The sequence below is a fragment of the Phyllobates terribilis genome, unplaced genomic scaffold (genome assembly GCF_046119375.1).
Source record: "Phyllobates terribilis strain yellow unplaced genomic scaffold, ASM4611937v1 Scaffold_12__6_contigs__length_324123572, whole genome shotgun sequence".
NCBI classification, from domain to species: Eukaryota; Metazoa; Chordata; class Amphibia; order Anura; family Dendrobatidae; genus Phyllobates; species Phyllobates terribilis.
The window spans coordinates 89558109-89612888 of record NW_027362772.1 but is presented as its reverse complement, the minus strand read 5'-3'; the positions used below and the strand labels follow the sequence as shown (position 1 = coordinate 89612888).

Here is a 54780-nt window from a genome sequence, read left to right as displayed (position 1 = left end):
AGTGTATAATGGTACGGAAAGTATGGGGGTATAGAGGAGCACAGTGTATAATGTACAGAGTATAGAGGGAGCACAGTGTATAATGTACAGAGTATAGAGGGAGCACAGTGTATAATGTACAGAGTATAGAGGGAGCACAGTGTATAATGTACAGAGTATAGAGGGAGCACAGTGTATAATGTACAGAGTATAGAGGGAGCACAGTGTATAATGTACAGAGTATAGAGGGAGCACAGTGTATAATGTACAGAGTATAGAGGGAGCACAGTGTATAATGTACAGAGTATAGAGGGAGCACAGTGTATAATGTACAGAGTATAGAGGGAGCACAGTGTATAATGTACAGAGTATAGAGGGAGCACAGTGTATAATGTACAGAGTATAGAGGGAGCACAGTGTATAATGTACAGAGTATAGAGGGAGCACAGTGTATAATGTACAGAGTATAGAGGGAGCACAGTGTATAATGTACAGAGTATAGAGGGAGCACAGTGTATAATGTACAGAGTATAGAGGGAGCACAGTGTATAATGTACAGAGTATAGAGGGAGCACAGTGTATAATGTACAGAGTATAGAGGGAGCACAGTGTATAATGTACAGAGTATAGAGGGAGCACAGTGTATAATGTACAGAGTATAGAGGGAGGCACAGTGTATAATGTACAGAGTATAGAGGGGGCACAGTGTATAATGTACAGAGTATAGAGGAGGCACAGTGTATAATGTACAGAGTATAGAGGAGCACAGTGTATAATGTACAGAGTATAGAGGGGAGCACAGTGTATAATGTACAGAGTATAGAGGGAGCACAGTGTATAATGTACAGAGTATAGAGGGAGCACAGTGTATAATGTACAGAGTATAGAGGGGGCACAGTGTATAATGTACAGAGTATAGAGGGGGCACAGTGTATAATGTACAGAGTATAGAGGGAGCACAGTGTATAATGTACAGAGTATAGAGGGGGCACAGTGTATAATGTACAGAGTATAGAGGAGGCACAGTGTATAATGTACAGAGTATAGAGGGGGCACAGTGTATAATGTACAGAGTATAGAGGGAGCACAGTGTATAATGTACAGAGTATAGAGGGAGCACAGTGTATAATGTACAGAGTATAGAGGAGCACAGTGTATAATGTACAGAGTATAGAGGGAGCACAGTGTATAATGTACAGAGTATAGAGGGGCACAGTGTATAATGTACAGAGTATAGAGGGAGGCACAGTGTATAATGTACAGAGTATAGAGGGGAGCACAGTGTATAATGTACAGAGTATAGAGGGAGCACAGTGTATAATGTACAGAGTATAGAGGGAGCACAGTGTATAATGTACAGAGTATAGAGGAGGCACAGTGTATAATGTACAGAGTATAGAGGGAGCACAGTGTATAATGTACAGAGTATAGAGGGAGCACAGTGTATAATGTACAGAGTATAGAGGGAGCACAGTGTATAATGTACAGAGTATAGAGGGAGCACAGTGTATAATGTACAGAGTATAGAGGGAGCACAGTGTATAATGTACAGAGTATAGAGGGAGCACAGTGTATAATGTACAGAGTATAGAGGGGAGCACAGTGTATAATGTACAGAGTATAGAGGGGCACAGTGTATAATGTACAGAGTATAGAGGGAGCACAGTGTATAATGTACAGAGTATAGAGGGGAGCACAGTGTATAATGTACAGAGTATAGAGGGGGCACAGTGTATAATGTACAGAGTATAGAGGGAGCACAGTGTATAATGTACAGAGTATAGAGGGAGCACAGTGTATAATGTACAGAGTATAGAGGGAGCACAGTGTATAATGTACAGAGTATAGAGGGAGCACAGTGTATAATGTACAGAGTATAGAGGGGGCACAGTGTATAATGTACAGAGTATAGAGGGGGCACAGTGTATAATGTACAGAGTATAGAGGGAGCACAGTGTATAATGTACAGAGTATAGAGGGAGCACAGTGTATAATGTACAGAGTATAGAGGGAGCACAGTGTATAATGTACAGAGTATAGAGGGGAGCACAGTGTATAATGTACAGAGTATAGAGGGAGGCACAGTGTATAATGTACAGAGTATAGAGGGGAGCACAGTGTATAATGTACAGAGTATAGAGGGGGCACAGTGTATAATGTACAGAGTATAGAGGGAGCACAGTGTATAATGTACAGAGTATAGAGGGGCACAGTGTATAATGTACAGAGTATAGAGGGGGCACAGTGTATAATGTACAGAGTATAGAGGAGGCACAGTGTATAATGTACAGAGTATAGAGGGGCACAGTGTATAATGTACAGAGTATAGAGGGAGCACAGTGTATAATGTACAGAGTATAGAGGGGGCACAGTGTATAATGTACAGAGTATAGAGGGAGCACAGTGTATAATGTACAGAGTATAGAGGGAGCACAGTGTATAATGTACAGAGTATAGAGGGAGCACAGTGTATAATGTACAGAGTATAGAGGGAGCACAGTGTATAATGTACAGAGTATAGAGGGAGCACAGTGTATAATGTACAGAGTATAGAGGAGGCACAGTGTATAATGTACAGAGTATAGAGGGAGCACAGTGTATAATGTACAGAGTATAGAGGGAGCACAGTGTATAATGTACAGAGTATAGAGGGAGCACAGTGTATAATGTACAGAGTATAGAGGGAGCACAGTGTATAATGTACAGAGTATAGAGGGAGCACAGTGTATAATGTACAGAGTATAGAGGGGGCACAGTGTATAATGTACAGAGTATAGAGGGAGCACAGTGTATAATGTACAGAGTATAGAGGGGGCACAGTGTATAATGTACAGAGTATAGAGGAGGCACAGTGTATAATGTACAGAGTATAGAGGGGGCACAGTGTATAATGTACAGAGTATAGAGGAGGCACAGTGTATATGTACAGAGTATAGAGGAGGCACAGTGTATAATGTACAGAGTATAGAGGGAGCACAGTGTATAATGTACAGAGTATAGAGGAGGCACAGTGTATAATGTACAGAGTATAGAGGAGGCACAGTGTATAATGTACAGAGTATAGAGGAGGCACAGTGTATAATGTACAGAGTATAGAGGGGCACAGTGTATAATGTACAGAGTATAGAGGAGGCACAGTGTATAATGTACAGAGTATAGAGGGAGCACAGTGTATAATGTACAGAGTATAGAGGAGGCACAGTGTATAATGTACAGAGTATAGAGGGGGCACAGTGTATAATGTACAGAGTATAGAGGAGGCACAGTGTATAATGTACAGAGTATAGAGGGGGCACAGTGTATAATGTACAGAGTATAGAGGAGGCACAGTGTATAATGTACAGAGTATAGAGGGAGCACAGTGTATAATGTACAGAGTATAGAGGGGGCACAGTGTATAATGTACAGAGTATAGAGGGGAGGGGCACAGTGTATAATGTACAGAGTATAGAGGGGGCACAGTGTATAATGTACAGAGTATAGAGGGAGCACAGTGTATAATGTACAGAGTATAGAGGGGGCACAGTGTATAATGTACAGAGTATAGAGGGAGCACAGTGTATAATGTACAGAGTATAGAGGGGGCACAGTGTATAATGTACAGAGTATAGAGGGAGCACAGTGTATAATGTACAGAGTATAGAGGGGGCACAGTGTATAATGTACAGAGTATAGAGGGGGCACAGTGTATAATGTACAGAGTATAGAGGGGGCACAGTGTATAATGTACAGAGTATAGAGGAGCACAGTGTATAATGTACAGAGTATAGAGGAGGCACAGTGTATAATGTACAGAGTATAGAGGGGGCACAGTGTATAATGTACAGAGTATAGAGGGAGGCACAGTGTATAATGTACAGAGTATAGAGGGGGCACAGTGTATAATGTACAGAGTATAGAGGAGGCACAGTGTATAATGTACAGAGTATAGAGGGAGCACAGTGTATAATGTACAGAGTATAGAGGGAGCACAGTGTATAATGTACAGAGTATAGAGGGAGCACAGTGTATAATGTACAGAGTATAGAGGGAGCACAGTGTATAATGTACAGAGTATAGAGGGGGCACAGTGTATAATGTACAGAGTATAGAGGGGGCACAGTGTATAATGTACAGAGTATAGAGGGAGCACAGTGTATAATGTACAGAGTATAGAGGGGGCACAGTGTATAATGTACAGAGTATAGAGGGGGCACAGTGTATAATGTACAGAGTATAGAGGGGCACAGTGTATAATGTACAGAGTATAGAGGGAGCACAGTGTATAATGTACAGAGTATAGAGGGAGCACAGTGTATAATGTACAGAGTATAGAGGGAGCACAGTGTATAATGTACAGAGTATAGAGGGGGCACAGTGTATAATGTACAGAGTATAGAGGGGGCACAGTGTATAATGTACAGAGTATAGAGGGAGCACAGTGTATAATGTACAGAGTATAGAGGGAGCACAGTGTATAATGTACAGAGTATAGAGGGGGCACAGTGTATAATGTACAGAGTATAGAGGGGGCACAGTGTATAATGTACAGAGTATAGAGGGAGCACAGTGTATAATGTACAGAGTATAGAGGGAGCACAGTGTATAATGTACAGAGTATAGAGGGGGCACAGTGTATAATGTACAGAGTATAGAGGGGGCACAGTGTATAATGTACAGAGTATAGAGGGGGGCACAGTGTATAATGTACAGAGTATAGAGGGGGCACAGTGTATAATGTACAGAGTATAGAGGGAGCACAGTGTATAATGTACAGAGTATAGAGGAGGCACAGTGTATAATGTACAGAGTATAGAGGAGGCACAGTGTATAATGTACAGAGTATAGAGGGAGCACAGTGTATAATGTACAGAGTATAGAGGGGGCACAGTGTATAATGTACAGAGTATAGAGGGAGCACAGTGTATAATGTACAGAGTATAGAGGAGGCACAGTGTATAATGTACAGAGTATAGAGGGGGCACAGTGTATAATGTACAGAGTATAGAGGGAGCACAGTGTATAATGTACAGAGTATAGAGGGGGCACAGTGTATAATGTACAGAGTATAGAGGGGGCACAGTGTATAATGTACAGAGTATAGAGGGAGCACAGTGTATAATGTACAGAGTATAGAGGGAGCACAGTGTATAATGTACAGAGTATAGAGGGGGCACAGTGTATAATGTACAGAGTATAGAGGGGGCACAGTGTATAATGTACAGAGTATAGAGGGAGCACAGTGTATAATGTACAGAGTATAGAGGGGGCACAGTGTATAATGTACAGAGTATAGAGGGGGCACAGTGTATAATGTACAGAGTATAGAGGGGGCACAGTGTATAATGTACAGAGTATAGAGGGGGCACAGTGTATAATGTACAGAGTATAGAGGGAGCACAGTGTATAATGTACAGAGTATAGAGGAGGCACAGTGTATAATGTACAGAGTATAGAGGGAGCACAGTGTATAATGTACAGAGTATAGAGGGAGCACAGTGTATAATGTACAGAGTATAGAGGAGGCACAGTGTATAATGTACAGAGTATAGAGGAGGCACAGTGTATAATGTACAGAGTATAGAGGGGGCACAGTGTATAATGTACAGAGTATAGAGGGAGCACAGTGTATAATGTACAGAGTATAGAGGAGGCACAGTGTATAATGTACAGAGTATAGAGGGGGCACAGTGTATAATGTACAGAGTATAGAGGAGGCACAGTGTATAATGTACAGAGTATAGAGGGGGCACAGTGTATAATGTACAGAGTATAGAGGGGGCACAGTGTATAATGTACAGAGTATAGAGGGAGCACAGTGTATAATGTACAGAGTATAGAGGGAGCACAGTGTATAATGTACAGAGTATAGAGGGGAGCACAGTGTATAATGTACAGAGTATAGAGGGGGCACAGTGTATAATGTACAGAGTATAGAGGGAGCACAGTGTATAATGTACAGAGTATAGAGGGAGCACAGTGTATAATGTACAGAGTATAGAGGGGGCACAGTGTATAATGTACAGAGTATAGAGGGAGCACAGTGTATAATGTACAGAGTATAGAGGGGGCACAGTGTATAATGTACAGAGTATAGAGGAGCACAGTGTATAATGTACAGAGTATAGAGGGGGCACAGTGTATAATGTACAGAGTATAGAGGGAGCACAGTGTATAATGTACAGAGTATAGAGGGGGCACAGTGTATAATGTACAGAGTATAGAGGGAGGCACAGTGTATAATGTACAGAGTATAGAGGAGGCACAGTGTATAATGTACAGAGTATAGAGGAGGCACAGTGTATAATGTACAGAGTATAGAGGGAGCACAGTGTATAATGTACAGAGTATGAGGGAGCACAGTGTATAATGTACAGAGTATAGAGGGGGCACAGTGTATAATGTACAGAGTATGAGGAGGCACAGTGTATAATGTACAGAGTATAGAGGAGGCACAGTGTATAATGTACAGAGTATAGAGGGAGCACAGTGTATAATGTACAGAGTATAGAGGGGAGCACAGTGTATAATGTACAGAGTATAGAGGGGAGCACAGTGTATAATGTACAGAGTATAGAGGCAGGAGCACAGTGTATAATGTACAGAGTATGAGGGAGCACAGTGTATAATGTACAGAGTATAGAGGGAGCACAGTGTATAATGTACAGAGTATAGAGGGAGCACAGTGTATAATGTACAGAGTATAGAGGGAGCACAGTGTATAATGTACAGAGTATAGAGGGAGCACAGTGTATAATGTACAGAGTATAGAGGGGCACAGTGTATAATGTACAGAGTATAGAGGAGGCACAGTGTATAATGTACAGAGTATAGAGGAGCACAGTGTATAATGTACAGAGTATAGAGGGCACAGTGTATAATGTACAGAGTATAGAGGGCAGTATATATGTACAGAGTATAGAGGGGGCACAGTGTAGTAATGTACAGAGTATAGAGGGAGCACGGTGTATAATGTACACAGAGTATAGAAGGGAGCACAGTGTATAATGTACAGAGTATAGAGGGAGGCACAGTGTATAATGTACAGAGTATAGAGGAGGGCACAGTGTATAATGTACAGAGTATAGAGGGGAGCACAGTGTATAATGTACAGAGTATAGAGGGAGCACAGTGTATAATGTACAGAGTATAGAGGAGCACAGTGTATAATGTACAGAGTATGGAGCAAGTGTATAATGTACAGAGTATAGAGGGGGCACAGTGTATAATGTACAGAGTATAGAGGAGGCACAGTGTATAATGTACAGAGTATAGAGGGAGCACAGTGTATAATGTACAGAGTATAGAGGAGGCACAGTGTATAAGTACAGAGTATAGAGGGGGCACAGTGTATAATGTACAGAGTATAGAGGAGGCACAGTGTATAATGTACAGAGTATAGAGGGGGCACAGTGTATAATGTACAGAGTATAGAGGGGGCACAGTGTATAATGTACAGAGTATAGAGGGAGCACAGTGTATAATGTACAGAGTATAGAGGAGGCACAGTGTATAATGTACAGAGTATAGAGGGGGCACAGTGTATAATGTACAGAGTATAGAGGGAGCACAGTGTATAATGTACAGAGTATAGAGGGAGCACAGTGTATAATGTACAGAGTATAGGGGGGTCAGCGTGTATAATGTACGGTATATAGGGGGTCAGCGTGTATAATGTACGGTGTATAGGGGGTCAGCGTGTATAATGTACGGTATATAGGGGTCAGCGTGTATAATGTACTGTATATAGGGGTCAGCGTGTATAATGTACGGTGTATAGGGGTCAGCGTGTATAATGTACGGTATATAGGGGTCAGCGTGTATAATGTACTGTATATAGGGGTCAGCGTGTATAATGTACGGTGTATAGGGGGTCAGCGTGTATAATGTACGGTATATAGGGGTCAGCGTGTATAATGTATTGTATATAGGGGTCAGCGTGTATAATGTACGGTATATAGGGGTCAGCGTGTATAATGTACGGTGTATAGGGGGTCAGCGTGTATAATGTACGGTATATAGGGGTCAGCGTGTATAATGTACGGTGTATAGGGGGTCAGCGTGTATAATGTACAGTGTATAGGGGGTCAGCGTGTATAATGTACTGTATATAGGGGGTCAGCGTGTATAATGTACTGTATATAGGGGGTCAGCGTGTATAATGTACAGTGTATAGGGGGTCAGCGTGTATAATGTACTGTATATAGGGGGTCAGCGTGTATAATGTACAGTGTATAGGGGGTCAGCGTGTATAATGTACTGTATATAGGGGGTCAGCGTGTATAATGTACGGTGTATAGGGGGTCAGCGTGTATAATGTACTGTATATAGGGGTCAGCGTATATAATGTACGGTATATAGGGGTCAGCGTGTATAATGTACGGTATATAGGGGTCAGCGTGTATAATGTACTGTATATAGGGGTCAGCGTGTATAATGTACGGTGTATAGGGGTCAGCGTGTATAATGTATGGTATATAGGGGTCAGCGTGTATAATGTACGGTATATAGGGGTCAGCGTGTATAATTTACGGTATATAGGGGTCAGCGTGTATAATGTATGGTGTATAGGGGTCAGCTTGTATAATGTACTGTATATAGGGGGTCAGCGTGTATAATGTACAGTGTATAGGGGGTCAGCGTGTATAATGTACTGTATATAGGGGGTCAGCGTGTATAATGTACGGTGTATAGGGGGTCAGCGTGTATAATGTACTGTATATAGGGGGTCAGCGTGTGTAATGTACAGTGTATAGGGGTCAGCGTGTATAATGTACAGTATATAGGGGCTCAGCGTGTATAATGTACAGTGTATAGGGGGTCAGCGTGTATAATGTACTGTATATAGGGGGTCAGCGTGTATAATGTACGGTGTATAGGGGGTCTGCGTGTATAATGTACTGTATATAGGGGTCAGCGTATATAATGTACGGTATATAGGGGTCAGCGTGTATAATGTACGGTATATAGGGGTCAGCGTTTATAATGTACTGTATATAGGGGTCAGCGTGTATAATGTACGGTGTATAGGGGGTCAGCGTGTATAATGTACTGTATATAGGGGTCAGCGTATATAATGTACGGTATATAGGGGTCAGTGTGTATAATGTACGGTATATAGGGGGTCAGTGTGTATAATGTATGGTGTATAGGGGGTCAGCGTGTATAATGTACTGTATATAGGGGGTCAGCGTGTATAATGTACTGTATATAGGGGGTCAGCGTGTATAATGTACGGTATATAGGGGTCAGCGTTTATAATGTACTGTATATAGGGGTCAGCGTGTATAATGTACGGTGTATAGGGGGTCAGCGTGTATAATGTACTGTATATAGGGGTCAGCGTATATAATGTACGGTGTATAGGGGGTCAGCGTGTATAATGTACGGTATATAGGGGTCAGTATGTATAATGTACGGTATATAGGGGTCAGTGTGTATAATGTATGGTGTATAGGGGGTCAGCGTGTATAATGTACTGTATATAGGGGGTCAGCGTGTATAATGTACTGTATATAGGGGGTCAGCGTGTATAATGTACGGTATATAGCGGTCAGTAACTTCCCATTCTGCGGCCTCGTTGCAGGGAGTGACGGAGGGGTATAATGGCACCATCTTCGCCTATGGTCAGACTGGCAGCGGAAAGTCGTTCAGCATGCAGGGGGTCTCGGATCCCCCGGCTCAGCGAGGCATCATTCCTCGGGCCTTCGAGCACGTCTTTGAGAGTATTCAGGTGAGGCCTCGGATCCTGTAGATCTGTCTGCAGCCGCCCAGATCACAGCTGGGATCGCAGGATAATCTACCATCCCTCACAGAAGAAAACTGATGATGATGAGGAGGATGGGCCTCCAGCCCCAGTGTGAATAAAGCCCATATCTGCTTCTGTCCGCAGTGCGCAGAGAACACCAAGTTCTTGGTCCGAGCATCTTATCTGGAGATCTACAATGAGGAGATCCGGGATCTGTTGGGAGAGGACACCAAGCAGAAACTGGAGGTATGTGATAGCAACAAAGCGGGGGCCGGGCAAAAATGCAACCACTCCAGCCACAATGGCTGGTGCAGTCTGTGCGGAGCCCCCCAGTCACCTACTGACTGACAGCTTACACATCGCTCCAGTGACTATGGAGCCCACCCATGGAGGCACGGCAGGCAGGGAGGCCCCGCGCCCCGGCAGGCAGGGAGGCCCCGCGCCCCGGCAGGCAGGCAGGGAGGCCTCGCGCCCCGGGAGCCAATTATCCAGGGAGGCCCCGCGCCCCGGAAGGCAGGCAGGGAGGCCCCGCGCCCCGGCAGGCAGGCAGGGAGGCCCCGCGCCCCGGCAGGCAGGCAGGGAGGCCCCGCGCCCCGGCAGGCAGGCAGGGAGGCCCCATGCCCCGGCAGGCAGGGAGACCCCGCGCCCCGGCAGGCAGGGAGGCCCCGCGTCCCGGCAGGCAGGCAGGGAGGCCCCGCGCCCCGGCAGGCAGGCAGGGAGGCCCCGCGCCCCGGCAGGCAGGCAGGGAGGCCCCGCGCCCCGGCAGGCAGGGAGGCCCCGCGCCCCGGCAGGCAGGCAGGGAGGCCCCGCGCCCCGGCAGGGAGGCAGGGAGGCCCCGCGCCCCGGCAGGCAGGCAGGGAGGCCCCGCGCCCCGGCAGGCAGGCAGGGAGGCCCCGCGCCCCGGCAGGGAGGCCCCGCGCCCCGGCAGGCAGGCAGGGAGGCCCCGCGCCCCGGCAGGCAGGCAGGGAGGCCCCGCGCCCCAGCAGGCAGGCAGGGAGGCCCCGCGCCCCGGCAGGCAGGCAGGGAGGCCCCGCGCCCCGGCATTGACCACATACGGCATTGACCCGGGGCATACAGCACTCCCTGGATCCCCAGGATCAGTACTTGTCCTTGCAGCGTTCCTGGTGAGAATCAGACCTGCCATGGTTCGGACAGCCGCAGGTTAACCTGCTGCCCCAGATTAGGTTACCCGAGACTTTGTTGTCTTCTCCGTCTCCCTCGTTTCCACAACAACCATCGGCTCGGTCCCTGCTCTCCGGCCAGGACAAGTGTACCACCGTCCCCATAGCAGCAGATTGGAGGCCACCACCGGAAAAGAGGCAGCCAGTGCTTACAAGAATCTTGGTGTTGGGATGATCCGCCATCATGTATAGTGACACATCGTCCTCCATCTTTTAGGTCCTGGGGGCTGATCCTCTGTAGTGGACGGTCATCAGCTCTGCTCGCACCTTTGCTTGGTTTCTAGCTCCCAAACCAGAAATGGCGGCAGCCACAGGAATGAGGCCACAAGTATCACCTGGAGATCTGAGCACAGCGCCCAGGGGGTGGTCGGGCAGGCGGCTGTAGCTCAGGGGACGGCCGGTCAGGTGGCTGTAGCCCAGGGGGTGGTCGGGCAGGCGGCTGTAGCTCAGGGGACGGCCGGTCAGGCGGCTGTAGCCCAGGGGGCAGCCGGTCAGGTGGCTGTAGCCCAGAGGGGCGGCCGGTCAGGCGGCTGTAGCTCAGGGGGCAACCGGTCAGGTGGCTGCAGCCCAGGGGGCAACCGGTCAGGTGGCTGTAGCTCAGGGGACGGCCGGTCAGGTGGCTGTAGCCCAGGGGGCAACCGGTCAGGTGGCTGCAGCCCAGGGGGGCGGCCGGGCAGGCGGCTGTAGCTCAGGGGGGCGGCCGGTCAGGCGGCTGTAGCTCAGGGGACGGCCGGTCAGGCGGCTGTAGCCCAGGGGGCAGCCGGTCAGGTGGCTGTAGCCCAGAGGGGCGGCCGGTCAGGCGGCTGTAGCTCAGGGGGCGGCCGGTCAGGTGGCTGTAGCCCAGGGGGCAACCGGTCAGGTGGCTGCAGCCCAGGGGGGCGGCCGGGCAGGCGGCTGTAGCTCAGGGGGTGGCCGGGCAGGCGGCTGTAGCCCAGGGGGCGGCCGGGCAGGCGGCTGTAGCTCAGGGGGCGGCCGGGCAGGCGACTGTAGCCCAGGGGGGCGGCCGGGCAGGCGGCTGTAGCTCAGGGGGCGGCCGGTCAGGTGGCTGTAGCCCAGGGGGCGGCCGGTCAGGTGGCTGTAGCCCAGGGGGCAACCGGTCAGGTGGCTGCAGCCCAGGGGGGCGGCCGGGCAGGCGGCTGTAGCTCAGGGGGTGGCCGGGCAGGCGGCTGTAGCCCAGGGGGCGGCCGGGCAGGCGGCTGTAGCTCAGGGGGCGGCCGGGCAGGCGACTGTAGCCCAGGGGGGCGGCCGGGCAGGCGGCTGTAGCTCAGGGGGCGGCCGGTCAGGTGGCTGTAGCCCAGGGGGCGGGCGGGTAGGTGGCTGTAGCCCAGGCGGCAGCTGGGCAGGGGGCTGTAGCTCAGGGGGCGGCCGGGCAGGGGGCTGTAGCCCAGGGGGCGGCCGGGCAGGCGGCTGTAGCCCAGGCGGCGGCTGGGCAGGGGGCTGTAGCTCAGGAGGCGGCCGGTCAGGTGGCTGTAGCCCAGGGGGCGGGCGGGTAGGTGGCTGTAGCCCAGGCGGCAGCTGGGCAGGGGGCTGTAGCTCAGGGGGCGGCCGGGCAGGGGGCTGTAGCCCAGGGGGCGGCCGGGCAGGCGGCTGTAGCCCAGGCGGCGGCTGGGCAGGGGGCTGTAGCTCAGGAGGCGGCCGGGCAGGGGGCTGTAGCTCAGGGGGCGGCCGGGCAGGGGGCTGTAGCTCAGGGGGCGGCCGGGCAGGCGGCTGTAGCCCATGTTGACCGCTCCACAATCTACGGACCTGGAGGGTCCAGATGATGACGCACAGAGCCTCTCACGTGGAGGCTGCAGTCCTCACCTCCGGAGGACGTACCTCACACATCGCAGCCCTGCCGCCATTGTCCAGCATGGCTGATGGGGAGATTGGTTAGATCCTGTGATGAAGCTTCTCCTACGTGATGTGTAACATATGACGATTGTCCTCAGCTTAAGGAGCACCCGGATCGGGGGGTGTACGTGAAAGCCCTGTCCCAGCATACTGTGCACAGCGTGGGCGAGTGTGAGCAGATCATGGACACCGGCTGGAGAAATCGTTCTGTAGGGTATACACTGATGAACAAGGACTCGTCCCGGTCACACTCCATATTCACCATCACCATAGAGATCTGTACCACAGGTAAGGAGGCGACACATTACGGGATGGGGGTGACATGTTGGGGCGGTGGTGTCACTACTGACACACGACTTCTCTCTGATGGCAGATGAGAGTGGAGAAGATCATCTCCGTGCCGGGAAACTCAATCTGGTGGATCTTGCCGGCAGTGAAAGACAATCCAAAACTGGAGCCACCGGAGAGCGGCTGAAGGAAGCCACGAAGATCAACCTGTCCCTCTCCGCTTTGGGCAATGTGATCTCGGCTCTGGTGGATGGAAAGTCCAAGCACATTCCCTACAGGGACTCCAAACTCACGCGCCTGCTGCAGGACTCGCTGGGAGGAAACACCAAGACCCTGATGGTGGCGTGCCTGTCCCCCGCCGACAACAACTACGACGAGACCCTCAGCACCCTGCGCTATGCTAACCGGGCCAAGAACATCAAGAACAAGCCACGTATTAATGAAGACCCCAAGGACGCCCTGCTCAGAGAGTACCAGGAGGAGATTAAGAAGTTAAAAGCAATGCTCTCCGATCAGTCCAACGTCCAGGAGCTGCCAGGTGAGGGCTCGCACAGTATGGAGGGGGTCCTGCACGTCAGCCTCTCCTATTCACTGAGATGGAGACCACACCATGTGCATTATCGCCAGGGATAAGGGGGCGCGTGAAGCCTCCTATTTGTGTCCCCCACTTGTGGTCAGACAGGAGATAGTACTGACCGTGTCACCTTCTATCAGCAGCACCGCAGAGGCCTCCGTTGAAGCCCACACAGACCCAAGTAAATGGACACGAAGGGGACATGGAGTCCGAAAAACAGATGATCCGACAGGTAAATCCACTGAGGGCATGTTCACACAGGGAGGATTATCGGGTGGAAACTCTGCAGCGTAGGGCAGAAGAGATAAGTGCCGGAGATTTCTGAAAGGAGGAGGATTCCAGCTTCTTAAATTTGCAAAACAAGTTGATTCCAATAAAATGGATTCCATAATCTGGATGGGATTGGCATCGCATTTCGAAGGACGCAGGTTTTTTGAGTTCAAAATGCGATGCCAATCCCATCCAGATTATGGAATCCATTTTATTGGAATCAACTTGTTTTGCAAATTTAAGAAGCTGGAATCCTCCTCCTTTCAGAATTGTGCTGCGAGTGGTCCCTCGAGTTCTGCGCTTCAAGACGCCTGAGCCTGGGTGAGCTGGTGTTTCCTTCTTTTCATGTTATTGGCAGCCGAAGCTGGCGCTGCCGTCGCCGAGCGCTCCGGTGCTCCCGTCCCTGCAGGCGCCGTGCTATCCGGTGCTCCCGTCCCTGCAGGCGCCGTGCGCTCCGGTGCTCCCGTCCCTGCAGGCGCCGTGCTATCCGGTGCTCCCGTCCCTGCAGGCGCCGTGCGCTCCGGTGCTCCCGTCCCTGCAGGCGCCGTGCGCTCCGGTGCTCCCGTCCCTGCAGGCGCCGTGCGCTCCGGTGCTCCCGTCCCTGAAGGACCTGATAGAAACCTTCTGCATCCAACATTTGCCGATTTTACCGCAGTGGATTTAACCATTCACAGTAAAAATCTGCAGCATTTCTGCCACATGTGACCATGTCCTGACGCTGTGGTCACACAGCAGTCCAGAATCCAAATCTAAAAGTAATTTATTAGTTTTTATGTGGATTTTGGAGCAGATCTGCCTCAAAATCAACATCGAATAACTGGGCATGAAGCTAAACTAAAACAGGACAATCCTCCTGCAGTTTGTGTGTTGGGCAATAGAGGGGGCTATACTCCACGTTTTCACGGGGCGAGCGCTGCAGAGATGACAGTACCAGGCGTCACCGTAAATCAGGAGACAGACACAGGGAAACCACATCTAGAGACCACCAGTAAGACAGACCACGCTTTATGGCACAGTCTTTTCACACCTGGCTTTTATGTCTTTTCAGCTTTGCTTTTTTGGTTATATGGTATGCCGTTTTTGGTGGATTTTTACTATAAAATCCTTGCAGGAAAAAATGCACTAAAAAGAAAAACTGCAGCAAAACCGCGCCATTTGCCTCGATTTACATACAAGAAAGGGGGCAAAGAATTGACATGCCGCTCTGTAAAAGCCGCGACTTACACTATTGGCGCCCTCCCATTGTTAGAGTGGATATTGTGCCATAAAGCTGGAATGTCCTGTATATACAGAACTGCACGTACTACGTGCTCTGCTGACCTGACCTCACGTGCTCTGCTGACCTGACCTCACGTGCTCTGCTGACCTGACCTCACGTGCTCTGCTGACCTGACCCGATGTACTCTGCTGACCCGACGTGCCGTGCTCTGCTGACCTGACGTTCTCTGCTGACCCGACGTGCCGTGCTCTGCTGACCTGATGTGCTCTGCTGACCTGACGTTCTCTGCTGACCCGATGTGCTGTGCTCTGCTGACCTGACGTGCTCTGCTGACCTGACATGCTCTGCTGACCTGACCTGACGTGCTCTGCTGACCCGACGTGCCGTGCTCTGCTGACCCGACGTGCCGTGCTATGCTGACGTGCTGTGCTCTGCTGACCTGACGTGCTCTGCTGACCTGATGTGCTCTGCAGGAGTACGAGGAGAGGTTCGCCCGTCTGAAGGCTGAATACGAGGCGGAGCAGAAGTCTCGAGCGCGGCTGGAAGAAGACATTAACAACCTGAGGAACTCGTACAATCAGCAGCTGGCCGACATGGAGCAGGACCTGAAAAAGAGAGGAGCAGGTGACCATTACTGGATGCTCCCCCATACTACGTCCCTGCCAGATCAGGGGTCCCGCTGCTGGACCCTGAGGATGAAATGCTGCCGAAATTGGAACACGCACATCCATAGATTAGATACGTGAGGAGTTTGTATGTTCTCCCCACAGGGAGTGTAGATTGTGAGCCCCAATGGGGACAGCAATGAGGATGCCTGTACAGCGCTGCGGTGTATGATGGCGACATATAAATATACTACAACGTGGTGAAATGTAGTCGGGAAACAAACAATGGCTGATGTCGCGCTGCGTAATATTATGTACATGACAGGAGCCTGTGCTTTATCCACAGACGTCGCTATTAATGGTGGAGCCGAGGGCCCCGGGGCCACAACACACAGCTCAGAAAACCAGGTAGGTAGAGCGACAAGCCCAGGTGTGAACAGGACCATGTCTGCGGAGAACGGCGGGAACTATCACTGCTAGTGCACAGTGTATTCCGGGGCCGTCAGTGTGCGCAGACGCATTATACAGATATATATATATATACTGTTCAGTCATTTCCACCATTTTCGGGAGCCGCTGTTCCCCCAGAACTTGTGATTCTCGTTCCCCTTTCCCCTTCTTAGCTGGACGCACATCCCGGCAGCATCACAAGAGGAAACCTGGGGGTGGATCCTGCGTCCAGCACACTCGTCCCCCCACAGGAGAGCGCACGGTCCGTCAGCCCCCAGCAAGTACTTGCCAGGTACTAAGACTCTCCAGGTGACATCCGTGTACCAGCAGCCCCCCGACTGCAGGAGCTCCGGGTGGGATTCCAGCTTCTGAGGCCAAATTCACATGTTTATGATCCTCACACATACAGATGAAACCAGAAGTTTCCATCCACTATATATAAAGACACATCTGCAGGTTTTTCTCAATATCTGACATGAAATCGGAATAAACCTGTGAAGACCCGGGGTCTCCCGTGGGCGTAACGCTACTCAGACAACACAGGGGGAGGGTAAAACAGCTCCATGGTCTCTCTGATGGTTAATGGAGCAGATCCGAATCTTTCCAGTCAGGGCCGATACCCTTAGGCTTGAATCATGTAGAATACAAATCTGTGCCTCTTTGGGTAATGCCATGCAATCCATCTACTTTCCTGGAGGATGTCTCTCATTTTCCTTCCAAAGTCTGTCTCAATCTCTGTCCCAAGACTCCCCCCTGTCTCAGAAACACATCTCCTTTCTACTTCTCTGGGCTCAAGTCTGACTCTTACAAAAAACGCATGTCCCTTCTGCTTCTCTGGGCTCAGCCCCCTGAATAGCAGAACTGCTCTCACCCTCCTCCCCAAAAAGCTAAGTGTGCATATCACATGTCAGAGGTAAAGGTGCAGGGCTCACCTATCATTGTTTGAGAGAATCTATTTACATGATTGGTATCACAGGGGCTCTTGTGAATACACATCATTGTTTCAGAATCAAAGAGCGGATAACATTCAGGGTTATACAAATAGTAGTCTGTGTTAATCAACTACAGAAGAACAGAGATTAAAGAGTCAACATAAAAAATAAAGAAATGATGCGCTTACCATCAGAAAGTATGTCTGGTACAATTAAGTGTATCCTCACAAAACCTTTCCCGTTTTAGGTCAATTACCATAATGTTTAATATTTGCCAAATGCCAGAATAACACTTTGTTACCATATCTGCAGTATGCTTCGGGTCATTGTGCATTTGGAAGACCCATTTCTGCCCAAGCTTTACCTTCCTGGCTGATGTCTTGAGATTTTGCTTCAGTATTTCCACATAATCTTCTTTTCTCACGATGGTGTCTATTTTGTGAAATGCACCAGTCCCTACTGCTGCAAAACAACCCCACAACATGATGCTGCCACCCCCATGTTTCACAGTCGGGATGGTGTTCTTAGCCTTCCAAGCTTCTCCCTTTTTCCTCCAAACGTAACGATGGTCATTATGATCAAAAAGTTAAATTTTAGTTTCATCAGACCACAGGACATGTCTCCAAAAATTAAGGTCTTTGTTCCTGTGTGCATTTGCAAACATTAATCTGGCTTTTTGATGTTTCTTTTGGAGTAATGGCTTCTTCCTGGCAGAGTGGCCTTTCAGCCCATGTTGATACAGTATTCGTTTCACTGTGGATATTGACACAATCTTACCAGCTTCCGCCATCATCTTCACAAGGTCTTTTGCTTTTGTCCTTGGGTTGATATGCACATGTCAGACCAAAGCACGTTCATGTCGGGGACCCAGAACCCGTCTCCTTCCTGAGCGGTATGATGGCTGGACATTCCCATCTTGTTTGTACTTGCGTATAATTGTACAGATGAACGAGGCGCCTTCAGATATCTAGAAATTGTACCAGACTTGTGCAAGTCCACAATTCTCTTCCTGATATCTTGGCTGATTTCTTTACACTTTTCTATGATGCTACACAAAGAAGCAGTGTGTTTCAGGTGTGCATTGCAATACATCCACAGGTGTGTCTCTAATTAACTCAGATGATCAGAAGCTTCCAAACACATATCATCATATGGGCCGTCCAGAATTATTTAAAGGCACAGTACTCTTAGTGTATGGAAACTTCTGACTTTCATAAACCCGTCTGCATTTTTTTTTTTAATAAAGAATTTGGCACAAAAAAAGTCAATGAATACCACCGGGGAAAAAAGAAAAGTGACAAAAACACCCCCCAAAAAACATGCATGGCGCCGATAGACTTTCTACGAATCAGCAGAGGCGACCACATCGGTCAGCTCACCGACCATTTATTTCAGTGATCGAGGGGGTATGAGGGGGGGTGGTCGCGGCCCACCATTCAGAAACTTCCCACACCTCATTATGACATGTCAAAAGGTTTTTTGGAAACGCCAAGTACCTTTATCCTAATCGTGAAAGGGGGCTGTGATTTTAGGTTGCAGATGCTGGAGCAGCAGGTGGTCGGAGGCGAACAGGCCAAAAATAAGGACCTGAAGGAAAAACAGAAGCGCAGGAAGAAGTATGCGGACGAGCGGAAAAAGGAACTGATCGAGGCGCTGCAAAACGTAGACGAGGACAGCAGCGACCGATTGCTGCTGAACGTCTACGAGTCCATTCAGGAGGAGCTGCAGGCCAAAAGCAAACATCTGGAGAAGATCCAGAAAAAGGTAAGCGGTCCACGTATCGTGGTAGGAGAACGAGAGTGCGGTACAGCTCCCCAATGCCGCGGCTGTCGTGTCCAGGGTCTGTGTGCTAGAGCCGACGCGCGTCCCCTGCATCACCTTCTCACCCCTCGTTTCGGTACCACAGCTGAAGGTGGCAGACATCGAGATTGAAGATCTGCACTCAGAGTTTGAGCGAGACAGAGACGATTACCTGGTGACCATCAGACGTCAGGAAAGGGACCTGCTCCTCTTCCAGCAGATCCTGGACCAGATCCAGCCGCTGATCCGGAGAGACTGCAATTACTGCAACCTGGACAAGATCAGGAGGGAGGCATCGTGGGACGAGGACAGCGGCAGCTGGAAGATCCCCGAAATCACCGTCCAGAAAACCAGTCTCCCCTCAGGTAAACGCCTCCTAACTCAGGCCCCCGGTGCCTGCCGAGCCCAAGGCAGAATATGGACGTCGCCTGCTCCCTCCTGGTACAAGGCGGATGGGCAGCGGTGACAGACGGCTCACGTGGGCACGGGTAAAGGAACCGGTCTCCATCGAACCGCAGCCAGACAGTGGCTCTGAGCAAAACCTACCCACAGTCATCTGTCATACATGGCAGTCAGTACAACAGCCCCCTCTGCCTTAAGGAGTTTACAGCGTTATCAGGTCTGGTAACTGAACGAGCACCGGATGTAATGTCCCACTAATATCTTACTCCTGTTCCCTCTACAGCCCCCGGCCTGCCATCAGTCAAACCTAAGCGGACGCCATCACGTGAGAATGGAGAGCACCATGTGGTAGGTGTCTGACGAGCCGCGTGCCAAGCCCTTCATACATGTACGTCGTCATCAAGGGGGGCCGCACTGACCAGCCGCGTGCGAAGCCCTTCATACATGTAGGTCATCAGGGGGGGGCCGCACTGACGAGCCGCGTGCGAAGCCCTTCATACATGTACGTCGTCATCAAGGGGGGCCGCACTGACGAGCCGCGTGCGAAGCCCTTCATACATGTACGTCGTCATCAAGGGGGGCCGCACTAACCAGCCGCGTGCGAAGCCCTTCATACATGTACGTCGTCATCAAGGGGGGCCGCACTGACCAGCCGCGTGCGAAGCACTTCATACATGTACGTCGTCATCAAGGGGGGCCGCACTGACCAGCCGCGTGCGAAGCACTTCATACATGTACGTCGTCATCAAGGGGGGCCGCACTGACGAGCCGCGTGCGAAGCCCTTCATACATGTACGTCATCAGGGGGGGGCCGCACTGACGAGCCGCGTGCCAAACCCTTCATACATGTACGTCGTCATCAAGGGGGGCCGCACTGACCAGCCGCGTGCCAAGCCCTTCATACATGTACGTCGTCATCAAGGGGGGCCGCACTGACCAGCCGCGTGCGAAGCCCTTCATACATGTACGTCGTCATCAAGGGGGGCCGCACTGATCAGCCGCGTGCGAAGCCCTTCATACATGTACGTCGTCATCAAGGGGGGCCGCACTGACCAGCCGCGTGCGAAGCGCTTCATACATGTACGTCGTCATCAAGGGGGGCAGCACTGACCAGCTGCGTGCGAAGCCCTTCATACATGTACGTCATCAGGGGGGGGCCGCACTGACGAGCCGCGTGCCAAGCCCTTCATACATGTACGTCGTCATCAAGGGGGGCCGCACTGACCAGCCGCGTGCCAAGCCCTTCATACATGTACGTCGTCATCAAGGGGGGCCGCACTGACGAGCCGCGTGCGAAGCGCTTCATACATGTACGTCGTCATCAAGGGGGGCCGCACTGACCAGCCGCGTGCGAAGCGCTTCATACATGTACGTCGTCATCAAGGGGGGCCGCACTGATCAGCCGCGTGCGAAGCCCTTCATACATGTACGTCGTCATCAGGGGGGGCCGCACTGACGAGCCGCGTGCGAAGCCCTTCATACATGTACGTCATCAGGGGGGGGCCGCACTGACGAGCCGCGTGCGAAGCCCTTCATACATGTACGTCGTCATCAAGGGGGGCCGCACTGACCAGCCGCGTGCGAAGCGCTTCATACATGTACGTCGTCATCAGGGGGGGGCCGCACTGACGAGCCGCGTGCCAAGCCCTTCATACATGTACGTCGTCATCAAGGGGGGCCGCACTGACGAGCCGCGTGCGAAGCCCTTCATACATGTACGTCGTCATCAAGGGGGGCCGCACTGACGAGCCGCGTGCGAAGCGCTTCATACATGTACGTCGTCATCAGGGGGGGGCCGCACTGACCAGCCACGTGCGAAGCCCTTCATACATGTACGTCGTCATCAGGGGGGGCCGCACTGACCAGCCGCGTGCGAAGCCCTTCATACATGTACGTCGTCATCAGGGGGGGGGCCGCACTGACCAGCCGCGTGCGAAGCGCTTCATACATGTACGTCGTCATCAGGGGGGGCCGCACTGACGAGCCGCGTGCGAAGCCCTTCATACATGTACGTCATCAGGGGGGTCGCACTGACGAGCCGCGTGCGAAGCCCTTCATACATGTACGTCATCAGGGGGGGCCGCACTGACGAGCCGCGTGCGAAGCCCTTCATACATGTACGTCATCAGGGGGGGCCGCACTGACGAGCCGCGTGCGAAGCCCTTCATACATGTACGTCATCAGGGGGATCGCACTGACGAGCCGCGTGCGAAGCCCTTCATACATGTACGTCGTCATCAAGGGGGGCCGCACTGACGAGCCGCGTGCGAAGCCCTTCATACATGTACGTCATCAGGGGGGGCCGCACTGACGAGCCGCGTGCGAAGCGCTTCATACATGTACGTCGTCATCAAGGGGGGGCCACACTGACCAGCCACGTGCGAAGCCCTTCATACATGTACGTCGTCATCAGGGGGGGGGCCGCATTGACGAGCCGCGTGCGAAGCGCTTCACACATGTACGTCGTCATCAGGGGGGGCCGCACTGACGAGCCGCGTGCGAAGCCCTTCATACATGTGAGTCGTCATCAGGGGGGGGCCGCACTGACGAGACGCGTGCGAAGCCCTTCATACATGTACGTCGTCATCAGGGGGGGCCGCACTGACAAGCCGCGTGCGAAGCCCTTCATACATGTGAGTCGTCATCAGGGGGGGGCCGCACTGACGAGCCGCGTGCGAAGCCCTTCATACATGTACGTCGTCATCAGGGGGGGCCGCATTGACGAGCCGCGTGCGAAGCGCTTCACACATGTACGTCGTCATCAGGGGGGGCCGCACTGACGAGCCGCGTGCGAAGCCCTTCATACATGTGAGTCGTCATCAGGGGGGGGCCGCACTGACGAGACGCGTGCGAAGCCCTTCATACATGTACGTCGTCATCAGGGGGGCCGCATTGACGAGCCGCGTGCGAAGCGCTTCACACATGTACGTCGTCATCAGGGGGGGCCGCACTGACGAGCCGCGTGCGAAGCGCTTCACACATGTATGTCGTCATCAGGGGGGGCCGCACTGACGAGCCGCGCGCGAAGCCCTTCATACATGTACGTCGTCATCAGGGGGGGGGCCGCACTGATGAGCCGCGTGCGAAGCGCTTCACACATGTACGTCGTCATCAGGGGGGGGCCGCACTGACGAGCCGCGTGCGAAGCGCTTCACACATGTACGTCGTCATCAGGGGGGGGCCGCACTGACGAGCCGCGTGCGAAGCCCTTCATACATGTACGTCGTCATCAGGGGGGGCCGCACTGACGAGCCGCGTGCGAAGCCCTTCATACATGTACGTCGTCATCAGGGGGGGCCGCACTGACGAGCCGCGTGCGAAGCCCTTCACACATGTACGTCGTCATCAGGGGGGGCCGCACTGACGAGCCGCGTGCGAAGCGCTTCACACATGTACGTCGTCATCAGGGGGGGCCGCACTGACGAGCCGCGTGCGAAGCCCTTCATACATGTACGTCGTCATCAGGGGGGGCCGCACTGACGAGCCGCGTGCGAAGCCCTTCATACATGTACGTCGTCATCAGGGGGGGCCGCACTGACGAGCCGCGCACGAAGCCCTTCATACATGTACGTCGTCATCAGGGGGGGGCCGCACTGACGAGCCGCGTGCGAAGCCCTTCATGCATGTACGTCGTCATCGGGGGGGGCCGCACTGACGAGCCGCGTGCGAAGCCCTTCATACATGTACGTCGTCAGGGGGGGGCGCACTGACGAGCCGCGTGCGAAGCCCTTCATACATGTACGTCGTCATCAGGGGGGGCCGCACTGACGAGCCGCGTGCGAAGCCCTTCATACATGTACGTCATCATCAGGGGGGGCCGCACTGACGAGCCGCGTGCGAAGAGCTTCACACATGTACGTCATCAGGGGGGGCCGCACTTACGAGCCGCGTGCGAAGCCCTTCATACATGTACGTCGTCATCAGGGGGGGGGGCCGCACTGACGAGCCGCGTGCGAAGCCCTTCATACATGTACGTCGTCATCAGGGGGGGCCGCACTGACGAGCCGCTTGCGAAGCGCTTCATACATGTACGTCGTCATCAGGGGGGGCCGCACTGACGAGCCGCGTGCCAAGCCCTTCATACATGTACGTCGTCATCAAGGGGGGCCGCACTGACCAGCCGCGTGCGAAGCCCTTCATACATGTACGTCGTCATCAGGGGGGGCCGCACTGACCAGCCGCGTGCGAAGCCCTTCATACATGTACGTCGTCATCAAGGGGGGCCGCACTGACCAGCCTCGTGCGAAGCCCTTCATACATGTACGTCGTCATCAGGGGGGGCCGCACTGACCAGCCGCGTGCGAAGCCCTTCATACATGTACGTCATCAGGGGGGGCCGCACTGACCAGCCGCCTGCCAAGCCCTTCATACATGTACGTCATCAGGGGGGGGCCGCACTGACCAGCCGCGTGCGAAGCCCTTCATACATGTACGTCGTCATCAGGGGGGGCCGCACTGACGAGCCGCGTGCGAAGCCTTCATACATGTACGTCGTCATCAAGGGGGGCCGCACTGACGAGCCGCGTGCGAAGCCCTTCATACATGTACGTCGTCATCAGGGGGGGCCGCACTGACGAGCCGCGTGCCAAGCCCTTCATACATGTACGTCGTCATCAAGGGGGGCCGCACTGACCAGCCGCGTGCGAAGCCCTTCATACATGTACGTCGTCATCAGGGGGGGCCGCACTGACCAGCCGCGTGCGAAGCCCTTCATACATGTACGTCGTCATCAAGGGGGGCCGCACTGACCAGCCGCGTGCGAAGCCCTTCATACATGTACGTCGTCATCAGGGGGGGCCGCATTGACCAGCCGCGTGCGAAGCCCTTCATACATGTACGTCATCAGGGGGGGCCGCACTGACCAGCCGCCTGCCAAGCCCTTCATACATGTACGTCATCAGGGGGGGGGCCGCACTGACCAGCCGCGTGCGAAGCCCTTCATACATGTACGTCGTCATCAGGGGGGGCCGCACTGACGAGCCGCGTGCGAAGCCCTTCATACATGTAAGTCATCATCAGGGGGGGGCCGCACTGACGAGCCGCGTGCGAAGCCCTTCATACATGTACGTCGTCATCAGGGGGGGGGCCGCACTGACGAGCCGCGTGCGAAGCCCTTCATACATGTACGTCGTCATCAGGGGGGGGGCCGCACTGACGAGCCGCGTGCGAAGCGCTTCATACATGTACGTCGTCATCAGGGGGGGCCGCACTGACGAGCCGCGTGCGAAGCCCTTCATACATGTACGTCGTCATCAGGGGGGGCCGCACTGACGAGCCGCGTGCGAAGCCCTTCATACATGTACGTCGTCATCAAGGGGGGCCGCACTGACGAGCCGCGTGCGAAGCCCTTCATACATGTACGTCGTCATCAAGGGGGACACCACTGACGAGCCGCGTGCAAAGCCCTTCATACATGTACGTCGTCATCAAGGGGGGCCGCACTGACGAGCCGCGTGCGAAGCCCTTCATACATGTACGTCGTCATCAAGGGGGGCCGCACTGACGAGCCGCGTGCAAAGCCCTTCATACATGTACGTCGTCATCAAGGGGGGCCGCACTGACGAGCCGCGTGCGAAGCCCTTCATACATGTACGTCATCAGGGGGGGCCGCACTGACCAGCCGCGTGCGAAGCACTTCATACATGTACGTCGTCATCAGGGGGGGCCGCACTGACGAGCCGCGTGCGAAGCCCTTCATACATGTACGTCATCAGGGGGGTCGCACTGACGAGCCGCGTGCGAAGCCCTTCATATATGTACGTCGTCATCAAGGGGGGGCCGCACTGACGAGCCGCGTGCGAAGCCCTTCATACATGTACGTCATCAGGGGGGGGCCGCACTGACGAGCCGCGTGCGAAGCGCTTCATACATGTACGTCGTCATCAGGGGGGGGGCCGCACTGACGAGCCGCGTGCGAAGCGCTTCACACATGTACGTCGTCATCAGGGGGGGGGGCCGCACTGACGAGCCGCGTGCGAAGCCCTTCATACATGTACGTCGTCATCAGGGGGGGCCGCACTGACGAGCCGCGTGCGAAGCGCTTCACACATGTACGTCGTCATCAGGGGGGGCCGCACTGACCAGCCGCGTGTGAAGCCCTTCATACATGTACGTCGTCATCAGGGGGGGGGGGCCGCACTGACGAGCCGCGTGCGAAGCCCTTCATACATGTACGTCGTCATCAGGGGGGGGCCGCACTGACGAGCCGCGTGCGAAGCGCTTCATGCATGTACGTCGTCATCAGGGGGGGGCCGAACTGACGAGCCGCGTGCGAAGCCCTTCATACATGTACGTCGTCATCAGGGGGGGGCCGCACTGACAAGCCGCGTGCGAAGCCCTTCATACATGTACGTCATCGGGGGGGGGGCGCACTGACGAGCCGCGTGTGAAGCCCTTCATACATGTGCGTCGTCATCAGGGGGGGCCGCACTGACGAGCCGCGTGCGAAGCGCTTCACACATGTACGTCGTCATCAGGGGGGGCCGCACTGACGAGCCGCGTGCGAAGCGCTTCATACATGTACGTCGTCATCAGGGGGGCCGCACTGACCAGCCACGTGCGAAGCCCTTCATACATGTACGTCGTCATCAAGGGGGGCCGCACTGACCAGCCGCGTGCGAAGCCCTTCATACATGTACGTCGTCATAAAGGGGGGGCCGCACTGACCAGCCGCGTGCGAAGCCCTTCATACATGTACGTCAGCAGGGGGGGCCGCACTGACCAGCCGCGTGCCAAGCCCTTCATACATGTACGTCATCGGGGGGGGGCCGCACTGACAAGCCGCGTGCGAAGCCCTTCAAACATGTACGTCGTCATCAAGGGGGGGCCGCACTGACGAGCCGCGTGCGAAGCGCTTCATACATGTACGTCGTCATCAGGGGGGGCCGCACTGACGAGCCGCGTGCGAAGCCCTTCATACATGTACGTCGTCATCAAGGGGGGCCGCACTGACGAGCCGCGTGCGAAGCCCTTCATACATGTACGTCATCAGGGGGGGCCGCACTGACCAGACGCGTGCAAAGCCCTTCATACATGTACGTCGTCATCAAGGGGGGCCGCACTGACGAGCCGCGTGCGAAGCCCTTCATACATGTACGTCGTCATCAAGGGGGGCCGCACTGACGAGCCGCGTGCAAAGCCCTTCATACATGTACGTCGTCATCAAGGGGGGCCGCACTGACGAGCCGCGTGCGAAGCCCTTCATACATGTACGTCATCAGGGGGGGCCGCACTGACCATCCGCGTGCGAAGCACTTCATACATGTACGTCGTCATCAGGGGGGGCCGCACTGACGAGCCGCGTGCGAAGCGCTTCATACATGTACGTCGTCATCAAGGGGGGGCCGCACTGACCAGCCGCGTGCGAAGCCCTTCATACATGTACGTCGTCATCAAGGGGGGCCGCACTGACGAGCCGCGTGCGAAGCGCTTCATACATGTACGTCGTCATCAAGGGGGGCCGCACTGACGAGCCGCGTGCGAAGCCCTTCATACATGTACGTCGTCATCAGGGGGGGCCGCACTGACGAGCCGTGTGCGAACCCTTCATACATGTACGTCGTCATCAGGGGGGCCGCACTGACCAGCCACGTGCGAAGCCCTTCATACATGTACGTCATCAGGGGGGGCCGCACTGACGAGCCGCGTGCCAAGCCCTTCATACATGTACGTCGTCATCAAGGGGGGCCGCACTGACCAGCCGCGTGCGAAGCCCTTCATACATGTACGTCATAAAAAGGGGGGAGGCCGCACTGACGAGCCGCGTGCGAAGCGCTTCATACATGTACGTCGTCATCAGGGGGGGGGCCGCACTGACAAGCCGCGTGCGAAGCCCTTCATACATGTAAGTCATCATCAGGGGGGGGCCGCACTGACCAGCCGCGTGCGAAGCCCTTCATACATGTGAGTCGTCATCAGGGGGGGCCGCACTGACGAGCCGCGTGCGAAGCGCTTCATACATGTACGTCGTCATCAGGGGGGGCCGCACTGACGAGCCGCGTGCGAAGCCCTTCATACATGTACCTCGTCATCAGGGGGGGGGGCCGCACTGACGAGCCGCGTGCGAAGCGCTTCACACATGTACGTCGTCATCAGGGGGGGCCGCACTGACCAGCCGCGTGTGAAGCCCTTCATACATGTACGTCGTCATCAGGGGGGGGGGCCGCACTGACGAGCCGCGTGCGAAGCCCTTCATACATGTACGTCGTCATCAGGGGGGGGGCCGCACTGACGAGCCGCGTGCGAAGCGCTTCATGCATGTACGTCGTCATCAGGGGGGGCCGCACTGACGAGCCGCGTGCGAAGCCCTTCATACATGTACGTCGTCATCAGGGGGGGGCCGCACTGACAAGCCACGTGCGAAGCCCTTCATACATGTACGTCATCGGGGGGGGGGCCGCACTGACCAGCCGCGTGCGAAGCGCTTCATACATGTACGTCGTCATCAGGGGGGGCCGCACTGACCAGCCACGTGCGAAGCCCTTCATACATGTACGTCGTCATCAGGGGGGGCCGCACTGACCAGCCACGTGCGAAGCCCTTCATACATGTACGTCGTCATCAAGGGGGGCCGCACTGACCAGCCGCGTGCGAAGCCCTTCATACATGTACGTCGTCATAAAGGGGGGCCGCACTGACCAGCCGCGTGCGAAGCCCTTCATACATGTACGTCGTCATCAGGGGGGGCCGCACTGACCAGCCGCGTGCGAAGCCCTTCATACATGTACGTCATCAGAGGGGGCCGCACTGACCAGCCGCGTGCCAAGCCCTTCAAACATGTACGTCGTCATCAAGGGGGGGGCCGCACTGACCAGCCGCGTGCGAAGCCCTTCATACATGTACGTCATCATCAAGGGGGGGCCGCACTGACGAGCCGCGTGCGAAGCCCTTCATACATGTTGTGATGAAAGCCGGCCGGTGGGTGCAGCTCTCTGGCGCCCCCTTACCTCTCAGGTCAGTCAAGGTACTGCACCTAGAGAAAGTAGTGCCAGGTAGCTGCAACCAGCGCAGGGAACACGGTAGTGTGTTATCCCTTCAACGTCACTAAACCGTAACGTCACTACACAGCACAACTCGCTAGCGCCCTCTTAGCCTCAGGTCAGTCAAGGAACTGCACCTAGGATAAGCGGTCGCCAGAGAGACTGTCCTGTAACCTACTGGGTATCGGGGCCCTCTGTAGTGAGGGCGGTATATATATCTTCCTTGGCCGCGCCAGGAATATATATATCTGAACCTCCGACCGTCACTACCAGCCTTCCCCAATCCCCAGTTGGTATGCTGCCACCAGTCCCTATTTTAGATATACGCCCAGTCCGTGAATGGGCCTATATCGGGTCAGGAACCAACCCTGGGTAGCGTTTTTGGCTTGAGCCGAGCTCACACGGACGTGCGTTCGTTATGCAGAATAAAAGGCAGGCCCACAATTACTTGAGGTAATTGATTATAATAATACACTAGATACACGATATACAACTAAATATACACAGGTATAAGGTCAGGCTAAACTATACAACAATGGAATACAACACACAGAATCACCACAGCATATCAGTTACCGGTTTCTTGATTTTCTTGTGACGCAGGGAGAGGATTCTGCGATCGCAGGCACGGTTCTTTGTTACAGGCTGAGGCCTACCACCGCATGGTCAAACTGCTCCTCCCCTTGGTGGCCTCAGCTGGTGCTCAGATGTTCAGCACACCACTCTTGGGTCAAGACTGACTTGTCTCTTGTCTGTCCTGCTATCTTACCTGCCCCGTCCCGCCCACTGCTGGTGAGGTCAGCTGGCTCAGTCTCCACCCTCAGGTCTAACTTCGATCAGAAGCCCAAATTCTATGGAACCCAATAACTTCTTCTGGGATGGTCTCATGATACCCCCAGGGGTTCCCATGGATTCGGGCCGCCGTAACCGACCTTTTGATATCAATTATGATACCATACGGTCCTCAGGAATGGCTCCGCGCTATATCTTGGCTTCCAGAGCACGTACAAACGTCTACCGCGGAGGCTTGTGTGCGCAATGGCTCCGGGACGCCGTGATATTTTTTTATTGGCCCATCCCACGCAACATGCGTGTACTATTCATGTTTCTATATCTTATGCCTCCATGCTTGTGACAGACAAAGAAACTAGTCCTATGGGACAAATGGTCAGGTACAGATAGACGAAGCACCCCCCCCTGCTGGCTGTGTTTCCTCTCGAAGTCTTTGAAGCTCCTAGCATTCAAGTGTTAAGTAGGCTTCTTATCTTACAGGAGCCTGGATGGGGGGAAACTATCTAGTTGACGTTTTAACAGAAGGTCCCAAGGGTGGGGGCTGCTGAAGTGTGGCCATCCCTGGATATGATTTATCATTACCAAGATGGCGGCTACAGGTTCATCACACCTCCCCCTATACGAGGGCGCGAGGGGGTAGCACATTCCTGTGTTCCCCCGTGCGTCCTTCTGCACCCTCCCCTTGCCGGGATAACCCGTCAGCGTTACCGTGGTCACGGCCTCTTCTGTGGCGAATGGAGAAGTGGTACTGCTGGAGAGCGAGGCTCCAGCGTAGCAACCTGCCATTCGACCCAGAGACCGTGTGTAACCAGCTGAGGGGGTTGTGGTCCGTCTCCACGGTGAAATGGCTCCCGTACAAGTAGGGCTGCAGACGCTGCAGGGCCCATACAATTGCCAGGCATTCTTTTTCCACCGTGGAGTAAGCCACCTCCCGGGGCAGTAGCTTCCTGCTCAGGTACAAGACAGGATGTTCCTGGCCTGTCGTGTTGACCTGACTTAGCACAGCACCGAGGCCAAAGTCACTGGCGTCGGTCTGTACCACAAACGGCCGGTCGAAGTCGGCAGCTTGCAGTACAGGGGAGCTACTTAGGGCGGCCTTGAGTGCCCCGAAAGCTGTCTCGCAGGCGACTGTCCAGTCGACTGCGACGGGCAGCTTCTTCTTGGTGAGGTCCGTCAGGGGCTTGGCCAGGGTGCTATAGTGTGGGACGAACCTCCTATAGTACCCGGCGGTCCCCAAGAAGGACATCACCTGCTTTTTGGTCCTAGGAGTGGGCCAGGATGCGATGGCATCCACTTTCCCCGGTTCTGGCTTCAGAACCCCCCCGCCTACCCGGTGACCCAGGTAGAGGACCTCACTCATGCCCAGCTGGCACTTTTCCGGCTTGATGGTCAAGCCTGCCCGGTGGATCCGACCGAGCACCTGCCGCAGGTGCTCTAGGTGATCCTCCCAAGTGGGACTGAAGACTGCAATATCGTCCAAGTACGCAGCCGCGTACCCTTCAAGTCCCTCAAGCAGCGTATTGACCATCCGCTGAAAAGTGGCAGGGGCATTCTTCATGCCGAATGGCATCACTGTGGACTCGTACAGTCCAAAAGGGGTGATAAAGGCAGAGCGTTCCCTTGCCGCGGGGGTCAGAGGAATCTGCCAGTACCCCCGGCTCAGATCCATGATGGTCAGGTACTTAGCCCCGGCCATCCGATCGAGCAGGTCATCGATGCGTGGTATGGGGAACGCATCGGTGGCCGTTACAGCGTTGAGCCCCCGGTAGTCCACGCAGAACCGTGTAGTTCGGTCCTTCTTTGGTACGAGGACTACAGGCGAGGCCCACGCGCTGCTGGATGCCTGGATCACCCCCAGCTTCAGCATCTCGTCTATCTCTTGGCGCATGTTTCCCTGCACCTCGAAAGAGACCCGATATGCTGAACGCCGGATCGGCGGGTGATCGCCAGTGTCCACGTCGTGGACAGCCATCTCAGTCCTTCCGGGCAGGCTGCTGAACAGCCCCCGGAAGGGGTGCAGGGTGGTCCCCAGCTGGGACCGTTGGTCCTCCGTGAGCTGGTGGCCAACCCCCACATCCTCGATGGACCCACCCGCCTTGGCTTGGGTGAGCAGATCCAGGGGGGTTTCTACCTCTCCTTCCTCGGGAAGGTTGCACACTGGGTGGGCAGTCGCTTCCCGCTCATGATGAGCCTTCATCATGTTCACGTGGAAGGCCTTCCTCCTTCCACGGGCGTGATCCAGGGTGACCAGATAGGTGACGGCATTGAGTTTCTGGTGCACGAAGTAGGGACCTTCCCAGGCTGCCTGAAGCTTGTTCTGTGGTACGGGGACCAGTACCCACACCTTTTGACCCACCTGGTAGGTCCTCTCACAAGCATTCTGGTCGTACCACCGCTTCTGGTCGGCCTGGGCCTGGGCCATATTGTCCTGCACCAGCTTTGCCAAGGCCATCATCCTGTCCCGGTGGCGCACGACATACTCGATGACCGACACCTCGGGGGTGGCCAAATCCCCTTCCCATGCTTCCTTCACCAGAGCCAGGGGGCCCCGTACCCGTCGCCCGTACAGGAGCTCAAAGGGGGAGAACCCCGTTGAGGCCTGCGGAACCTCCCGGTAAGCAAATAGGAGGTGTGGGAGGTAACGCTCCCAGTCTCTCCCGTGGGAGTCGACCAACATCTTAAGCATCTGCTTTAAGGTGCCATTGAACCGCTCACACAGGCCATTAGTCTGTGGGTGATACGGGCTGGCCACCAGATGTTGCACCTGCATTTGCTTACAGAGGGACTCCATCAGCCGCGACATGAACTGGGTCCCTCGGTCGGTGAGCATTTCTTGGGGGAAACCCACTCTGGAGAAGATCTCCAGTAAGGCGGTAGCCACCTTGTCGGCCCGAATGGACGACAAAGCTACCGCTTCCGGGTACCGGGTGGCATAGTCCACTACCGTGAGTATGAAGCATTTCCCGGAGTGGCTGGGAGTGGACAGAGGTCCAATAAGATCCACAGCGACCCTCGAGAAAGGCTCTTCGATGATTGGCAGAGTTACCAGTGGGGCTTTGGGGCGCGGCCCCGCCTTCCCCACCCTCTGACAGGTGTCACACGAACGGCAGTAGGCACCCACCGCGGCTCCCATCCCAGGCCAGTAGAAATGCTGAGCTATCCTGGCCTTGGTTTTAGCGATCCCTAGGTGTCCGGCCATCGGAATCTCGTGTGCGATCCGCAACAATTCCGCCCTGAACGGATAGGGTACCACTAACTGTCGGTCCCTGGGCCACGCCTCCGGTGAACCCTGCTGGACCGTTACCCGGTACAGCCGTCCCTGGTCCCAGACCACACGCTCGCAGTCTGACTCCATGGGAGGCTGTGCCGCCTGTTCCTTGAGAGCTTTCAGGCTGTCGTCTGCTTCCAACGCAGCCTGAAATTCCTGACTTGATGTGGCCAGAATCGACGAAACTGCCACATCCTCCGTCAGCCCCTCCGGGCATGTCACCTGGCCGCTGTCTGACCCGGCAGACACTTGGTCAGAAGTGGGGAAGCCGTCGGACCTCTGCAAGGCTCCTTGGGCTCCGGCGCTCCCACTCCTGGTGACAGCGGCTATGACCGCTGTGACCGTGGGTAGTGCCCGCTTCCCCTCTGTTTCTGACCAAGCCGCCCGATCAGGCAGGCTTCCTAGGCCTTTGGACATCTCGGATGTGGGGAACTCCTGCCCTGGGGTCTTACCTGGCGGCTCCTCTCTTGGGACACCCCCACCCCCCATGGCCTGTTCCTCCCCCTGCAGTGGGCCTATACTCAGCAGCCTGGATACCCCTGGGAGCCCTACACTGCCGGTAGCTGCCCCCCTCTCCATCCCTGAGCTTCCCTCTACAGAATCCTGCCCGCCCCCTCCCTCACCGGAGGACAAGAGGTCACGGCACGCCGGCTGAGCACCTCTGCGGGCATCCCCACACTCCCCACCTGCTTTCACTAACCCTGTTTGTGTTGTGTCTGTGCAGGTGTTACCCTCAGGTTTCACTCCCTCCTCCTCAGCAGGACACACACTACATACAACATGGTTGGCATTAGCAGCAGACAAATCAATACACTCTTGGGGGGCCGAACTTGGGGGTTCAGAGGGTACATACTGCGATACTAGACGCCCCAAGTCGGTCCCTAATAAAACATTTGCGGGAATATTTGGCGTTACTCCCACCTCCCGCATCCCCCTTCCGGCACCCCAGTCCAAATACACCATGGCAACGGGAAGTGCCGGCTCCACGCCTCCAACCCCGGAGACGGAAAGAGTCTTTCCTGGTACCAAGTCCTGGGGGGACACCACCTCAGGCCGTACCAGTGTTCGTTCAGCGCCCGTGTCCCGCAGTCCCATGACCGCAGAACGGCCTATGGTGACGGGTTGGATGTTGTCCAGGGACCTACCACCACCCCCTCCCACACACAAAACATTGGGCGCTCTCTGGGACTGGGATGGGGTCTTTTGGCGCTGGGGACACTCAGCCCTAAAGTGTCCTGGTTTGTTGCATAGATGACAACGTCTTACGTCTGGTCCTTGCCTGGAGAGGGCAACAGGGGGATACACCCCTTGTGTTCTAGGGGCCGGGGAAACAGGGGCATGACTGGGCTTACCCCCTCTCCAGGTGCTGCTGGCAGACTTCTTCAGCTCAGGCGCCCTGTTATTGGCATACTCGTCTGCCAGGGCGGCTGTAGCAGAAGCCCCTGTTGGTTTTCGGTCACGGAGGAACTGTCGGAGGTCCTCTGGGCAGTTCCACAAGAACTGCTCCGTGACGAACAGTTCCTGGACCTCCTGGCGGGTAGTAAGCGCTAGACCCGAGGTCCAGTGCTCTGCGGCTCTCAACAGCGCCCGCATATGATCGGTCCAGGTGTCCTTGGGGCCACGCAGCAGGCTCCGGAACTTCTGGCGGTACGACTCGGGAGTGAGGTTGTACTGCCGGATCAGGGCCCGCTTGATGCAGTCGTAGTTCTGTACCTCCCCGGCAGGTAAGTCCCCCAAGGCATCCAGGGACTTACCCCTCAAACGGGGGGTCAGGTATCTGGCCCACTGATCCCGGGCCAGATGGTGCTGAAGACAGGTCCGTTCAAATGCCACCAGAAAGGAGTCCAGGTCCCCATCCTTCTCCAGTAGAGGGAAGTCCTCAGCTCGGACTTTGGACGACTTGGTCTCCTGATGGGTTGGTTGCTCTAGCGGAAGCCCCCGCTGGGCCAGGTCCAGTTGGTGCTGGCGCTCCGCAGCTCGCTCTGCACGCTCCGCAACCTCCCGGCGCTCTGCAGCTTCACGCTCCGCAGCCTCCCGGCGCTCTGCAGCTTCGCGCTCCTCCTCCGCTGCCTTCTCTGATGCTGCCAGGAGGGTTTTGTAGACGGCATCGCCATGAGACTGGAGACTTGCCATAGCCGCTTGTAAAAGGGCTTGTGATCTGGACAGGCTGGGCTGGGTAGGTGGTGGGCAGCCCACTGCGGGACCGTATACTGGGGACTGGCTCCCTGAGGTGCCCGGGCTGGACTCCTCCTCGCCATGAGTAACAATGTCCTCCCCTCCTGCCACACGGACCGTAGCATTAGCCTCCTGCAGGGTCTTGCTCCTGGTGCCGTCTGCCATCTTGGTAACCGACACCGCTGCAACCCTGAGTTTGCACACACCTTGTTATACTTTTAGCCTGACCGTCTAACGTTGGGCTGACCTTAAGACTCCAGCAGTGGAAGTTACCACTGGCAGTCTTTAGTGCCTGGGAGTAGGGGTCCCACAACACTATTATTCTGCAATCCCACCGCTCTGCCACCAATGTGATGAAAGCCGGCCGGTGGGTGCAGCTCTCTGGCGCCCCCTTACCTCTCAGGTCAGTCAAGGTACTGCACCTAGAGAAAGTAGTGCCAGGTAGCTGCAACCAGCGCAGGGAACACGGTAGTGTGTTATCCCTTCAACGTCACTAAACCGTAACGTCACTACACAGCACAACTCGCTAGCGCCCTCTTAGCCTCAGGTCAGTCAAGGAACTGCACCTAGGATAAGCGGTCGCCAGGGAGACTGTCCTGTAACCTACTGGGTATCGGGGCCCTCTGTAGTGAGGGCGGTATATATATCTTCCTTGGCCGCGCCAGGAATATATATATCTGAACCTCCGACCGTCACTACCAGCCTTCCCCAATCCCCAGTTGGTATGCTGCCACCAGTCCCTATTTTAGATATACGCCCAGTCCGTGAATGGGCCTATATCGGGTCAGGAACCAACCCTGGGTAGCGTTTTTGGCTTGAGCCGAGCTCACACGGACGTGCGTTCGTTATGCAGAATAAAAGGCAGGCCCACAATTACTTGAGGTAATTGATTATAATAATACACTAGATACACGATATACAACTAAATATACACAGGTATAAGGTCAGGCTAAACTATACAACAATGGAATACAACACACAGAATCACCACAGCATATCAGTTACCGGTTTCTTGATTTTCTTGTGACGCAGGGAGAGGATTCTGCGATCGCAGGCACGGTTCTTTGTTACAGGCTGAGGCCTACCACCGCATGGTCAAACTGCTCCTCCCCTTGGTGGCCTCAGCTGGTGCTCAGATGTTCAGCACACCACTCTTGGGTCAAGACTGACTTGTCTCTTGTCTGTCCTGCTATCTTACCTGCCCCGTCCCGCCCACTGCTGGTGAGGTCAGCTGGCTCAGTCTCCACCCTCAGGTCTAACTTCGATCAGAAGCCCAAATTCTATGGAACCCAATAACTTCTTCTGGGATGGTCTCATGATACCCCCAGGGGTTCCCATGGATTCGGGCCGCCGTAACCGACCTTTTGATATCAATTATGATACCATACGGTCCTCAGGAATGGCTCCGCGCTATATCTTGGCTTCCAGAGCACGTACAAACGTCTACCGCGGAGGCTTGTGTGCGCAATGGCTCCGGGACGCCGTGATATTTTTTTATTGGCCCATCCCACGCAACATGCGTGTACTATTCATGTTTCTATATCTTATGCCTCCATGCTTGTGACAGACAAAGAAACTAGTCCTATGGGACAAATGGTCAGGTACAGATAGACGAAGCACCCCCCCCTGCTGGCTGTGTTTCCTCTCGAAGTCTTTGAAGCTCCTAGCATTCAAGTGTTAAGTAGGCTTCTTATCTTACAGGAGCCTGGATGGGGGGAAACTATCTAGTTGACGTTTTAACAGAAGGTCCCAAGGGTGGGGGCTGCTGAAGTGTGGCCATCCCTGGATATGATTTATCATTACCAAGATGGCGGCTACAGGTTCATCACACATGTACGTCGTCATCAGGGGGGAGGGGCGCACTGACGAGCCGCGTGCGAAGCCCTTCATACATGTAAGTCGTCATCAGGGGGGGCCGCACTGACGAGCCGCGTGCGAAGCGCTTCATACATGTACGTCGTCATCAGGGGGGGCCGCACTGGCGAGCCGCGTGCGAAGCCCTTCATACATGTACGTCGTCATCAGGGGGGGGGCCGCACTGACCAGCCGCGTGCGAAGCCCTTCATACATGTACGTCGTCATCAGGGGGGGGCGGCACTGACGAGCCGCGTGCGAAGCCCTTCATACATGTACGTCGTCATCAGGGGGGGGCCGCACTGACGAGCCGCGTGCGAAGCCCTTCATACATGTACGTCGTCATCAGAGGGGGCCGCACTGACGAGCCGCGTGCGAAGCCCTTCATACATGTACGTCGTCATCAGGGGGGGGCCGCACTGACGAGCCGCGTGCGAAGCCCTTCATACATGTACGTCGTCATCAGGGGGGGGCCGCACTGACGAGCCGCGTGCGAAGCCCTTCATACATGTACGTCGTCATCAGGGGGGGGGCCGCACTGACGAGCCGCGTGCGAAGCCCTTCATACATGTACGTCGTCATCAGGGGGGAGGGGCGCACTGACCAGCCGCGTGCGAAGCCCTTCATACATGTAAGTCATCATCAAGGGGGGCCGCACTGACGAGCCGCGTGCGAAGCCCTTCATACATGTACGTCGTCATCAGGGGGGGCCGCACTGACGAGCCGCGTGCGAAGCCCTTCATACATGTACGTCGTCATCAGGGGGGGCCGCACTGACGAGCCGCGTGCGAAGCCCTTCATACATGTACGTCGTCATCAGGGGGGGGCCGCACTGACGAGCTGCGTGCGAAGGGCTTCACACATGTACGTCGTCATCAGGGGGGGCCGCACTGACGAGCCGCGTGCGAAGCGCTTCATACATGTGCGTCGTCATCAAGGGGGGCCGCACTGACGAGCCACGTGCGAAGCCCTTCATACATGTACGTCATCAGGGGGGGGCCGCACTGACGAGCCGCGTGCCAAGCCCTTCATACATGTACGTCGTCATCAAGGGGGGCCGCACTGACCAGCCGCGTGCGAAGCCCTTCATACATGTACGTCATAAAAAGGGGGGGGGCCGCACTGACGAGCCGCGTGCGAAGCGCTTCATACATGTACATCGTCATCAAGGGGGGCCGCACTGACCAGCCACGTGCGAAGCCCTTCATACATGTACGTCATCAGGGGGGGGCCGCACTGACGAGCCGCGTGCCAAGCCCTTCATACATGTACGTCGTCATCAAGGGGGGCCGCACTGACCAGCCGCGTGCGAAGCCCTTCATACATGTACGTCATAAAAAGGGGGGGGGCCGCACTGACGAGCCGCGTGCGAAGCGCTTCATACATGTACGTCGTCATCAAGGGGGGGGCCGCACTGACGAGCCGCGTGCGAAGCGCTTCATACATGTACGTCGTCATCAGGGGGGGGGGCCGCACTGACCAGCCGCGTGCGAAGCCCTTCATACATGTACGTCATCAGGGGGGGCCGCACTGACCAGCCGCGTGCCAAGCCCTTCATACATGTACGTCATCAGGGGGGGGCCGCACTGACAAGCCGCGTGCGAAGCCGTTCATACATGTATGTCGTCATCAAGGGGGGGCCGCACTGACCAGCAGCGTGCGAAGCCCTTCATACATGTAAGTCATCATCAGGGGGGGGCCGCACTGACGAGCCGCGTGCGAAGCCCTTCATACATGTAAGTCGTCATCAGGGGGGGGCCGCACTGACGAGCCGCGTGCGAAGCGCTTCATACATGTACGTTGTCATCAGGGGGGGCGCACTGACGAGCCGCGTGCGAAGCCCTTCATACATGTACGTCGTCATCAGGGGGGGCCGCACTGACGAGCCGCGTGCGAAGCCCTTCATAAATGTAAGTCATCAGGGGGGGGTCGCACTGACCAGCCGCGTGCGAAGCGCTTCATACATGTACGTCGTCATCAGGGGGGGCCGCACTGACGAGCCGCGTGCGAAGCCCTTCATAAATGTAAGTCATCGGGGGGGGTCGCACTGACGAGCCGCGTGCGAAGCCCTTCATACATGTACGTCGTCATCAAGGGGGGGTCGCACTGACGAGCCGCGTGCAAAGCCCTTCATACATGTACGTCGTCATCAAGGGGGGCCGCACTGACGAGCCGCGTGCGAAGCCCTTCATACATGTACGTCATCAGGGGAGGCCGCACTGACCAGCCGCGTGCGAAGCGCTTCATACATGTACGTCGTCATCAGGGGGGCCGCACTGACGAGCCGCGTGCGAAGCCCTTCATACATGTACGTCATCAGGGGGGTCGCACTGACGAGCCGCGTGCGAAGCCCTTCATACATGTACGTCGTCATCAAGGGGGGCCGCACTGACGAGCCGCGTGCGAAGCCCTTCATACATGTACGTCATCAGGGGGGTCGCACTGACGAGCCGCGTGCGAAGCCCTTCATACATGTACGTCGTCATCAAGGGGGGCCGCACTGACGAGCCGCGTGCGAAGCCCTTCATACATGTACGTCATCAGGGGGGGCCGCACTGACGAGCCGTGTGCGAAGCGCTTCATACATGTACGTCGTCATCAAGGGGGGGCCGCACTGACCAGCCGCGTGCGAAGCCCTTCATATAAGTACGGCGTCATCAGGCGGGGCCGCACTGACGAGCCACGTGCGAAGCGCTTCATGTACGTCGTCATCAAGGGGGGCCGCACTGACGAGCCGCGTGCGAAGCCCTTCATACATGTACGTCGTCATCAGGGGGGGCCGCACTGACGAGCCGTGTGCGAAGCCCTTCATACATGTACGTCGTCATCAGGGGGGGCCACACTGACCAGCCGCGTGCGAAGCGCTTCATACATGTACATCGTCATCAAGGGGGGCCGCACTGACCAGCCACGTGCGAAGCCCTTCATACATGTACGTCATCAGGGGGGGGCCGCACTGACGAGCCGCGTGCCAAGCCCTTCATACATGTACGTCGTCATCAAGGGGGGCCGCACTGACCAGCCGCGTGCGAAGCGCTTCATACATGTACGTCGTCATCAGGGGGGGCCGCACTGACGAGCCGCGTGCGAAGCGCTTCATACATGTACGTCATAAAAAGGGGGGGGCCGCACTGACGAGCCGCGTGCGAAGCGCTTCATACATGTACGTCGTCATCAGGGGGGGGGCCGCACTGACGAGCCGCGTGCGAAGCGCTTCATACATGTACGTCGTCATCAGGGGGGGGGCCGCACTGACAAGCCGCGTGCGAAGCCCTTCATACATGTGAGTCGTCATCAGGGGCGGGCCGCACTGACGAGCCGCGTGCGAAGCGCTTCATACATGTACGTCGTCATCAGGGGGGGCCGCACTGACGAGCCGCGTGCGAAGCGCTTCATACATGTACGTCGTCATCAGGGGGGGCCGCACTGACGAGCCGCGTGCGAAGCCCTTCATACATGTACGTCGTCATCAGGGGGGGCCGGACTGACGAGCCGCGTGCGAAGCCCTTCATACATGTACGTCGTCATCAGGGGGGGGGCGCACTGACGAGCCGCGTGCGAAGCCCTTCATACATGTACGTCGTCATCAGGGGGGGGCGCACTGACGAGCCGCGTGCGAAGCCCTTCATACATGTACGTTATCAGGGGGGGGGCGCACTGACGAGCCGCGTGCGAAGCCCTTCATACATGTACGTCGTCATCAGGGGGGGCCGGACTGACGAGCCGCGTGCGAAGCCCTTCATACATGTACGTCGTCATCAAGGGGGGGGCGCACTGACGAGCCGCGTGCGAAGCCCTTCATACATGTACGTCGTCATCAGGGGGGGGGCGCACTGACGAGCCGCGTGCGAAGCCCTTCTTACATGTACGTCGTCATCAGGGGGGAGGGGCGCACTGACCAGCCGCGTGCGAAGCCCTTCATACATGTAAGTCGTCATCAAGGGGGGCCGCACTGACGAGCCGCGTGTGAAGCGCTTCATACATGTACGTCGTCATCAGGGGGGGGGCCGCACTGACCAGCCGCGTGCGAAGCCCTTCATACATGTAAGTCATCATCAAGGGGGGCCGCACTGACGAGCCGCGTGCGAAGCCCTTCATACATGTACGTCGTCATCAGGGGGGGCCGCACTGACGAGCCGCGTGCGAAGCCCTTCATACATGTACGTCGTCATCAGGGGGGGGCCGCACTGACGAGCCGCGTGCGAAGCCCTTCATACATGTACGTCGTCATCAGGGGGGGGCCGCACTGACGAGCTGCGTGCGAAGGGCTTCACACATGTACGTCGTCATCAGGGGGGGCCGCACTGACGAGCCGCGTGCGAAGCGCTTCATACATGTGCGTCGTCATCAAGGGGGGCCGCACTGACGAGCCACGTGCGAAGCCCTTCATACATGTACGTCATCAGGGGGGGGCCGCACTGACGAGCCGCGTGCCAAGCCCTTCATACATGTACGTCGTCATCAAGGGGGGCCGCACTGACCAGCCGCGTGCGAAGCCCTTCATACATGTACGTCATAAAAAGGGGGGGGGCCGCACTGACGAGCCGCGTGCGAAGCGCTTCATACATGTACATCGTCATCAAGGGGGGCCGCACTGACCAGCCACGTGCGAAGCCCTTCATACATGTACGTCATCAGGGGGGGGCCGCACTGACGAGCCGCGTGCCAAGCCCTTCATACATGTACGTCGTCATCAAGGGGGGCCGCACTGACCAGCCGCGTGCGAAGCCCTTCATACATGTACGTCATAAAAAGGGGGGGGGCCGCACTGACGAGCCGCGTGCGAAGCGCTTCATACATGTACATCGTCATCAAGGGGGGGGCCGCACTGACGAGCCGCGTGCGAAGCGCTTCATACATGTACGTCGTCATCAGGGGGGGGGGCCGCAATGACCAGCCGCGTGCGAAGCCCTTCATACATGTACGTCATCAGGGGGGGCCGCACTGACCAGCCGCGTGCCAAGCCCTTCATACATGTACGTCATCAGGGGGGGGCCGCACTGACAAGCCGCGTGCGAAGCCGTTCATACATGTACGTCGTCATCAAGGGGGGGCCGCACTGACCAGCAGCGTGCGAAGCCCTTCATACATGTAAGTCATCATCAGGGGGGGGCCGCACTGACGAGCCGCGTGCGAAGCCCTTCATACATGTAAGTCGTCATCAGGGGGGGGCCGCACTGACGAGCCGCGTGCGAAGCGCTTCATACATGTACGTTGTCATCAGGGGGGGGCGCACTGACGAGCCGCGTGCGAAGCCCTTCATACATGTACGTCGTCATCAGGGGGGGCCGCACTGACGAGCCGCGTGCGAAGCCCTTCATAAATGTAAGTCATCAGGGGGGGTCGCACTGACCAGCCGCGTGCGAAGCGCTTCATACATGTACGTCGTCATCAGGGCGGGCCGCACTGACGAGCCGCGTGCGAAGCCCTTCATAAATGTAAGTCATCAGGGGGGGGTCGCACTGACGAGCCGCGTGCGAAGCCCTTCATACATGTACGTCGTCATCAAGGGGGGGTCGCACTGACGAGCCGCGTGCAAAGCCCTTCATACATGTAAGTCGTCATCAAGGGGGGCCGCACTGACGAGCCGCGTGCGAAGCCCTTCATACATGTACGTCATCAGGGGAGGCCGCACTGACCAGCCGCGTGCGAAGCGCTTCATACATGTACGTCGTCATCAGGGGGGCCGCACTGACGAGCCGCGTGCGAAGCCCTTCATACATGTACGTCATCAGGGGGGTCGCACTGACGAGCCGCGTGCGAAGCCCTTCATACATGTACGTCGTCATCAAGGGGGGCCGCACTGACGAGCCGCGTGCGAAGCCCTTCATACATGTACGTCATCAGGGGGGTCGCACTGACGAGCCGCGTGCGAAGCCCTTCATACATGTACGTCGTCATCAAGGGGGGCCGCACTGACGAGCCGCGTGCGAAGCCCTTCATACATGTACGTCATCAGGGGGGGCCGCACTGACGAGCCGTGTGCGAAGCGCTTCATACATGTACGTCGTCATCAAGGGGGGGCCGCACTGACCAGCCGCGTGCGAAGCCCCTCATATAAGTACGGCGTCATCAGGCGGGGCCGCACTGACGAGCCACGTGCGAAGCGCTTCATGTACGTCGTCATCAAGGGGGGCCGCACTGACGAGCCGCGTGCGAAGCCCTTCATACATGTACGTCGTCATCAGGGGGGGCCGCACTGACGAGCCGTGTGCGAAGCCCTTCATACATGTACGTCGTCATCAGGGGGGGCCACACTGACCAGCCGCGTGCGAAGCGCTTCATACATGTACATCGTCATCAAGGGGGGCCGCACTGACCAGCCACGTGCGAAGCCCTTCATACATGTACGTCATCAGGGGGGGGCCGCACTGACGAGCCGCGTGCCAAGCCCTTCATACATGTACGTCGTCATCAAGGGGGGCCGCACTGACCAGCCGCGTGCGGAGCGCTTCATACATGTACGTCGTCATCAGGGGGGGCCGCACTGACGAGCCGCGTGCGAAGCGCTTCATACATGTACGTCATAAAAAGGGGGGGGCCGCACTGACGAGCCGCGTGCGAAGCGCTTCATACATGTACGTCGTCATCAGGGGGGGGGCCGCACTGACGAGCCGCGTGCGAAGCGCTTCATACATGTACGTCGTCATCAGGGGGGGGGCCGCACTGACAAGCCGCGTGCGAAGCCCTTCATACATGTGAGTCGTCATCAGGGGCGGGCCGCACTGACGAGCCGCGTGCGAAGCGCTTCATACATGTACGTCGTCATCAGGGGGGGCCGCACTGACGAGCCGCGTGCGAAGCGCTTCATACATGTACGTCGTCATCAGGGGGGGCCGCACTGACGAGCCGCGTGCGAAGCCCTTCATACATGTACGTCGTCATCAGGGGGGGGGGCCGCACTGACGAGCCGCGTGCGAAGCGCTTCATACATGTACGTCGTCATCAGGGGGGGCCGCACTGACGAGCCGCGTGCGAAGCGCTTCACACATGTACGTCGTCATCAGGGGGGGCCGCACTGACGAGCCGCGTGCGAAGCCCTTCATACATGTACGTCGTCATCAGGGGGGGGGGCCGCACTGACGAGCCGCGTGCGAAGCCCTTCATACATGTACGTCGTCATCGGGGGGGGCCGCACTGACGAGCCGCGTGCGAAGCCCTTCATACATGTACGTCATCGGGGGGGGGGCGCACTGACGAGCCGTGTGCGAAGCCCTTCATACATGTACGTCGTCATCAGGGGGGGGGCCACACTGACCAGCCGCGTGCGAAGCGCTTCATACATGTATGTCGTCATCAAGGGGGGCAGCACTGACCAGCCACGTGCGAAGCCCTTCATACATGTACGTCATCAGGGGGGGGCCGCACTGACGAGCCGCGTGCCAAGCCCTTCATACATGTACGTCGTCATCAAGGGGGGCCGCACTGACCAGCCGCGTGCGAAGCCCTTCATACATGTACGTCATCAGGGGGGGCCGCACTGACCAGCCGCGTGCCAAGCCCTTCATACATGTACGTCGTCATCAGGGGGGGGGCCACACTGACCAGCCGCGTGCGAAGCGCTTCATACATGTACGTCGTCATCAAGGGGGGTCACACTGACGAGCCGCATGCGAAGCGCTTCATACATGTACGTCGTCATCAAGGGGGGGGCCGCACTGACGAGCCGCGTGCGAAGCGCTTCATACATGTACGTCGTCATCAAGGGGGGGGGCCACACTGACGAGCCGCGTGCGAAGCGCTTCATACATGTACGTCGTCATCAGGGGGGGCCGCACTGACGAGCCGCGTGCGAAGCCCTTCATACATGTACGTTGTCATCAAGGGGGGGTCGCACTGACGAACCGCGTGCGACGCCCTTCATACATGTACGTCGTCATCAGGGGGGGCCGCACTGACCAGCCGCGTGCGAAGCGCTTCATACATGTACGTCGTCATCAAGGGGGGCCGCACTGACGAGCCGCGTGCGAAGCCCTTCATACATGTACGTCGTCAACAGGGGGGGGCCGCACTGACCAGCCGCGTGCGAAGCGCTTCATACATGTATGTCGTCATCAAGGGGGGCAGCACTGACCAGCCACGTGCGAAGCCCTTCATACATGTACGTCATCAGGGGGGGGCCGCACTGACGAGCCGCGTGCCAAGCCCTTCATACATGTACGTCGTCATCAAGGGGGGCCGCACTGACCAGCCGCGTGCGAAGCCCTTCATACATGTACGTCATCAGGGGGGGCCGCACTGACCAGCCGCGTGCCAAGCCCTTCATACATGTACGTCGTCATCAGGGGGGGGGCCACACTGACCAGCCGCGTGCGAAGCGCTTCATACATGTACGTCGTCATCAAGGGGGGTCACACTGACGAGCCGCATGCGAAGCGCTTCATACATGTACGTCGTCATCAAGGGGGGGGCCGCACTGACGAACCGCGTGCGAAGCGCTTCATACATGTACGTCGTCATCAAGGGGGGGGGCCACACTGACAAGCCGCGTGCGAAGCCCTTCATACATGTAAGTCATCATCAGGGGGGGCCGCACTGACGAGCCGCGTGCGAAGCCCTTCATACATGTACGTCGTCATCAGGGGGGAGGCCGCACTGACGAGCCGCGTGCGAAGCCCTTCATACATGTACGTCGTCATCAGGGGGGAGGCCGCACTGACGAGCCGCGTGCGAAGCCCTTCATACATGTACGTCGTCATCAGGGGGGGCCGCACTGACGAGCCGCGTGCGAAGCGCTTCACACATGTACGTCGTCATCAGGGGGGGCCGCACTGACGATCCGCGTGCGAAGCGCTTCATACATGTACGTCGTCATCAGGGGGGGGTGAGCACTGACGAGCCGCGTGCGAAGCGCTTCATACATGTACGTCGTCATCAGGGGGGGGGCCGCACTGACGAGCCGCGTGCGAAGCGCTTCATACATGTACGTCGTCATCAGGGGGGGCCGCACTGACGAGCCGCGTGCGAAGCGCTTCATACATGTACGTCGTCATCAGGGGGGGCCGCACTGACGAGCCGCGTGCGAAGCCCTTCATACATGTACGTTGTCATCAAGGGGGGGTCGCACTGACGAACCGCGTGCGACGCCCTTCATACATGTACGTCGTCATCAGGGGGGGCCGCACTGACCAGCCGCGTGCGAAGCGCTTCATACATGTACGTCGTCATCAAGGGGGCCGCACTGACGAGCCGCGTGCGAAGCCCTTCATACATGTACGTCGTCAACAGGGGGGGGCCGCACTGACGAGCCGCGTGCGAAGCGCTTCATACATGTACGTCGTCATCAGGGGGGGGGCCGCACTGACGAGCCGCGTGCGAAGCGCTTCATACATGTACGTCGTCATCAGGGGGGGCCGCACTGACCAGCCGCGTGCGAAGCGCTTCATACATGTACGTCGTCATCAAGGGGGGCCGCACTGACGAGCCGCGTGCGAAGCCCTTCATACATGTACGTCGTCATCAGGGGGGGGGCCGCACTGACGAGCCGCGTGCGAAGCCCTTCATACATGTAAGTCGTCATCAGGGGGGGGGGCCGCACTGACGAGCCGCGTGCGAAGCCCTTCATACATGTACATCGTCATCAGGGGGGGCCACACTGACCAGCCGCGTGCGAAGCGCTTCATACATGTACGTCGTCATCAAGGGGGGCCGCACTGACCAGCCGCGTGCGAAGCCCTTCATACATGTATGTCATCGGGGGGGGCCGCACTGACGAGCCGCGTGCCAAGCCCTTCATACATGTACGTCGTCATCAAGGGGGGCCGCACTGACCAGCCGCGTGCGAAGCCCTTCATACATGTACGTCGTCATCAGGGGGGGTTGCACTGACCAGCCGCGTGCGAAGCCCTTCATACATGTACGTCGTCATCAAGGGGGGGTCGCACTGACGAACCGCGTGCGAAGCCCTTCATACATGTACGTCGTCATCAAGGGGGGCCGCACTGACGAGCCTCGTGCGAAGCCCTTCATACATGTACGTCGTCATCAGGGGGGGCCGCACTGACGAGCCGCGTGCGAAGCCCTTCATACATGTACGTCGTCATCAGGGGGGGCCACACTGACCAGCTGCGTGCGAAGCGCTTCATACATGTACGTCGTCATCAAGGGGGGCCGCACTGACCAGCCACGTGCGAAGCCCTTCATACATGTACGTCATCAGGGGGGGGCCGCACTGACGAGCCGCGTGCCAAGCCCTTCATACATGTATGTCGTCATCAAGGGGGGCCGCACTGACCAGCCGCGTGCGAAGCGCTTCATACATGTACGTCGTCATCAGGGGGGGCCGCACTGACGAGCCGCGTGCGAAGCCTTTCATACATGTACGTCGTCATCAGGGGGGGGCCGCACTGACGAGCCGCGTGTGAAGTGCTTCATACATGTACGTCGTCATCAGGGGGGGCCGCACTGACGAGCCGCGTGCGAAGCGCTTCATACATGTACGTTGTCATCAAGGTGGGGCCGCACTGACCAGCCGCGTGCGAAGCCCTTCATACATGTACGTCGTCATCAGGGGGGGGGCGCACTGACGAGCCGCGTGCGAAGTGCTTCATACATGTACGTCGTCATCAGGGGGGGCCGCACTGACGAGCCGCGTGCGAAGCGCTTCATACATGTACGTCGTCATCAAGGGGGGCCGCACTGACGAGCCGCGTGCGAAGCCCTTCATACATGTACGTCGTCATAAGGGGGGGCCGCACTGACGAGCCGCGTGCGAAGCGCTTCATACATGTACGTCGTCATCAGGGGGGGGGCCGCACTGACGAGCCGCGTGCGAAGCCCTTCATACATGTAAGTCGTCATCAGGGGGGGGCCGCACTGACGAGCCGCGTGCGAAGCCCTTCATACATGTACGTCGTCATCAGGGGGGGGGCCGCACTGACGAGCCGCGTGCGAAGCGCTTCATACATGTACGTCGTCATCAGGGGGGGCCGCACTGACGAGCCGCGTGCGAAGCCCTTCATACATGTACGTCGTCATCAGGGGGGGTCCGCACTGACGAACCGCGTGCCTAGCCCTTCATACATGTACGTCGTCATCAGGGGGGGCCGCACTGACCAGCCGCGTGCGAAGCGCTTCATACATGTACGTCGTCATCAAGGGGGGCCGCACTGACGAGCCGCGTGCGAAGCCCTTCATACATGTACGTCGTCATAAGGGGGGGCCGCACTGACGAGCCGCGTGCGAAGCGCTTCATACATGTACGTCGTCATCAGGGGGGGGGCCGCACTGACGAGCCGCGTGCGAAGCCCTTCATACATGTAAGTCGTCATCAGGGGGGGGCCGCACTGACGAGCCGCGTGCGAAGCCCTTCATACATGTACGTCGTCATCAGGGGGGGCCGCACTGACGAGCCGCGTGCGAAGCGCTTCATACATGTACGTCGTCATCAGGGGGGGGGCCGCACTGACGAGCCGCGTGCGAAGCGCTTCATACATGTACGTCGTCATCAGGGGGGGGGCCGCACTGACGAGCCGCGTGCGAAGCCCTTCATACATGTAAGTCGTCATCAGGGGGGGGCCGCACTGACGAGCCGCGTGCGAAGCCCTTCATACATGTACGTCGTCATCAGGGGGGGCCACACTGACCAGCCGCGTGCGAAGCCCTTCATACATGTAAGTCGTCATCAAGGGGGGCCGCACTGACGAGCCGCGTGCGAAGCCCTTCATACATGTACGTCGTCATCAGGGGGGGCCACACTGACCAGCCGCGTGCGAAGCGCTTCATACATGTACGTCGTCATCAAGGGGGGCCGCACTGACCAGCCGCGTATGAAGCCCTTCATACATGTACGTCGTCATCAGGGGGGGCCGCACTGACGAGCCGCGTGTGAAGCCCTTCATACATGTACGTCGTCATCAGGGGGGGCCCGCACTGACCAGCCGCGTGCGAAGCCCTTCATACATGTAAGTCGTCATCAGGGGGGGCCGCACTGACGAGCCGCGTGCGAAGCGCTTCATACATGTACGTCGTCATCAGGGGGGGCCGCACTGACGAGCCGCGTGCGAAGCGCTTCATACATGTACGTCGTCATCAGGGGGGGCCGCACTGACGAGCCGCGTGCGAAGCCCTTCATACATGTACGTCATCATCAAGGGGGGGCCGCACTGACCAGCCGCGTGCGAAGCCCTTCTTACATGTACGTTGTCATCAGGGGGGGGGCCGCACTGACGAGCCGCGTGCGAAGCGCTTCATACATGTACGTCGTCATCAAGGGGGGCCGCACTGACCAGCCGCGTATGAAGCCCTTCATACATGTACGTCGTCATCAGGGGGGGGCCGCACTGACGAGCCGCGTGTGAAGCCCTTCATACATGTACGTCGTCATCAGGGGGGGCCGCACTGACAAGCCGCGTGCGAAGCGCTTCATACATGTACGTCATCAGGGGGGGGGGGGTCGCACTGACGAGCCGCGTGCGAAGCCCTTCATACATGTACGTCGTCATCACGGGGGGCCGCACTGACGAGCTGGGAAGGTAGAATGTGAGATAAGTGTGAACACGGCCTGTATTAGGTGTGGGGGTGACAGCAGCTGTGCCCCCTCAGATCCACTGATAGGTGGGATGTCACGGACCCCTGATCAAGGACATCACAGCCCTGGTGCCGGTTATTGGGAGATTCCAGCTCTCCTTAGATCGCGTGGTTGGCCATGTAATAGTACACCCGATGTGACCGCCGCATGGTCGCCTGTGAGGAGGTTTCAGTTTAATGCAACCCGAGCACGGACCTCGTGAGGCGGCCATGTAGACGCGTCGTCAGTGTGTGTTTGGTGGCAGATTATAGGGACCCCCGTCTGCTGTGCGGGGTCCGGCGTGCAGCCAATGCTTATGTGGACTGATAGAACCACTGAAAAACTAAATTGGCTGCAAAGGAAAACATCGCCCCTGCACACATCGCCGATATCTACTGCAGCTTCCACCATCGCCCATATATAATTCTCTCTTCAGGGGGAAGACCGGTACAAAGCCATGCTCTGCAAGAGCGAGAGCGAGAACCTCGCCAGCAACTACTTCAAGTCCAAGCGGGCCAGCCAAATCCTCAGCGGCGATCCGATGAAGAGCCTGGGTGAGTGGCCGCGTGCCGAGCGCTCAGATCTGCGGTGGTCCGCCCCAGCATAGGACATCGGGGTCACAGAGAGGTCAGCACATGGTGAGGGGGGGGTCACATCAGGAGAAGATGCTGTGACAATCGTACAGCGCCTGCAGTATGGCAGCCATAGGGCCCATTGTAGTGAAGGCAGACCGTGATCCCACCTGGCTGCTTATTGGGGGCTTGTGACCTGACCCATCCATTACAGATCACTGCACTCCCCATAGTTTCGTGAAGACACGCTGGCTCCGTGCAGCTGAGGGGCCCCGGGTGTCTCCAGTATGTTCACCAGAGCCCCTCTGTGTGTCCGGCGTGCCCACCATGGCTGTATTTCACATTCGCCTCATTTCTTTCTCGCCCCTGCAGCTCTGCACAGCAACGCCCCGGCGTACAGCTCTCCGCTCAACACCTCGCCTTCCATCCTGTCTGCCAGTCTCAGCGCCGTGTCCCCGGTTCAATCCTTAGACGTTCCCCTGCCCCGGCCATTTAGACTCGAGTCCCTGGAGATCCCCTCCTCATCTGCCAAAACCAAGCGCAAGAAAAGCAAAAGCCACACGAATACCGAGGCTTTCTGAACGCTGGCGGGAGACGTGGGACCCCCAGCATGGACAGAAGACAATGGCTGTACAGAGACCCTCCAGTACGGACAACGAGACTGCACTGCCTGGACATGCTCCGTGTGACGCCCCACGTATAACGGACGGTGGGGGGCAGAACTTCACGAAGGACAATGTGATGGCAGCGCCACGGGGAGACCACCCTGCAAGTCGCATGCCATATGTGCATTACGATTTTATGTGCAAATACATCTCTATAGAAAGCGTGCCATTTTATATTGCATGGAACGACAATGCATCCAATCTGCAATAATCACAAAACTAACCGCTGCATACGTACATTATAGCCGATGCCGCACTGCGAGCGCGACGGTGCTCCGCCGGACCGAGCCGCCCCATCGAAGTCCCGGCCCAATCCGCCCCATCGAAGTCCCGGCCCTGATCCGCCCCATCGAAGTCCCGGCCCTGATCCGCCCCATCAAAAAGTCCCGTCCCGATCCACCCCATCAAAAAGTCCCGGGCCTGATCCGTCCCATCAAAGTCCCGGGCCTGATCCGCCCCATCAAAGTCCCGGCCCCGGTCCGCCCCATCAAAGTCCCGGCCCCGATCCGCCCCATCGAAAAGTCCCGGGCCTCATCCGCCCCATCGAAAAGTCCCGGCCCTGATCCGCCCCATCGAAAAGTCCCGGCCCCGATCCGTCCCATCGAAAAGTCCCGGCCCCGATGCGCCCCATCGAAAAGTCCCGGGCCTCATCCGCCCCATCGAAAAGTCCTGGCCCTGATCCGCCCCATCGAAAAGTCTTGGGCCTGATCCGCCCCATCGAAAAGTCCTGGCCCTGATCTGCCCCATCAAAAAGTCCCAGCCCTGATCCGCCCCATCGAAAAGTCCTGTCCCTGGTCCGCCCCATCACAACAAGTGTTTTGTATTTTGACAGTGTTTGTCCATTACTGCACTCCCCGTCAGAAATGCTTACCTGCCACATGTAAAAGAAGAGAATCAGCGCACACTCACGGCACGGACCGGGGCACGCCAGCGACGCCTCCTGGTGGTCATGTGACATTATTATGGGGCAGGTCAGACTGTGATGGTCACGTGACCACCGGGGACACAGTGCCAGTCTGGGAAGATGCTGTGCAGTAGTGAACCCCTTTAAAGTAGCCAAATCACAAGAGGTCGCATGTGAGTCAGATTCGCACTTTAGATGGATGCAGGTAAAGCCACCGGAGACGGTCAACCGAGGACCAGACATCCACTGTCGACAGTCGCCCACAGCAGCCGGTCACATTCATGGTCTTGTCTTTGAGAAATGAAGGCAGGAATCTGATTGGGTGATGGAGGAACCGAACGAGCCGATAACGTAAGAACTCATGAAGCAACTGTGGTTACAGGACGCCACAACGTACAGTGACCCTGATGCCGATATTCACGCAGTTACCAAATGTCAGGTGCCACGCACCTTGTGTCATATGTGACCTCCCGGCACAGTCACACGGAGCGGCCTCTGCCGACATACACGGCGCCGGATATTCACACCGCAGAGATGTCCAGAAAAACAGCCTGATTGTGTATTAATCACAGCAATAAATAGCCACATAACAGGACCGTGCGACTACGACTGTGCGACTACGACCATGCGACTACGACCGTGCGACTACGACCGTGCGACTACGACCCTGTGAGTACGACTGTGCACAACCTCCCCCACATGATCTGTGTCCACCTCACAGCAATGAGATTTTTTCCTGTTGGCGTCAGATCGGGATTTGCCGCTGGAGGTAAATGTCCCATTTATATTGAGGTATTATAGATAATCTACGGATAGAGATGTTGTAATTGGTGGAGGAAGGCTGAAGCTGAGGACCCAAGCCTTCATACTGCAGACAGTGTACGGTGCTCATCTGAACAAGATGCAACATCACCGGGGCCACAGCAACAACCAACACCAGAGCGCCGGAAAAATAATTCTGTGCTGTCAGAACCCGGACGCTGGGCCACATCCCCTGCGCCCGGTACAGAGGCCGGGCCACGTCCCCTGCGCCCGGTACAGAGGCCGGGCCACATCCCCTGCACCCGGTACACAGAGGCCGGGCCACGTCCCCTGCTCCCGGTACACAGAAGCCGGGCCACATCCCCTGCGCCCGGTACACAGAGGCCGGGCCACATCCCCTGCGCCCGGTACACAGAGGCCGGGCCACATCCCCTGCGCCCGGTACACAGAGGCCGGGCCACATCCCCTGCGCCCGGTATACAGAAGCCAAGCCAGAATCCCTTTCTCTACAGATACTCCTCCAACAGCAGACCCCGTCACGAATAATTTGGGGATTCGTGGCAGCTCTGGGTATGGTTTAATTTAAATGTATTTTTTTCCTGTTGGTCCATCATGGGATAATCTTAGTCCATTTGAGGACAGTCAGCTGATATTGGTTAGTGCCACTCCCACCTCCCTTTAAATAGCCACATGATCCATCAGCTGACCGCTGGTTATAGCTCATTCTATGCTGACTTCTTTGAAGGAGCCGGCTCTGGAGAAGCCGTGGTGTTTGTTACTGTTGCAGCGGTGAAGTTTCCTGTTGGAAAGCTAACTGTATTTTATGTTATCGTCGCTAGGGACAATAGGGTGGCTTAGGGACAGACACAGGTTGGTGTCAGGTGTCCCTTCCCTCCCTCCTTCCCACCCCTATTATCCCGTTTTATCCGTGTGTTGTGCCGTCCGCCGGACATCCCCTTGTCTTTCCGTGACATTATAACCGGCCAGCACCGTTTCTTTCCCCTGGGTTCCTATGGCTCAGGCTTTTGCACAGCTGCTTCAGACCCTCACGGATGAGGTTACTCAGTTGCGGGCACAGGTGGGGCAGCAGCTTCAGCAATTGTTTTGGTATTGGGTCTCTGCTCATGTCCAGCCTGATCCGGCCCTTAGGAGTAATTTTTGTGAGGGTCTGTCAGGCTGCGGGATTCTCTGGCCCAATACGCTACTCCAAGGTCGTTAGAGGCCGCATCGGCCCTGGCTATCAGAGTGGATAGACGCCTCAGGGAGAGATCTCCATGGATTCTGCCCCCTGTTGTTCCTAGGGAGGAGGCCACGCAGGTGCTGTCGGATGAACCCCTGAAGTTGGGGGGTGCCTCCATTCACACTAGGTTACCTGCGGTTCACCATGGGAAGGGGGCATGTTTTTACTGTGGTCTTACGGATCATTACATCAATGTCTGTCCATCTTGTGCCAAACTTGCTGTTCCATCACATAAGCTGCGTCCCCCTGGTCGTGTGGAGGTCATAGATTGGCGGTCCAGAGAAATAGCCAGTTGGGGCAAATTTTGAGAGAACGGTTGCTTGGGTGTCTTGGTGAAACCTACCCCTCCTTCTCCGGTGGAGGTAGCTAAGGTGCTACCAGAGAATAGGGGCGAGACTCAACCTATACCCCAGGTTAACTCTAGACCTCAGTGTGTTCCCGTGAGGATTGGTCGGGGATGGAGGAAGGCGCTTGTTACTACGGAGTCTAACGGTAGGGGTTTTGTGACACGGGAGGACGCCTCCGTTGTAGGTCCTGTAAGGGAAGTACCATCTGGTTTCAAACACGTGTGTGAATGAGTACGTGTGGGTGTCCACTAAAGACATCAGGTGGAAGTACGCTTCGGGGCCTCTGGGTTCTAGGGTGATCAGTCTGTATACGGTTATGGCCAGCTTCAGCCCTACGACCTTCTAGTTGGAGTTACCCCCATTGATGCGTTTCCTTAACTTATTCCACAGATTTGTCGCGCCTCCAGAGCCTACGTCCTTACCATCACCGTCGGTCTGTGTTGGCGGTAACCTTACGGAGCAAGGGTCTTCGGAGGTGAATACTAGTGTTTCTGCCATATGTAATTTCCGGAGGCCCCTCGTAGAAAGGGGGGTACTGTCACGAATAATTTGGGCATTTGTGGCAGCTCTGGTTATACTGTAATTTAAATGTAGTTTTTTCCTTTTGGTCCAGCAAGGGTTAATCTTAGTCTCTTGCTGGCAGCCTTTTGAGGACAGTCAGCTGATATTGGTTAGTGCCACTCCCACCTCCCTTTAAATAGCCACATGATCCATCAGCTGACTGCCGGTTATAGTTCATTCTATGCTGACCTCTTTGAAGGAGCCGGTCTCTGGAGAAGCTGTAGAGTTTGTTGCAGTTGCAGCGGTGAAGTTTCCTGTTGGAGAGATGTGTATTTTATGTTGTTATCTCCTATTGTTTGTCTTACCTTCCTTGTGTTGTCCTATTGTAGTGGTGAGACTAGTGTCTCACTGGCCTGCGCACTAGCCAGGTTAAGTCCAGGGCCAGAGAGGGCTTAGGCACGTGATCGCGCACGGAGGGAAGGACCCATCTAGGGACGATAGGGGAACTTAAGGACAGACACAGGTTGGTATCAGGAGAAGTCCCTTCCCTCGTTCACTATCTCATTCTCCCGTTGTATCCATGTGTTCTGCCGTCCGCCGGACATCCCTTTGTCGCTCCAAGAATATATAAAAGCATCACAGACGCTCCACAAGCCTGTAGACGGGGAGCTAAAGGTGAACGCCGCAGCCGAGGTTCACTAATAGACAGATGTAGACCCCACCGGGAGCAACGTCTTCTGTCTGTCGTGTCTTCCAGTGATTTGTTATAAACTTCTCTATAAAACGTGAAAAATACAACCTATGTCTAACTAAAAAAACACCCCAACAAGGAGAGGGTGACGAGTGGCTCGTCACAGACGCGGGCCCCCTCATCAGGAGAGGGTGACATGGGGCTCGTCACAGACGCAGGATTTCTCCGAGAGTATCCATGGTTTCCAGGTGTCTGGATAGTTAAAT

The 54780-nt window shown here is 56.3% G+C and overlaps 1 protein-coding gene across 2 annotated transcripts; it reads left to right on the top strand.

The window, feature by feature from the left end:
- The first annotated feature begins 9544 nt into the window (after nucleotides 1-9544).
- Nucleotides 9545-51991, top strand: KIF17 (kinesin family member 17). Of its 2 annotated transcripts, none has more exons than XM_073656091.1 (13): nucleotides 9545-9691; nucleotides 9851-9952; nucleotides 12816-13005; nucleotides 13091-13543; nucleotides 13720-13811; nucleotides 15542-15692; nucleotides 16020-16081; nucleotides 16297-16415; nucleotides 18588-18819; nucleotides 18962-19220; nucleotides 19541-19605; nucleotides 49269-49386; nucleotides 49777-51991. In XM_073656091.1, exons 1-13 carry the CDS (start codon nucleotides 9614-9616, stop codon nucleotides 49983-49985), a joined length of 2130 nt encoding a protein of 709 aa, XP_073512192.1. In that variant the 5' UTR covers nucleotides 9545-9613; the 3' UTR covers nucleotides 49986-51991. The 2 variants fall into 2 exon arrangements, with proteins under 2 accessions (XP_073512192.1, XP_073512193.1); XM_073656092.1 differs by having other exon boundaries at nucleotides 13723-13811; nucleotides 49777-51989.
- Nucleotides 51992-54780: the final 2789 nt, after the last annotated feature.

What these genes read in the sequence shown, in the direction of transcription:
- KIF17 (XM_073656091.1), top strand. Translation starts at nt 9,614, where the DNA reads ATGCAGGGGGTCTCGGATCCCCCGGCTCAGCGAGGCATCATTCCTCGG. An exon ending in CAACGTCCAGGAGCTGCCAG is followed by an intron (nt 13,544 to 13,719) that starts GTGAGGGCTCGC and finishes ACCTTCTATCAG; the next exon opens with CAGCACCGCAGAGGCCTCCG. An exon ending in CCCCAGCAAGTACTTGCCAG is followed by an intron (nt 16,416 to 18,587) that starts GTACTAAGACTC and finishes CTGTGATTTTAG; the next exon opens with GTTGCAGATGCTGGAGCAGC.